Source organism: Electrophorus electricus, chromosome 18, assembly GCF_041902795.1.
Source record: "Electrophorus electricus isolate QZ-2024a chromosome 18, ASM4190279v1, whole genome shotgun sequence".
In the NCBI taxonomy this organism is placed as follows: Eukaryota; Metazoa; Chordata; class Actinopteri; order Gymnotiformes; family Gymnotidae; genus Electrophorus; species Electrophorus electricus.
This window is the reverse complement of record NC_137514.1, coordinates 18,933,120-18,994,067: the sequence shown is the minus strand read 5'-3', so window position 1 is coordinate 18,994,067 and position 60,948 is coordinate 18,933,120. Positions and strand designations below refer to the sequence as shown.

The 60,948-nt window shown below is 41.3% G+C and overlaps 3 protein-coding genes and 1 non-coding gene across 6 annotated transcripts; 1 reads left to right on the top strand and 3 right to left on the bottom strand.

The window, feature by feature from the left end:
- Nucleotides 1-503: 503 nt before the first annotated feature.
- On the bottom strand, nt 504-5,841 carry mnx2b (motor neuron and pancreas homeobox 2b). The gene is made up of 3 exons (XM_027012947.3): nt 5,025-5,841; nt 3,123-3,283; nt 504-2,714 (listed from the first exon to the last, which is right to left on the bottom strand). The coding sequence occupies exons 1-3, from the start codon at nt 5,455-5,457 to the stop codon at nt 2,340-2,342; spliced, it is 969 nt and encodes a 322-aa protein (XP_026868748.2). The 5' UTR covers nt 5,458-5,841; the 3' UTR covers nt 504-2,339.
- A 5,128-nt stretch (nt 5,842-10,969) lies between these two features.
- Nucleotides 10,970-11,051, bottom strand: trnas-cga (transfer RNA serine (anticodon CGA)). The gene has a single exon. It is a non-coding gene; the product is annotated as a tRNA-Ser (tRNA).
- A 6,224-nt stretch (nt 11,052-17,275) lies between these two features.
- Nucleotides 17,276-25,571, top strand: atic (5-aminoimidazole-4-carboxamide ribonucleotide formyltransferase/IMP cyclohydrolase). The gene is made up of 15 exons (XM_027012945.3): nt 17,276-17,377; nt 17,798-17,924; nt 18,027-18,170; nt 18,711-18,799; nt 19,092-19,243; nt 20,327-20,483; nt 20,591-20,716; nt 22,479-22,586; nt 22,787-22,872; nt 23,315-23,404; nt 23,929-24,054; nt 24,149-24,241; nt 24,338-24,520; nt 24,656-24,811; nt 24,943-25,571. Exons 1-15 carry the CDS (start codon nt 17,362-17,364, stop codon nt 25,060-25,062), a joined length of 1,773 nt encoding a protein of 590 aa, XP_026868746.2. The 5' UTR covers nt 17,276-17,361; the 3' UTR covers nt 25,063-25,571.
- A 1,983-nt stretch (nt 25,572-27,554) lies between these two features.
- fn1b (fibronectin 1b) lies at nt 27,555-57,982 on the bottom strand. Of its 3 annotated transcripts, none has more exons than XM_035535006.2 (46): nt 57,665-57,982; nt 57,247-57,372; nt 56,917-57,054; nt 56,710-56,841; nt 55,997-56,134; nt 54,340-54,495; nt 53,659-53,859; nt 53,360-53,542; nt 52,726-52,902; nt 51,297-51,449; nt 50,590-50,718; nt 50,213-50,353; nt 48,355-48,467; nt 47,144-47,312; nt 46,516-46,692; nt 44,930-45,058; nt 44,611-44,700; nt 44,264-44,458; nt 42,791-43,069; nt 42,268-42,531; nt 41,540-41,634; nt 40,992-41,160; nt 40,798-40,884; nt 40,263-40,454; nt 38,993-39,271; nt 37,806-37,994; nt 37,535-37,624; nt 37,178-37,444; nt 36,930-37,046; nt 36,399-36,572; nt 36,035-36,190; nt 35,822-35,935; nt 35,424-35,702; nt 34,437-34,624; nt 33,900-33,987; nt 33,217-33,396; nt 32,902-32,991; nt 32,327-32,515; nt 32,059-32,148; nt 30,988-31,457; nt 30,673-30,811; nt 29,974-30,138; nt 29,214-29,339; nt 28,979-29,085; nt 28,571-28,684; nt 27,555-28,494 (listed from the first exon to the last, which is right to left on the bottom strand). In XM_035535006.2, exons 1-46 carry the CDS (start codon nt 57,822-57,824, stop codon nt 28,417-28,419), a joined length of 7,482 nt encoding a protein of 2,493 aa, XP_035390899.2. In that variant the 5' UTR covers nt 57,825-57,982; the 3' UTR covers nt 27,555-28,416. The 3 variants fall into 3 exon arrangements, with proteins under 3 accessions (XP_035390899.2, XP_035390900.2, XP_035390901.2); XM_035535007.2 differs by having other exon boundaries at nt 36,939-37,046; XM_035535008.2 differs by lacking the exon at nt 38,993-39,271 and having other exon boundaries at nt 57,665-57,981.
- Nucleotides 57,983-60,948: the final 2,966 nt, after the last annotated feature.

Sequence of the window (60,948 nt, the reverse complement as noted above, 5' to 3'; positions counted from 1 at the left end):
GTTTCCACATGTTGAACAACGGAGCACAGACTAATGCTATTTGCCTGGTCTTTGCTCTCAAACTCGTGTCTCGCCTAAAAATGGTGAAGTTGCCACCAATGAATGAGTGGTAATAGTGGTCAGATAGCAAAATGAAAATTATGCCCTCAGAGTTTAATTAATTGTTAAATTCTCTTTGCATATTTGGATGGAGTATCCCTTTAACTGCACTGTTTCTCAGATGTTGATGTCGAGGAGTGATTCTCTTTGCACAGGCTTTTAGTGTTTGTTTGGTGCTATGACAATGGTTATGAATCCTTAATCTCTTATCCTTTCCAAAAAACAAATACAACTGGTTGTATGTTATGTTATGCACAAGTAGATGATGTAATATGTAACACTATCATAGCAGTTAAGAAATAATACAATTTTCAATTGTTCTCAATTTCTCAATTTGAGAGTCTAAAGAGAAAACATCAGATTTCATACTGAACAACATAGGTCAACTTAATAATATTGCATTTTTATTACATGGACTTCACAACAAGCACATGAATCAAATAATGAAGCAAATAAATTAGAATGACCTCAGTAGGTTTAAATAATCTCAAGTTGAACAGGAGTGCAAAAACATCTTCCAGCAGTAAACCTCAAACACTTTATCCTTGGAAAACAAGTATGTAATTGCCACCAGTGGACTAACGATACCTTTCTACAAGACTCACTGGCACCTGTAACCCTAACAAATATGTTGGCTTATCGACCTGATTTGTTTTCCAAGGAAAATTCAAGTTAAAAGTGAAAATGAATTTCCATTCTCCTTAAAGCACATAAACCCAGCTCTTACTGCCATCTCAGATCAACTGGAAACTAACCCTCAGTCACACACTGAACTACAAGGGCCTCTAGGATCATTTGGTAGTCACATATACTTAGATAATACACTTAAAGTTTGAATTTATGTACTTTCTTGTTTTTATAGTTCACTGGCTTCACTTTGCTCTGTTAAGAGCTATGGAATTATTCTGTAGTATGTCAACTGGATACATATATCAATTTATTTTAGCTGTTATACCTACTAACCTTAGCAGTCCAACATAGGTTTAATAATTTAAAATTGTTTATAATTACAACATAGAGGCCTAAGAGCATATTTTGGTACTTTTGCACAAACATACACTTATATCAAGAGTTATTACATGTTATGTAGCATTTCAAAAGGCTTTTGTAAGTTCATAACTGCAACCACCACAAAGTGTAACCAAAAAAGCACCATCATGCCATCAGAGTAGTAAATACAGTGGCAATACGGGAAATGTTTACAAGGATGTTTCAAAGATTTATAGGGGTGGAAGATGGTTTTAAGTTATCCTAGCAATTGTCTTGCATAATGAATCCTGAATGTATGTAAATATTGGCATGTTTCATTCTGTGGCATGAGTAATTTCCTAATGATCCTCATATGCAGCAAAGCTTTGAAAAATGCATCCCAAGTTATTTTACAACTTCTAGGTTTAACAGCAGGATGATATTGATTCCTTGAATAATAATTCGTATCTGTTTGTTTTAGTCAATAAAAAAAAAAAGTTTCCTGCTCCTTACGATAGAATAACAAAACGTCCATGTTTACAATGTCACACGATGCCGAGATAATAAATGCTGCACAACTATCATTTCTTGAAATGAAACAAATTATTTTTAATCAAAATAAATAAAAAAACAACCTACAAATATATTTAAACCATAATGCTGAGACTAATTGTATTGTCCGACGCCGATAGGCTTGACAAACGCAACCTTACGTGAACCTCTATGTTCTGTCCCAGCGCTGATTTCTTTCAGTGAACATGCTTGGTTTCTTAAAGGAAACACGAATTTGAGGGGCAGCTGAAGAATGCATATTCTTGTCCCCAGCACTTTTCAAAGCAATGTCACATCCATGTCCTAAAGTATGTCAGATTAGGGAAACTCACTCTTATTAAGACATATATGTTGTGTATTCATGCATGTGTGCATTATTTTATGAGTGTATTTGATAAGGAATCATGTTTGATGTATCAGACTGAGATTCTGGAGGACTACACAAATGTAGAGCTTAGTGTTGTCACTAATGTTACAGGATAAAATGTATTAATAAAGAGTTTAGTACTCTGCAGTGATATTACTTTCCTGTAGTACAGCCTGTCATACCTGTATTATACTGCCTTTACAACTTTTTTTAATTTTTTTATTGTATTATCACAAGCCACAGTGGAGTTGTCTGAGATGTTCAAACATGCCCATCAGGAACTTTTATCATTAGGCAGTCACTCAGTTCAGAACACAGAGAGTGGATCCCATCTCCTGATTCTCCTGTCTTCTCATAATCCTGCCCCAATCTTCCTGTCCCCACCTCCTATCTGCACCATGTCATCATCAGAATATGGGCTGTGGTGGTGGTATTCCACCTCCGTGTCATTCTGAAGAAAGTCAGAACCCTGCATGCTAATGTCGCCATTCATGAACTCGTGCTGCTCCACCTCATCTTCATCCTCCTCCTCTTCCTCTTCATCTGCATCCTCTTCACCAAGGCCCTCCACATCCTGAGGGCCTGCCCTCTGGGTTTCCCCAGCTGAGTTCTCACTAGTCGGTTTAGCTCCACCCCGCTGTCGCTCCGCCTCCATCTGGGCAGCTTGCTCCTTAGCCTTACGACTGCGTTTCCATTTCATCCTGCGGTTCTGAAACCAGATCTTCACCTGCACATACACACAGAGGTTTTGGTCAAAACATGCAGGATAAGACATACAGGATTAAGACACCCTCTTGATGAAGCAAGAACTTTAAAAGAGGTTCCCAGCTCAATGTTGATGAGACCTTTATGGGCCTTGAAGTACTAAATTGATAGTAGCGGTAGCAGTCAGCCCAATTTTCCAGTAATTTTATATTCAGTACAATGTATCTTTTATCACATCCCTTTCTTTATGCCAGTTCTGTAACAAGACGTTAACTAGTAGCCCTTTTATAGATATCTACATCTGACTTGACCTACTAAAATTCTAACATCAGACATTGTATCAGAGCAATCTCTCATACACACACACACACACACGCGCACGCGCACACACACACACACACACACACACACACACACACACATCCCTTACCTGTGTCTCAGTCAACATTAGTGAGGTAGCCACCTCAAAGCGCTTGGGCCGGGAAAGATACTTGTTAAGCTTGAATTGGTTCTCCAGCTCAAGTAGCTGCTGGCTGGTAAATGCTGTACGTGGCCGCCGACATTTACCCATCAACCCTGTCTGAGGGCCAGCTAAAGAAGATGAAGGAGAAAAAAGAGAAGATATTCAAAACAGGCCATACAAGGCTGTAACCTTTTTAAAAAGCCCACAAAGACAAAGTAATAATAATAATAATAATAATAATACTAAGAAGAAGAAGAAAGAAGTTTTTCAACAAATTAGCACTGAAAAACAACTTGCATGATTTTACTGTATTGTAACTAGGGGTATATTTTTATTGTTTAATTATACAATTATGATGTAGAATGCTGTCCAGTTTACTTATAAATAAGTGAAAATACATTTACTTTACATTTGATCTTTTTTATTGATTTGTTGGGAGGACATAAACTTTCAGGGGCAATTCTCTCTTAAAAGCATGTACGTCATTGTTAAAACTATAAATCGATGACAATAACATAAGATGCATTCAAGAACCTTTAAGATTTAAGCACAAAGGCAAATTTTTGTAGCTCTACTGTAATTCATGTCCAGATTATTTCTATAAGATTATTGTTTCTTTTAAAAAATCTGAAGGATTAGTAGCAAACACACACACACACACACCGACCCAGAAATTGTCCGCAATCATTAAGAATAATAGCTTTACTGCAGTTTATTGCTGATGTGAGGACACAGAGGAAGTGGGTACGAGGACCATAAATGTGAGAGCACACCATTAACTTAATGAAAATTCAATGAATGCTTTGGGGATTTTATTGATGAACTCAAGAACACTTAAGGTGTTTGTTTATAGTCTCCTCCACACACAAAGGCATTTCAAATAAGACAATGTTTATGGGTATATAAATAAACCAAAAAGAGGGCCATTGCAGACTGCTATAAATTGTAGTTTCACAAAACAAAAGGTAGAGCTGTCCCCTAACAGTTATTACCAACTGACAGTTTTCACTGTTGGACCATTTTTATGTTACATTGAAGCAATATACATGCATGCAAGGCCTTATAGATCCCATTTTATTATTATTTTTAATTTAATTACATTTTTTTATTAGCCACACAGACAGACTTCTTCTTCTTCTTCTTCTTCTTCTTCTTATTATTATTATTATTATTATTATTATTATTATTATATTAGTAATTAGTAATAATAATAATAATAATAATAATAATAATAATAATAATAATAATAATAATAATAATAATAATAATATCATTATCATTTCGAAGACATCTAATTACTTTGTAGGCTAATTTCAGTAGATTTTCAAATTTCATAAGATTTTCATATCTTAAATAAATGGATGGATGGATTACAAAATCTGCTTATTTCAGGATGTCTACCTAAAAATCTGTTATTAATAAAGAATATATTGTTTCTCAAGCACTTGTTACACCCGAATACCGTTTTAGTTTTAAAAAAAACTCTCTCTCTATCTATCTCTCTTCTAGATATGCTGCAATGTAGCCTAAGTGCATAACATTCACATACTGTAATTTGGAGTGGCTAAAAATGGCACATTATTGTTTACTTTTAAGAGACATTTCGTTGACTCTTGGGCCTTATTTGTTATAGAACAGGTTCCTGCAACTGACAGGAGTCCTGCAATTTTCCAACTAGATCTGACCTGTGTTAGAAGCAAACTCGAGGACTTTATTTTCGCACATATAAAATATTTTATGACGGATTATTTTGAGATTCGTCTTGAAAGGTCGCAGGACCTCCGTATGGGCAGATTTGTGAATACTTTAGCTACATAAAATAAGTTAATTTTTAAGTATAATAACAAATAAAATTAGGGAGTAACTCACTGCTATAGTCCGGAAGGCGAGGCACCATGATTCCGGCTCGTATCCAGTGCTCCAGCGGTAGGGATCCAGCCATTGCTGCCGCCTTCAGGTGTTCCGGGTATGTTTGAGTCAGCTGCGAAAAACTAGAGTACGCAAATGCTGGATGTTGGGCTCCCAATGCCGTCATAGGGTACATGGGCGCTGGGTACATCCCTGGGATTGGACTCTGTGGCAAAGGAGAAAGTCCTGGGTGGGGTAGATTGAGCAGACCTGGTTTGGGTATGATCCCGGGCTGAAGCTGAATAACACGAGGCGACGGGGTGTCGGCACGGCGGCAGGACACCGGGCTACCCGTAGGACTATCGTTGCTCAGAGGCGGCGACAGTTCTCGGTTACTTCGATGCGTTTCATCTGCCAGCAGAGCATCGATCCTGAAATTTTTCGATTTCTCCATAGCAGCTACTTTCCGGGGCGTTACTAAAACTGTTCAGAGCAGCGCGCAAAAGCAACAAAAATCACTACATAAAACTTCTCCTTGTAGTCGCCTAGTAATTCAAATTCTGTGCGCAATTGTGTTTGCCCGGAATGCCGGATAGATGATTTTTTTTCCCTCTGTAGGTTCAAATGTTCACACGTTAGACCGCGATGTCTGTGTTTGCCACCACTTCGATCCCATCCTGTTTAAAAAGGAGACTAAAGTAAACAAACCATAGACTACTTTCAGCTGTCATGCGGCCATGTACTGCAAAACACAAAGCTTTTAACTTGACCGCTAAAATAAGTTCACCTCTTTGTAGCTTCCCGATATATATATACTTTTTTTTCAAAATCCTCTCTGAAAGACATGTTTGCCATCTCGCCTTGCACTGTGCACTTCCTTGAGCAAACGCTACAGCACTTCAACGTTTCAGCAAACGACGATTGGCTCGAGTGGCTGCCCCGCGGGAGTTCTATTACTTGACAGTCTTCTAATTAACTAATCACGTTCTCGTTTTCCGTCATCGGGTGAGAGAGTTCGGTGAGTGTTTATTTTTACACCAGAGACTTTACACGACTAGACTCGGGCTTTCTTTTCTATACAAACAGCTGACCTAGAAACGTCTACTCTTTCTTATGTTTCAAATTTCGCGAAACGGTAACTAAATGTTTTATATTCCCAGTTAGGCTATGAAAGTATTTATTTATGTCGCAATGAATTACTACATAAATACAAATATAATTTTAATAACAGTAATTCTTACTAGCCACAACAAGAGCAACCACAAGAAGAAGAAGAAGAAGAAGAAGAAGAAGAAGAAGAAGAAGAAGAAGAAGAAGAAGAAAATATTGTTAGTAATAGCTTAATGCATGTGTTGAAACTAGTTCATGAAGGTAATAGACGGAATTATGGTATTTGTAACAGCTTTTGATTTAAACTCCAATTATATTATTTTTAAGAATCTGAACTGATATTAAATTTAATGATCTATAATTATACACATAAAATAGACTATTAAGAATTGTGATTCAATGATTATCTACTATCTGTTTATGTATATACTCAACATGTATGCAGCATCGTCATTTTTTTATTTCTACAAAATTATGAAACTAAAATAATGTATAAATAAAAAGTTAATATTGTTCATAACTGACAATTAACAACTCAGCATAATAAACAAGCAGGCCCCTGGTTGAAGACACGCAACCAAAAAGTATTTCTAAATAATTAAATATGTATTTGAAACACCATTCTATTACATTTTATTCGCTGTTTATTCACTATAGCGAGTGTTGGAATGCACGGTAAACAACTAAAGAAATCAAACGATCATTTATGACACGCAAATAGTTAATGTTCTAATAACTATTAATTATCCCAGTAACTCTTGCGTTAAAAGAATTAAAACATAGTATTTCTCCTTTTTCGTTTCGTTTCGATAGGCGACGTGCCGATAAGTCAAATACTGGCAATAGGCGTCCGTTTGGTCGAATATACAGCAGGCCCAGTCGAGGCGCAGTGAATTGAAATTCTGCATTCATCTCACGTTTTAAACGTGTCCAATAACCATACACAGAATAATAAAATCGAAGATGTCATCGTTTCTGAAAACGTCGCTCAGAAAAAGTGATGTTTTTGTAGCAGCTGACCCGAGAAGATTGAAGCGGTGACACCCCTTATCCTTTCTGTCCCTATCACGTAGATTACCTGCTGTCGCCATTGCTGATATAGAGCTAATTTGCTCAGGGGAAATCAACGCCTGCCGCCAAGTGCTTCGCGCGTATTCGAAGCAACCTCTTCCCCCATTGCCTGTTCCGCCGCCTTTATGATTTTAAACTAATTTAAATAGGCAGGCCACTGGTAAATCCGTCATTGGCACCAAGAGACATAGGCGCACAAATTATATTGAATCAATGCTTGGTATGGCACCGCTACCCGTGTCACGTGTCTGAATAAGTATAGCCTATTCACTTATTCACACTCACGCTCACATACACACACGTTCTTGCATTACTCTTTGTAGGGTCTTTCCATTTGCTTGTGTTTCCTTTTAGATTAGCTCCTTCAGTTTATTATTGGCTCCTTCACTTTTTCAAATAAAATCTCAAGAGAATAAAAAAAGGAGACAGATTTTAAAAAGGCCTTTATATGATGGCAAGCTCGCAATTAAAAAGCCAAAAATAACGATAAAACAAAATGTAGACATTTTGTTTAAAACATTGCCCTTGGAAAAATCTGAAACGGCTGATAATCTTGCCTAGTTTGTTTTTGGGGGGCTTTTTTTGTTTGTTTTGGGGTTTTTTTGTTTTGTTTTTGTTTTTTTACCACAGGATAACATAACCTACTTACATTGGTTATTTATTTATTTTGTATTGTACAAAAAGTATACTGTATATTAATTGCATTGCACATGAATTGTAGGCTGAATCATTATTTAGGTTATTAAGCTTTCGCTTAAGGTTAAGCTTTCGCCTAAAGTTTCTGCACAATGTCTTTTTATCTTTTACTTTCTTGTTTCTGTTCTCACTTCGCCGATAGTTTTCGTTGTTATCAAAATACTAAGTTGAATTCAGGAAGTCAAAAGCCAGACTGAGGTCTTTCTTTCTTAGGCCATACAATCATATATCTGCCCGGTAACCACCCCCCCCCCCCCCACACACACACACACCGTGACTCCGGTTCTTGCGCTGTGCAACAAAGTTAAAGATTATCAGTGAATCCAGGCTGTAAAACTTAATGCCTGTCCAGTTTACCGAACATTACAGAATTTATCACCGATTACAAGTATATTTTTCAATCATTATCGCAGCTCTGCGATGAATATGCTGCCAAGTGTATGCTCTCTCGTCTCCTCTGAACCAGGGCTAATTGAACTGTCCATTTGCAATTTTTTTGCTTGTTTGTTTGTTTGTCTTGCTTGTTTTAGATTGTCGGTCAGCGATGTGACATGAACTGAACTGACCTGCATTAAACTAAACTGCACACAACCCTTATCTGGTCTTATATACACACATTTTCTGATTAATGCATGGGAGTACAATAACCTTATTATGAAGTAAAATGCTGTCTTTTTACCCCAATTCCCACACTGGTAGAGTAATATGATAAATCACTCGGGCCTCCAACTGAACCTTGGGACCCTAATTAATGTCAACCTGTTAACGAGATAAAGAAATTTATTCGATTTTCTCACACTCAAAATGCCCATCAATCATTGACTAATGTTTGACCCTATAGAATGAACTGTAAGGTATATGTGCATGATGTGTATTTGTGTGTGTGTGTGTGTGTGTGTGTGTGTGTGTGTGTGTGTGTGTGTGTGTGTGTAGGTCCTCGAATTTACTTCCATTTTGTTTCTTAGACTACACCCTCCATACAGGGCTAGAATGTTTACTCTTTCTCCCATCACACGATTCACCAGAAGAAAGTAATTCCTGGCCCTGCATTCAGGATTCCTAACATGTAGTTTAGATGACATTAATCCTTAGAGAGAGTTTCTCAGTTCCATTTTGCGATGATTAATGTGCTGTGACACTGGAAATCTCTTCCATGGTTTTCCAAACTGAACAACCTAAAGAAGAAAAGTGGTTTAAGAAATGTTACTGTTTTGAGCTGATGGTTTTCCATGCTTTTGGCTTTCAACAAGGCTCCCAATGTTCTAGAATGCTTACTTCTTTTGATGCCTTTTTGCCTTTTAGAAATGCAAGGCTAATTTGTTTATTACACCTTATCCATTGCATTTGAGGGATTGAATGTGTTACTCAGTTTTGTTATGACTACCACAGCGCTCTGGCAGTGTCAGAAGGAAACTGGTAGCCGTGATTGGCCTGCGTCAAATGCAGCCCCTACTTGATCTTTGACACCTTGTCTTCACCACCTCTTTCCTTTTTTTCCTGTTAACCTGAGGGAGCTCACCTTGCTTGTTTTTTCCACCCAGGTAACAAAAGCACCTTTCATGGCCCGAGCTTTATGGCCATTTAACGAGGGGGCCCTTTACAATGCGCGGACCCTTTATAATCCTAGCCACACAACAGCTTCTTTGTGTGACGGCAGATAAACAGAGCTTTATCGCGCCTATCACCTCAGGACAAGGCGTAATTACTTTCTCCCGCTCTCATCACTGCCTGCACATGGAATGATTACAGCCAAGAGAGACATCACTGAATGGCTTCAAAATCCACTCCCTCTCTTCCCACAACAGCATGGTCCCAATGACCCCCACTGTCTTGCTCTCCCTTTTTCTTCTTTCTATATGCACTTAATGTAGAAGGGGGACACGTTTGACAAGCTGGGATGCTTGAATACAGGTGCTTGCAATGAATCACTTTTCCTGATGAACAGTATGCAGTGCACTGATAGTGCATGTTAAAACTAAAACGACAATTAGAATTAAAAGGCATTACAGTGTTTCATGTTACTGACCTATGTGACTAAGTATCACAGCCTCAGGAAAGCACCAAGTCGGAATGCTTTTAACTAACATGAGACAAGTTATCAAGAGCTCACAGACAGTGATGTCACTGTAAGTTCAAGGTAATTATAACTGTAATTCCCACAGTAATGTATGGTGTGATTTTACTGCCAGCTGTTTGTCTATCAAAGCATTTTATTGCCTATTGCTGGGAATAATGTAACTTTGAACACCTTTGATGTGTATATCTTTATCCATTTACTGCATGATTGGAAATTATGGAACTTTATCAATGTCACATGCACTACTCATATCCAGCAGATGGTTTTATGCAAAGTGCACTGATTTTGGCAGATGACTGCAAGCCTGTCCAATACTTGTTTCTGTTATTCTATTATTTATATTTTTGTTTACTTCTTATCTTCACTCCTAAGGTGATGATACTTAAGTATTAATATGGATATACTAATGTGAATCTCTTTACACTTGGTTAGTGTTTTGTTTTTGTTTTGGGTTTCTTGCATGGAGAGGCTGCTTCCAAAGGGCCAGAATGGTTAGGATGTTTTACAGGCATTGATCCTCCCTTGCCCCATCTGAAATCCTTTGCTCTTCTCCTCTGGCCTTCGAGAACAATGCACCTCTGGCCTTTTCCACTCTTCCATTGTTTCATTCACACGCTCCTTCTAACGCAGGTGGAGAATTTCAAACTTCCTGCGCAGCTCAGGGGTCGGCAGATCGTATGAACACTGAAGACAACTTAATTAATGATGCACACATACCTTGACAATGGTGTGCGTTTGGGTAGTAAGGGATGTCCTTATGCTCTTAGCCACAATATATAAATAGCTTATTTAGAAATATTTCCAAAGACATGTACACTTGCATTCATAACAACAAAACACATCAACTGGTTCAGGAGCTAGTCTTGTCAAGGAGTTCATGCTCTTCTCACTGTAAACAGCAGCCAATTCGGAGTCAACACATGGTGGCCTGGGAGAGGGAAAATTCACAGCAAGGAGAAATTTGAAATACAAAGGTGAGCAGTGTAACTTTTTGAAGAGAACACATAAGCTCCGCTGTGAGCAGGATTCGAACCTGCGAGGGGAAACCCCATTGGATTTCGAGTCCAACGCCTTAACCTCTCGGCCATCACAGCGCTGTTCAAGATTAACAAAAGTAATTTATCAGTCATGCCAGTTGAACTCTTACAGAATTGACCTGATGGATTTAGGCTATCGAATAAAGTAGTATAATGATTTTAGTCGTAAACACGTTAATGATTTTGCCGATGGGAGCAATGTGACACCTCTTTGGCACCTGCAAATCAAGCGCAATCCTTCAGTTTTAAGACAGAAAAATCAATTGCTCGATCAAGCCAGCATTTTTTTTTTCACTGCCATAAATTGTCGAGTAAACTCGTAGCAAAGGTGGTTCTTTGCGGTGGCAGCTGTTCGATTGAGAAAGAGCCTGTGTCACCTTAGCGGTGATGAAATACCCAGTCATCTTGTCTTGGAGCTGCAGAGCATATGAATTGTTTCTGTTCGTTCATTTTTAATCAGCCATAATGAATAGCCTACTGTAGGCTGGGTCACAAATGTGAATCAGTTCTGCAGACCCGAAGTTAACTTTCAACTCTGTCGAATTTAGGACCAGATGTCTTTTCCAATTATAATTCGTACTGGTTAAAAAGCAAAACAGAAAGCCACATTTAAAAAGAGAGACTGTTTGGAATGGTCCGGTGAATACGGCCTCTGAATAACATTTCCAAATTGATGCCATCCGCTATATAGCATAATACCTATTCAGTTCGTTTCGTCAGTAAGGTTCATTAAGTAATACTCGATTGGAAGAGGGGTTAATCTGTGTGATGATCTGACATGTCGTTTATCACACTTAGCCTATCACTCCATCTTCTTTTAGCTCAGGCGTTCAGAACTGAAACGGGGTCCTGTCGTGGGCGCATGGCCCTCTGGATCTGGAGGCTCGCAACAGTGAAATATCATCAGTAGTCCATTGCAGCAGACTGAAAAAAAAAGTCAGTGTATCAATCTTTTTTATTCATGTTCCATCTCAAGTGCATAAATATTTTTTTTTACATTTGATAGGATGTGTTTAAAACAATTGGGAAAGAATGATTTAATTATACCATTATTTATTTATTTGATACCATTATTTTTTATTGCTTATATGATTATATATGATATGATTTAATGATAAAACATATATAACAAGACCCCTATAATTTCAGACCTTGATAACAGACTTGTTTTATTTAGCACTGTTATGTGCTACACTTTCATTGATTTTCAGAACTCAGTGCCACTTTTTTTTCTGTAAGCAGAACGAAACGATTTTTTAAAATTAAATTTATACAAATTTAAATACACAATTACATGTTTTGCCTTACACGGGCATGCATCAATACACTCCTGACCTATACATTTCTTTTATGTGTGTACGTTTGTGTATTCTGTGATTTCAGAAATTGTCAGCTAGAGGAAGATGGTACAACTAAAATGACGCAGTGTGAATGTAACGTGCAAGCGCGCATCTGTGCGTGCGTCTGTGTGTGTGCGTAGGTGAGGAAGGTATTACACGTCCCTTTTATTTACATGTCTCATCTATCAGGACACTTAACCTTGTGACAGTAGGTACTAATACGGTCCACGAACCAGCCACTCGCTATAATTAGGACCAATAAAGGAACATCCTGCAGCTCGTCCGCCCCTCCTCCCTTCCTCTCTACAACCATCCAAATTACCCTTCCACCAGGAATGGCGTACCCATATGCAAATGTCTGCAACAGTCTGCGAGAATCAAATATACATATTCGATACTTAAACATAAACACATGGAATAGATCCACCATATATAATAAATAACATATTAAAACCATAACAGCTCATTAACATGCATGGTACTTCAAATTAAAACGTATGTATATGTATTAAATAAAGAGCTTTAGTAAGTGTATGAAAGGGCCATACAGTATATAAAAATATATCTTTGTATCAAGTGGTACATAATCATGTAAAAGACAACATATGTTTTATAGTAAACAACACACAAAGTTATGATAATATATTTATTTAAATGTATGTAGCCTCATAATTTTAAATGATGAACTAGAAAATTCACAGAATAAACAAAAGGATGGTTGGCAGAAAAAGACCGATAAAGATATATTGTTATTACTTATTAATAAAAAAAATAAATGCCATTTAGGATAGGTTAGGTTATTCGTATGGTAATGAATGTATATTGTAATTGTAAAATCTCAAAACAGCTATATATATATATATATATATATATATATATATATATATATATATATATATATATATATATATATATGCTCTTTTCAGATTATTTTCAGTTCCTAATTTTTATCTTTTTGACAGCATTGTTTGGGCATGTGGTGTTGTTTATATGACTGGTTGTTGGTCCTTATGTTCACATTATGGCCTGTTCATTTCCATATGCCAATAAGTTTCTGTTTTTCGGTTTTCAGATATCAGTAGCACTTTACTTTGTTCCCGAAATGCCCAAAATGTGGCTTTGTCCAAGAAACTGGTAGGCGCTGTGAAGGCCAGCAGAGTACCAGCGTTTCTATCAAGTTTCCTGTGTAGTTCATATTCTGCAGTGGCTTCATGTTAGTGATGACTTCACCAGGATGATACACCAGTTATCCTTTGCACATATGAAGTGCATGACAATGCTCCAAATTGTCCTTTATCTAAATAATATCTGAAGATTGGTTGCGCTTCCTGACCCCTGTTTGTCTCTGTCATATAGTGACACTGCTGTATTCATTTTGTGTTAAAGACCAAGAGCAGGTACTATTATGACCCTTACCAATCAACAGATGAAAAATAAAAACAAATCTCCATCACTGTACACACCACAGTGATGTGAACCACCCCCAATCCCATCCATATACATTTCAAACAGTTCAAACCTGCATTCTCTTTTTAGGAATCTTTCATAACAAAATATTTGGCTATATTCAGACAAAGCACTGTATGCAAATGGATGCTGTCTTCGCAGTAATCACAGTAAGTGACAATAAAGAGTAATTGGGGTCAGTTTGTGTCTGAGAGAGGGAGGGTAAGAGAGCGAGAGATGAGATAAAAGGATGAACATTGTCTTTAGACAGGATATCTCTCCATCTTTTACTTTTCTCCTCTACACTCACTTTGTCAGCTTGAAGTGGCTGTCAGCTTCCTATTTCAGGAAAATTAAAGCGGTTTACGGTAAAGGTATCACAGAAGGGTGGGGGACCTTCATTGTGGGGGGACTTGCTTAGTACCAGGACACAGGAAGTAGTATTTCATGTGTTTTGGACACTGCTTTGTCTGGTAGTATAAGATTTATTCACCCATTAGGAGAAGGAGAGAAACAATAAGTGTGTGTTTGGAATGAGTTTGTGTTCGTGTTTGTATGGAGGTGTGTCAAGGAACACTTGAGATTAATGGATCTGTGTGTGTGTAAGAGAGAGAGAGAGAGAGAGAAAGAGGGAGAGAGAGAAACTATGTACACATTTGTGCATGTTGTTTGTGTAACTGATTGCCTTCAGTGCATCTCAACTCTTCATCGTCCCTCTGACATGCTAATGGCTCTAAATTGATGAGGGCATTTCCCTCCTTCCCTCCCGGTGAGCAGCCGTCACTCACTCTAGCCCTGGAGCCCCCGTCCGGCGGATCCCAGTCCTACCTTGGTGCGTCTGTGTGCCTCCTCAGTGCAATCAGCTAATTCTCTCTCCCCCAGCACTAACCCGCCATCCGCCCTCACACTTAATCAGCTCTAATGAAGTCCTGATCCGCCGATTAGACCCAATCACAACAGGGCAGGGGATAAATATGGGAGGTGTCACTGGTCAGGCTGCCAGGAGTCAGAGTTATTAGCCTGATGCTAATATATTAGTGGTGGAGTTCGGCAAGGACAGAAGAAGGACTTTATGAATAGAATTTTGCAGGAAATCAGTGTACAGCTAGGTGAACGCTTTCTGTATTTTGATGTAGTGGGTTATGGAATTATGTATATCATTAATAAATCTATTAATTTGTGCATTTTATTTATTTATTAATAAATAAATGCTACAATGATAAAATCTGAATTAATAAATGATTACAATTTAAATTAGTATAATTATAATCGATAAAAAGTATTATTTGTTTATGTGAGCACTAAATTCCATTTGTTTCAAAGTGAGACTACAGATCTAGCTTGTGAAACCTGATCCTACAGATAACTACTCTTAGAGAATTAATAAACATTGGTTTAAGTGAATAGCTGAAAAATCTGAATATTAGATCCATAACATTTGGAGGAACTAGCAAAAGATCTAGAACTATTAGTTGTGTCACAGTTTCCTGGTGTTAAGGTCTGCAGTACAACAATGAGACTGAACTCATAACAGCAAAATCAATGGTGAAATAACTTTTACAGTGTTTATTTCTGCCCATCTGAATTATTAGTCTACATGTTAATGCAACACTGGGATTTTTGCTGTGATCCAGTCAAGCCACTGGTTTGGGCTACCAGATTTTTCTTTTATGTCCACTAAATGAACTATAGGTTTTAAAAGTTTGTGTTCTTTCATGATAGACCGGATGAGCTGTCAAAGACAAGGAAAAATGTAGTAACCTTGGATGTCCCAAAAGTCCATGTTTACTGCTGCAAGAATAACAAAGGTAGTCTGCGACCCCTTGCTTTTATTCCGGCAGTTTTCTTGTGCCTCTTCCAAAGTCACCTGTATGCTATAGAAGTTTCAGGCTCTTAATACATGATTAATGGTTCCAGACAGATTCATTTGATAGTCATCCATCAACTCTTACGATTTGTATTATTTTTATGAGTCGTTGGATGTGCTTGTGCGTGTGTGCGTGCGCGCGCGCGTCGAAGTGAGCACGCGACTGTTCCCTGTTGCCGGGTTATACCACTTTCTTGCCCACCTCAGCGTTTTCTTGTCGTTACCGAAAGAGAGTTGTTATGCATTTAAAAGCATCAATAACAACCAACCTATGCTGACCCTGACGCAAATAAAAAAGTTATTGATTCACTCACCTTATTCCCGCCACCGCACACCCTCACATTCCAAATAAGACTTATTGTTGCCTCCCATGCTACACTTTTATCTAATCACTTGGCAAAATATAAATAGGTAGACGGGGGAAAATAATTAATGCCCCTGGAGCAAACGAGTTGCGCCGGGAAAAAAAGAGTACTCACCTTTGAAGATGAAATTAGCCCAAAAGCCGTTGCAAATCAATGAAATCGATGCAATCAACTTAACTGACACGCCCGGCACGAATCGCCCAGTTGGGATCTCGCTCAATCTCCCGCCTCGTCTTAATTGCCCCCAAGAGCCACGTTTGCGCGTGCCATTTGTACACTTTAATTAAATTACAAAAGCAGACAGGTTTCCAAAACAGCATGAGAGTATTGCCTTGGCACGTGTCCAATAATTAAAACGACACCCTTCTTGATTACTGAAAAGCTCCTTAATGAACTCATTATGCATTTTAACCTAAACACTTTCCTCAATTATGGAGCTGGCAAAAGACGCGTAGCCACACCTAATGCTATAAAACACTGACAATCAAATGAGGGTTCAGTGCATTTATTTGACTGACCGGAAAATACAGATTATAATACGGATTTCCAACGAATGTGACATAAATATTAGATCAGCTAAAATTAGGATTTTATGAAGAACCAAAAAACATACTGTGTTCTTAATGGCATTTTTACGCTGATGAGGAACTTTCCCTAGTATCCCAGTAACTGATGCCAGACTCAGACTCACACGTAACCACTATTTATGTATCATTGCTCAGAAATAGTTAGGCCTATGTCAACCACTAAAAAAGCTGTGTATCTGCTAGCACGATCAGAAAACAGGCATAGCAAGGTGCTAGCTACAGTAACCTACAGCTCACAAACAGCTAAGGTTTAGGTTTTTAAAATATTTATGCCTAAAGCCTCTTTGCAGTTCATGGTTTCTATTGTAGGGAAAGCATCTCTGATCTGCCCGCATGAACCGGGACAAATTACCTGTGAAAAGGTGGTATTCTACGGCGAAGAACTGTTGTAGCCAAATGGCGCCCCTTGGTGGCAATAGTTCACCCATAGCGTTAACATTTATTTGATTGATTTCAGCAGCCTAGTTTAGGTCTATCTATTAAGTTGTTCTTACATCTTGGTTCAGAGTCGTTGTTAGACGTATGTTTTAGGCCATAATACTAGGCCCATAACCTAGGCTGTTATATTGTGTTATTTGCCTTGGAACTTTAACACGTTATCAAATTAGACGGCAGACACAGTTGCGAAATACAGTTCCCAGAATGCAATTAGGCGGATAATTTTTTTTGAATCCACGTGTTTTGATTTGTCCGCCTGAAGCCAAATCCCATTGAGCATATTCTATAACTTCTGGGTCTCTATCAACAGGCCTTCGTATTATAATGGCTTCCGAGCTGGGTAAATCATTCGGTTTTCTTTCTCTGTTCCACTTTGTTGTGTGCATTATCCAAACTAGAAGGCGATTAAAACGTTTTCGTGAACTTTGTTGACAGTTTCGAAGTTATCGGCGACGAACATCCAAATTCTTTCCCCAAACAGTTTGTAATTTGTACATCTCAGATATTGAGTGTCAAATATCGGTAACGTCTTGAATGCGTTTTCAAGAACGAAACTGGAGGTGCTTTTATGTCTTAGCAAACCAGGATTGGGAATTTGCTAAAATCATTAACGTAGCTAACCTAGCTAGCTGTCCTAGCTTTCTCTAACTTCCTATCGCAAACATTTTTGCAGTTATTGTCCTTCACAGTACACCTGTTGCAAGAACGGTGCAATCAAATGTATCATTTGCTGTTCTCGCTGTTAATCTGTTTCTGTCAGCCCTCTTGAGTGTGTCGGATAAGACCGGGCTACTTGATTTCGCCAAGAGACTAATGTCGCTGGGTTTCTCTCTTGTGGCGTCGGGAGGCACGGCCAAAACCTTGCGCGATGCTGGCGTCTCTGTGAGGTATCATAACTGGTTAGGTCTCACAGAGAACAACAAATCTTACTCTTATTTATACCAAATGAAATGTTCGAATATTCGCTTTCTCCCCCTCTCTGTTATCAGAGATGTATCGGAGCTCACTGGTTTCCCCGAGATGCTAGGCGGTAGGGTCAAGACCCTTCACCCGGCGGTCCATAGTGGGATTCTGGCCAGACATACTCCGTCTGACCAGGCTGACATGGAAAAACAAGGCTTCAGTCTTGTGCGGTAAGGTTGACGATCAATAAGAAGCTTGCGATGGTTAACATGGTTCATTTCTTATCTAAACAGTTTTTGGCCTCGTTCAAACAGTATCTTACCGGACGAAAGAACTCCACGTGATGGCTGGTTTAAGACAGAAATATTGGCCACCACTCTCTTGTTTAGTGTTGGCTCAAGGATTGTTGGCTTTGTATAGTGTGACCATTTTTACTTAGTCTGGTCTCAGGGTAATTACCATGCTGCCTACAGTGGTTTACATTAGAATCTGGTTAGCACGTAATCCCACATGGTTCTAGCAAGAAGCCTTTGTTATGGAGTAATTTATCAATTTTTACACAGTGCAAAAATGTGCTTATGATATGTAGTTCTGGCATGTGTACATCTCACACTAGTTATAGGCATTGGAGAGTTTTAAAGTCTCAAGCATTAAAGTGATGAGCTTTTATCTAGATCCTATAGTTAAATTGGGTCAGTTTTTCCATAGGCTCAGGTTGTGGCTAGTAGGTAGTCCTAATTTCCTGTTATCTTGTGTTTTCCTTTCTCCAGAGTGGTTGTGTGTAACCTTTATCCTTTTGTGAAGACGATCATGTCCCCTAATGTGACTGTGGCTGATGCAGTGGAACAGATCGACATTGGTTAGTTTTTTGTGACTGGATATGTTCTACACACACAGATCTACTCAATACCTTAGTGAGATCTTTGTATTGTTGACTACTGGGGCCTGATATGCTAATTCTGTTGGCTACTCATCAAATCTTTCAGGTGGTCAGTGTATTGTGTTGGAGGAACTAGAACTAAACTATGCAATTTGTCAGTGGTTTTCATTGTGCATGTATAAACTGGCACTTATAGCATTGGATTACATTCTGATCATGAGTCCAGTGCTGATGGCCACACGCTAAAGTCATTTAACCCTTTCCTGTTCAGGTGGCGTCACTCTCCTTCGTGCTGCAGCCAAAAACCACGCACGAGTGACCGTTGTTTGTGACCCAGCCGACTACGAGTTGGTTGCCAAAGAGATGGAGGCCTCCGACAACCACGATAGCACTCTTGATACCCGCAAGACTCTTGCTCTTAAGGTAAACATAACAACCATTACAAGTACCCAACTAGGCCATATTCAACTTAATGAGGGTCACACTTCTGCACCAGCAGCATGATGAATATTATTTTTGATGAAAATGACCCTAAATACCTATTCCACCCACTTTGGGAAAATTATTTAATAATTAGAAATGAGCTGTAGGTGTATGGTTGGAAGCTGGTCCTTCTGTTGCTGTGCACAATGTGTGTTTGCAATCTTTCAGCTCATCACCAATGGTCAGTCCACTCTCAACATAATGGTGACACTAGTGTTTAAAAAATACTATGCTAAAACCACCTAGCATAAAGGTTGCTTTAGGAAACATGAATGCATTCATCCAGGAAAAAAGCATAGAAAAGCAGCTGCAGTCAGCCTGTTCAGACTTGCACACCAGTAGAAGTTCTTATTAACACACTCTAATCCCTAGCAAGTGACTCCCTCTATGGTTATTTGGCCTCCGATCTTAAGGACTGGCTGCAAAATCTATTCTTCATCTTGCATCTGCTGATTGCACCATTGGTCCCTTTCTGTTTAACTATTTCTCATTTTCACAGCTTGTTTTTGGAGGCGCGTGAACCGTGTGGAGACTAAGAATTATGCTCCGTGTTCAGCTTTAGCCATTGTCTCTTGGCCCAGATCCTCATTGACCCCTCAAAGCTGTCACCAGTGGGCAAAGTCCAGATGGACAAGGCCATGGAGTTTGTGTCCTCTGGAGTAATACTTTGTGTCTTTTATCTGCCAGTTCATTGCATGGGACATTGCAAGTCCTCCTGTGACCTTTTGAGGTGAACAACCTCTAGCAGAGAAGATGGAACACAGAATGTCAACATCAGGGCTTTTTGTTGACACATTTTCTGCAAAATAATAAATATTTTGGAGTCTCATGAAATGAGAAGCTTTTAAACCATGTGAACATAAGTAGTAAATATATTCTTGTACAGCATTTTTTTTCTTCCCCCAATTCATGTTTCCAAAGTAATTGTCTCAGTTGCTTCTGTTGTTGCTCATTGTGTGTTGTCTTGCATGGTGTGTATATAATTTTCTCACATGTACTTGCACCCCTGCCCCACCCCCACAGGCATTCACCCACACGGCTGAGTATGACGAGGCGATTGCTGGTTATTTCCGGCGCGAGTACAGCTGTGGGGTGTCCCAGCTACCGCTCCGCTATGGCATGAACCCGCACCAGACTCCAGCGCAGCTTTACACCTTACGGCCTGTCCTGCCACTGACAGGTACACGAACGCTATGCTGGACCTGTACTTCTAATGGTTGGGGCGGGGATTGTTCTGGTTCTGTAGTCAAATATGTGTGTCTCACTCTCTCTTGCTCTCTTTCTCAGTATTAAATGGTTCTCCAGGTTTCATAAACCTGTGCGACGCTCTCAACGCCTGGCAGCTGGTCAGAGAGCTGAAAAGTGCTCTGGGGATACCCGCTGCTACATCCTTTAAGCACGTCAGTCCGGCTGGTTAGTGACCATACACACACACACATGTCCACAGACTTACTAGCTGCACAAGATCTGCAACATGATTATACTTGTACACTCACAAACACATTTGGCTCTGCAGTTGAATATGCATGTCTTAGGTTTGTCACACAAATATGCCCATACACACACACACACACACACACACACACACACCCTATTTAACCGTATTGAGCTACACACCTTGTTCTTCTTTCAGTTGTCTAGCAAAAGTGCTCTTGACCTATCACCTTGTTCTCTCTCTCGCACATATGTAGATGTGGACAAATTTGTTGGTATCCTTCCACAAATAAGGAATAACCCACAAATTTCTCTAAAATAACTTTAAACCCACAAAAGTAATTTGCATCCATCATTATTTATTTCATTTTTTTTTTTTAATCTGACTTGCATTTGGTTTTTGATTCAACAGAATATTTTTACTTAATAAAGCAAATGAAAATGGCATAGACAAAAATCAGGGGACCCTTAATCAAATATTTTGTTGCACAACCCTTAGAAGCAGTCCTTACAAATGATATTTCCATAGCTGTCGATGAGACTTCTACACCTGTCATTAGGTACTTTGGCCAAATCATCCTGAGCAGATATCTCCAAGTGTCTCAGCTTTGAAGACTGCATGTTTCAGCTTTGCACATGCATGCTTTTGATTTGAATGTTTTGTGCGTAGCCATTCTTGGGCATTTTTAGCTGTGTGTTTTGGGTGATTAATCTGTTGGAGGTTCCATGACCTGCAACTGAGAGAGCTTTCTGACGCTGGCCATTGTTTTGCTCCAGAATACCTTGGCCATAAGCCATTGAGCCCTGCACTGATTTGTGGCACCCTGGGCCAGACACAGCCATGCAGCCCTTGAACCTCTTCCATGTTTCACCTAAGTTATGGTTTTATCTTTTGAAAGCTTAATTTTTTTGTCTGTGAACATTTAAACCTGACTTGCCAAAAAGCTCCAGTTTTCTCATCTGTCCAAAGGATTTTCTCCCAGAAACATTGTCAATATGCATTTTAGCAAATTCCGTTCTGACATTTTGGTTTTTGCATCAGTGGTGGAGTCCTTATAGGTCTTCTTCCATGGAGCCCACTGTTGTTCAAATGGTGTGGTCTGACCCAGCTGAACACCTTGACCTTGCAGTTCAGCTTTTGTTTCTTTGGAAGTTTTCCTTGGCTCCCCCCCTCCCCCCTTCTCTTCTCCCTCATCTTGTCATATAAGGAGGCTGACTACATTTTAAACTTCTTGATAAAATTTGCAACTGTGGTCACTGCTTGGAGCTGGTCATATAATTTTTATCTTTTTGCATGCTTGTCAATATTTTCATTTTGACCTCTTCATACAACTCTATTCTCTGGCCTGTGTTCATTGTGGTGCCATGATGCCAGACAAGAGAGTGTTTACTTTGATCATCTCTCCATATAAATAGGCTGAATGACTGACTGATTTATAAGACTGAAAATGTGTGATAATTAAAGAAAACCATTTGAAATGTCACTAATACAATTATCACTTTTTTCTATTGGTTCCATCAAATGTATTAATGCCGTTTTAGTGTCTCTGCACAATTTCTCTCTCTTCACACTTTGCCTTTCTCAGACATACCAGACATGTAGGTAAGGCTTACATGAGACAACTGCGTTTAATTGTATTCCTCATCTGGAGGAATGATGCATTGTTTGTGAATTGTAAGGGTACCAAACCATTTGTCCCCGTCTGTATTTGACTGACTGTTCTTTGGCACGCCATTGCAGGGGCTGCAGTCGGCGTCGCGCTGACTGAAGAGGAGGCCAAGGTGTGCATGGTACACGACATGCTGAAGGACCTTACCCCCCTTGCCATTGCCTATGCCAGAGCCAGAGGTATAGCACATGTGGGCTTGCTTGAATGTGGACTTGCTCGCTCGTGTTTATCCTTTTGCCTTTCAGCAATTTAAGTGCAACTCTCTTCAGGTATAAAGGCTACTTGACTCTTATGCGCTGGATCACATGGCGTGGAGGCGAGGATGCTTGGTAACTGCGCGAGAATGAACATTTAAAATGTCTCAGGACTGTCTTTTCAGGTGCAGACAGAATGTCTTCCTTTGGAGATTTCATCGCTCTTTCTGACCCATGTGATGTTGCTACTGCTAAGATCATCTCAAGAGAGGTGCGTTCATGGGTGGTCAGGTGTGAATGTTGGGTGGACCAATAGAGGTTCGAGCTGATACTCTGCTGACACCTTGAGGATCTGCTGGGCCTACAGGAGTTTGGCCCATTTGTTCCCCTCAGTAGATTGCTTGGGTTCATGAACTGGGTCAGTGGTAGCTCAGTCGTTAAGGTACTTGACTAGTAATCAGAAGGTTGCCAGTACAAGACCTAGGCAGGATCTGTAATTATCTGGCTTCACATACCCAGCATTGAGGTTGAGGGACGAATTAAGAGGGGAGTGCGGGGGTGGTTATAATTTCAAAAGATCGCACCCGTCGTTTCACTTCTTCCATTCACCAACTTTAAGCATCGCATCCATTTGACCAGCACACAAGCTAGCATGAAAATGTTGCAGTCAGCCATGTCAGCTGATTGTTTGAATACTCCTTTTGCTTTTCCAGGTCTCGGATGGCATCATTGCTCCTGGCTATGAGGATGAGGCCCTTCGCATTCTCTCCAAAAAGAAGAATGGAAACTACTGCATCCTGCAGGTAGCATCTACTTGGATGAACAAGAGCTAAACTCGCTTGTCTCCTTTCACACACTTTCACTCCTCTGATATTGATGTTTCAGTTTGACAACAATAAACACCACCACATCTTTTCAGCAAAAGATGGTCTGTTTATTGGCATGCAAGTGACATACTAGCTAAACACACTAGCAGTTATTTTGTTTTTACTAGGCATGTTCTTGTTTTCTTGAATTATTGCTTCCTTAGAAATCCTCATATGATGATAATGAACAACAGTGTTATTTAAATTAAGCCATGCAGCCCAGTGGCCCAGAGCCAGTTGAAATGCTTTCATCATTCACTGCACTGTCACTAGAAAGAGTTGCCTGCTCAGAATGGAAGTCACTTTCTAAATCTGTGTACTATTAAAATATCTCCTGTTTAAATGTTTGTTTGTATATTTGTCATTTGATGCTGGCATGGCACTAAAAATAGAGCCCCTAGCCTTGTTATCTGCGCTAGCGTCTATGTGACTTGTGGCCTTTTTAACACGCCCCCTCTCAGATGGACCCAGCATATGAGCCTGATGAAGAGGAGGTACGAGTGCTGTTTGGCCTGCACCTCCAGCAAAAGAGGAACAGCACGCTTGTTGATAGAGGAATCTTCGGGAACGTGGTCTCCAAGGGCTCGGTACCCGCCAGCATACAGCAGCGTGGTGATTAAGTGATGTTTGGTGGGTGTGTCATGCAGCTCAAACCACACCCCTTCTTTGTCCCCCTGTTAGTTGCCAGAGAGGGCCCTGCAGGACCTCATCGTTGCCACTGTTGCTGTGAAGTACACCCAGTCCAACTCTGTCTGCTATGCCAAGGACGGCCAGGTAATCACACGGTCAACAGAGAACAAAGCAGTCGGGTTGGTTATGTTGGGTTTGGTTGACGTGTGTGTGTGTGTGTGTGTGTGTGTGTGTGTGTAGGTGATCGGCATTGGCGCTGGGCAGCAGTCCCGCATCCACTGCACACGGCTGGCAGGAGACAAGGCAGATAACTGGTGGCTACGTCACCACCCTCTAGTGCTGGGCATGAAGTTCCGCACCGGCGTAAAGCGTGCCGACATGGCCAACGCCATCGACCAGTACGTCAGCGGCACCATTGGGGAGGTACGTTACCATCCACACTGGTGAGAGCTCAGATATTATTACAACCCGTTTCCATTGTAGTCTTTGTTTTTTCTTTGTTTCGTATCAGTTTGGGCAGCTGCGGGTGTGTTGGGGTGTCTCTTGTCTGTATCTCAGGGCCCGGACCTGGCTGCTTGGAAAGCCCTCTTTGAGGATGTTCCTGAGCCTTTGTCAGAGACAGAGAGGAAGAACTGGCTCAGCTCCCAGCAAGCTGTAGCTCTCAGCTCTGATGCATTCTTCCCCTTCCGAGACAATGTTGACCGCGCTAAACGGGTAAAAACCCTGTCTATTCTTTCTTTTAAACCCCCTCCCTCCCAACACATTGCTGTTATTGGAGCTGGCTATGTGTTTTCAGTGAATATATTTACATGGGGTTCCCTCTGTCTGCCCGGGTTTGTTTCCAGAGTGGCGTTGAGTACATCGCTGCTCCGTCTGGCTCCACCGCTGACGAGGTGGTTATCAGCGCCTGTAATGATCTGGGCATCACTCTGGTGCACACGAACCTGCGCCTGTTCCACCACTGAATGCCTTCTTGCACCCCACATGTGCACTCACCTACACAGGTCTGTGCAACAGCAAGCCCTCCATCCATCCCCGTCCCCGTCCTGAATCTGGACCAAGTTCTGTCTGCTCTTAAAATTCGATTTATCTCCTATCCACCATAGTCTCTTGCCTGGTCTACACATTTTCTACATCCTGCTCCCCAACTCATGTGAACCATGGCTTGCTGGGCTGCAGGGAGTCCTTCACCTACAGCCTATCTGCTAAACTTTATCTAGTAGTAAGGAATTTAAGGAGTGCTAGTAGAAGTTTAATTACATTCTTTTAAGTGTAATTTAGGCTACAATTAAACACACCTGGCAATAGCTTCTACCTTAGAAGGTGTTAATTTGAAAATTAGCCTTTGATTTAAACTGTTAAATAGCAGAACAGTATGGTACAGAACTAACACAGCTCTGTGATTCACATTCCATTAGACTACTGTACTTGTGTTTGTTCACCAATGCAACTGCAACTAAAGAAATGAAACATGTTTTCTCAGTGTGCATTCTCTTCTTTGAACAGGTGTTAGTAAGGCGTAAGTGTTCTTGATTGTTACGATAGGCTTGTAGCTTCATGGGGGGGGGGGTTTGTTTGAAATAATTAAATAAAATTAGAATATTGAAATTTAACTTGTCAGCAATTCAAAAAGTGAAACTTGTATAGATTGATTACACACAGTGATCTATTTCAAGCATTTATTTCTTTGAATGTTGATGATTTATGGCCTACAGCCAATGAAAACCCAAAAGTCAGTATCTCAGAAAATTAGAATATTGTGGAAAAAGTTTAATATTGTAGACTCATGGTGTCGTACACTAATCAGCCAATCAACACAAAACACCTGCAAAGGTTTCCTAAGTCTTTAAATGGTCCCTCAGTCTCGTTCAATAGGCTACACAATCATGGGGAAGATTGCTGACTTGACAGTTGTCCAGAAGGCAGTCATTGAAACTCTCCACAAGGAGGGTAAGCCACAAAATGTCATTGCTAAAGAAGCTGGCTATTCACAGAGTGGTCCAAGCATATAAATGGAAAGTTGAGTAGAAGGAAAAAGTGTGGTAGAAAAAAGTGCACAAGCAACAGAGATAACCACAGCCTTGAAAGGATTGTCAAGAAAAGGTGACTCAAGAATTTGGGGGAGATTCACAAGGAGTGGACTGCTGCTTAAGTCAGTGCTTCAAGAGCCACCACACACAGATATATCCAGGACATGGCCTACAACTGTTGCATTCCTTGTGTTAAGCAAATGTCAGAAGCATCTTACCTGGGCCAAGGAGAAAAAGGACTGGACTATAGCTCAGTGGTCCAAAGTCCTGTTTTCAGATTAAATTAAATTTTGCAATTAATTTGGGAATCAAGGTGCTAGATTCTGGAGGAAGAATGGAGAGGCACACAGTCCAAGCTGCTTGAGGTCTAGTGTGAAGTTTCCACAATCAGTGATGGTTTGGGGATCCTTGTCATCTGCTGGTGTTGGTCCACTGTGTTATATCAAGTCCAATGTCAGTGCAGTGATCTACCAGGACATATTAGAGCACAGCTATGCTCTGCTGCCAAGCTTTATGGAGATGTACTTTTCATTTTCCAGCAGGACTTGGCACCTGCCCACACTGCCAAAAGTACCAATACCTGGTTTAATAACCACAGTGTCACTGTGTTTGATTGGCCAGCAAACTCACCTGGCCTAAACCCCATAGAGAACCTATAGGGTATTGTCAAGAGGAAGATGAGACACCAGATCCAACAATGCAGATGAGCTGATTTCAAAGCAACCTATCAAGGAGCCCCAACCAAGTATTGAGTGCCTATACCTTACATAATTTTCAATAGGCCAACATTTATGTATTAAAAATAATTTTTTGAATTGATCATATAAGATATTCTAATTTTCTGAAATACTGACTTTTAGGTTTTCATTGGCTGTAGGACATAATCATCAACATTAAAAGAAATAAATGCTTGAAATAGATTAGTCTGTGTGCAATGAATCTATATAATAGAGAAGTTTCACTTTTTGAATTGAATGAGTGACATTAACTTTTTGATATTCTAATTAATTGAGATGCACCTGTATGTGTGTGTGTGTGTATATGTATATATATATATATATATATATATATATATATATATATATATATATATATATATATATATATATATATATAAAATCTTTCCTTCAAGCTCAGGTCCTCTGCCAGAGGCCTGGGAGCTTCAGAGTCCTGTGTAGTATCTTAGTTGCTCTCAGCACTGCACTCTTCTGGAATGAGATCTTGGATGTTGTTCCTGGGATCTGTTGTAGCTATTCTGCCAGTTTATGGGTTATAGCCCGTAGTGCGCTGATTACCACGGGATACATATACACAATTTTTCTGAAGCTTGTGAACAGAAGGATAAGATGCCCATGACTAGTTTGTTCAAGTTAGTTTACCCTGTTTGATCGATGTAGAAATGCAAGAAGGCACATTAAACACAGCCATGATGGTCTTTGTAAAACTTTTATCAAAAATGGAAAGTTGACAGTAGTGAAGACTTGGCACCGACAGTACAAAAAAAAGTACTCTCCTGCAGGCATTTAAAAAGAACACTTCAGGAACCAAGGGAAAAAAAATAAACTAATAAAAAGTAAAGAAATTAAACAAATTACCAAAATCAAGAATAATAATCTAAAAACAGTGCTGGCTTCAAATAAACTTGAGCCTTAGAAGATAAACACTTTTAGAACCTATAAAGGGCAAATTTAAAACCTGAAAGAAACCTCTGTGTGTAGCAGAATGGTACATTCTTACAATACAGTGCTGGATTTCTGTTGTCATTGTTTTGCATCACGCACATTTACAAAAATAGATTTATTACCTGATTACATTTTTTTTCTGATCATACTGGTAAGGTAGTTTATTATTGAAAAAAAATAAAATAAAATATCTAGAATCAACCATGGTTCACTTCAGAAAAGTTCTTCAGATGCAGTTGAAAATACTAATAATTTACAGTCTGAGTGGCAAACTGCAATGCTAAAATTTGATTATTGCCTTCTTAAAGTCTTTAAATGAGGTAAAAAAAAAAAAAAAAGCCAATCAGTTAGCCTTACCGACAATACAACCAATTACAATCAGCGAAGGGGGGAAGGGGGGTCCTGTGTTACAATGGAATCATGTCAGCTTGCTTGTTGAGAAGCAGCAGTAGGGCAGCGACAGTGAATATGGTAAACGTTACGAGGGCTTTAGGACACTAAGGGGTTAGTACAGTCTTACAAACATCACATTGCCATACAGTGCCCCATATGGGGTTTGGGAAGAATATCTGGGGGTCATGCAGCGGTCCAAAGGGCTCTGCGGACCTCACTCTCTGGGGTTGTGGTTGGCAACAGCGTCAGCCAAAAGGTCTGGACGGAGGCACTCAATGGGGCACTGAATGTTCTGGGGGCAAAAAGAGGCATATAAGTACACTTTGCTAAGGGGGATTTTCTTACTGCTGTGGGGGATGCAGGCTTACCACTTTGCGTAGCGTGCTGTCCCGGGAAAGGCTGAGTTTGTCCGAATGGACTGGCTGCAGCAGGCTAGCGTCGATCTCTGCTCCCGGCCTTCTGCAGTTCTCACAGCGCCAGCCCTGACGAGGAACGTGCACAGTTAAGAGGAGACATGTATAAGCTGTCCTAGCTGAGAACCACCCAGAGCCTCTGTGGTTTTGTTTCCCATGTCCCTTTTTCACTATGCTAAGTTTTCCATAAAGGTCTATCATAAATCCCATGACATATTTCACAGGAACTACAGCAGCACTGACTTTTTTGAAGATCCTATAAATGACAATTCAATTAGAAACCCTTTGCCCCATAAACACTCTCATTTCCATGTTGCACTACCTCGTAGCCGTGTTAACGTGATGATAAATCCGATACCATACCTGTTGTCCGCCGTAGCAGGTGCAGGTGCAGATAGCGCCGAGGTATTCCTTCTGCCACTGGTTGCCAATGTGGTACATTTTCCCATCGTCATAACACGTTGACTCGTCTGTAATGTGACATTTGATTTCACCAAATCAGCCTTCAAGTAACATCATGATTCTTAAGCCGATTCAAGAGAAAGACGGACTGAGCAGGTCGCCAGCCAAGGGTGAGGTGAGGGAGGAGAGGACTTACGTGGCTCGCATTTGAACTCTCCCTTGCCATTGCCAAGACAGGTGCAGCTCATCATGTGACCATTCTCAGCCCGCCTGTCCCACCTCTCCCCGATGCGATAGTTGTTACCATTGTCGTGGCACCACTCTGCAGGAAAGAGAAAGGTGGGAGCTTAGATGCACACTATGTACATACACCATTAGATATAAGCTGCATTCCATTCCACAGGGTCCCTACGCAGTGCCAGTGTATCGTCCAGTGTGTCTTTTGTTTTGTTTCTCTTGTCAGTTCCTTTTTGCTGCAGACTATCGAACCCATCTGATTGATGTCGGCTATCAGCTGCTATAGCCAATTTTAACCTCATGATAACTAACAGTTGGAAGATCCTTCTGAACTGAATGTTTTCATTCTCTACAAGTTTGGAATGAAACCTTTGCAGGGAACTCTTAGGTCAATGTATCTACATACACTATTAGATGCACACACTGATAATCAGTGGGCTTCCAGGGACCAGAGCTCTGAGTAAAATCCAGATATTTTTCCAAGCAATAGGGTACCTAAAGAAATACATCACACAATACATCACAAACCAAAACAGGTAGCATAGCCAGCATGTTTTCCCTGATTTTGCTGGAAGACTTGATGTTCCTAGGAGAACAAAACTTTGGCTACGTGGGAAATCGATTTGTTTCATAATGTTCAAAGAAAAACGGTGGCAGATTATTTGGTAGGTCGTACTCAAAAACTGTATTTGCACCATTATGCTCATGGGGTTACATACTTGACGAGTCACATCTGAAATGGCCGCTTCCCAGACCGAGGCATCGGCACCAGAGCTTGAAGCCTGTCTCAGACATGCGCTCCCACTCATCCCCAACCTCGTGGTAGGTAGCGGTGAATGTGTCATAGCACGAGTCACTGCTGGGTGGAGCAGGCCCCCCTGCAACTGAAGGGTATAGATGAGAAAGCAAAGATCACACTGAATTGTAAAAACATTTATGTGAATGAGAAAAGTCTGTTGGTGGAGTCTATAAGTTCACACTTTTTTAAAACTTATTTTTCAAAAATGTGTATTCGGACTATTAGCTTTGACATAAATGTGCATAGGGAAAGAAACATAAACATCATGAATGAGTTCACGTCCCTCATTCAAGGTGACAACAGCAACACACATGCCATGACACTCTCTGGCTTTTGCTGCTGTTGTTGGCACTGAATATGTTTGTAAACCCCTGGAGATGCTCAAATGTGAATCCAAGGTGAAATGTCCATGTCAGTGTCTAGCCCTGGATTCGTCTGCATACGCACAGCTGCGTTGATAATGTAATAACCATTATGGACATGCTTGCCTGTGCTACTACACTCAAAAAGATAAACTGCAAACTGGACACTCGGCCTAAAAATGAGACTTAAGAAACAAATAATTTGCCCCGGGGTGTGAAAGAAAGCTGGAGTGGAGCAGCCCTGTTCTCTTTCATACCCGTGTTCCCAGCGGTGATGATCTTTTCCAGGATCTTGTGCTTTAGCGCCCCCTTCAGTGCCTCCACGATAACGTTGTATGAGGCTCCTGAAGTGAGGCCGATCAGTGTGGCAGTGGTGGAGGTGGCTGGGATGCGCATCTGCAATGAAGCAGCAGTCTGGTGATGCATGTACAGTATCTTTCCTATTCCTGCCATAAAAACTCTTTTGGAGGTCAAGTCAGTTCATCAATGACCACACTTGATATATGGGCATAAAACATTATTGTTAACATTACTGTTAAATTCCTGGATTTCCCATATTGTATGCTTCTCACCTGGAATGCCTTCTCTTCCTGATGTGTGATGGGGTGGCAGGAAACCAGGTAGGCAGAGCTCTGCTGGAAAGGCGGCCAGGAGATGGTGGTCTGGGTCTGGGCCTCCTGCGGCGTCCCTGTCTGGTTCTCTGGAAAACCAAAAGGGAGGCCATAACCGGGCCTCTCATTCACCTGGACGATCACGGGCACCCGGCCCCCATCCGATCCTGCCTTAGGGATGTACACCAGTGTCTCCCCGACTCCGGGGACATGGGGCCGATTGATGCTGGGTTGGTAGTCCCCGCTGGGCTGGCTGGGTCTGTTGTTGTACTCTGTGTACTCCACATGCTGCCCATGGCCGCCCAGGTCCGGCTGGGCCGTGGGGCCCGCCACGTGCACCCTGTTGTCTTCCACATCCACCTCGGGCACATCCAGGCGGTCATGGGAGCCATGGCGCGGGGGAGTGGGCAGCAAAAGCGATGTGGGTTCCTCTGAGCGGAAGAGGGTGGTTAGCAGCAAAGCAGTAGGGGGCAAAGACTGTTGCAGTAGCAACTAACAGCCAGGAGGGGCATTGAAGATCCAGCCAAGGAGACAGTGTTTAATATCACAAAATTAGATATTAAACATGGAATAAAGTAACAAGAAATGTAGAAATATTGGTGAAATGTCCTTTAAAAGCGGATCGAACTGAGGCCTTTAACAAACAAAAGCTTCTCCTTGGTGGATCTTGTAAGCACCAGCCACTGCATTGCAGGTTGCCTCCAGTTAACGGCAGAATTACATTCCATAGAATTTCTGACAGGAACAGACTTTGGTCTACATTACAGCTCATCTACATGAGCTGTACTCAGTCTCTAAAGCATTCAGCTATAACAGTTTTAGTTGTCATTTTGTCATTGACTTTAATGCTACTGAGCAAGCTGTAAAATGTTCATTCCAGAAGCAGTTAAGCAGAGTCATGCTAGCAATTCAAAACTTCTTTTTGTCTGCTTTTGCCAGAGGGCAACGAAAAGATGTTTTGAAGGAGTACACCTTTTATCGAAATGTATTTGTGTGTATGTGTGTGTGTGTGCGTGTGCATTTTACACTTACGGGTCCTTGCTTTGCCTACTAGTGGGGGGCTTGTTTTGGTGTTCTGGAGAGCAATGATCTTAATGATGTATTCAGTTGCTGGTTTCAAACCTAAAAGAAAAAAATAATTTTCCTGGCATGAAGGTATGAATATTAATGTTTATATATATATATATATATATATATATATATATATATATATATATATATATATATATATATATATATGTGTGTGTGTGTGTGTGTGTGTGTGTGTGTGTGTAAAATTTATATATGCAGGTGATCATACCAGTGATGGTGGCGTAATTGACGCCAGCATGTGGGCGTGGTAAGAGCTCACGTGGACTGCTCCCTGCCTCCTCATAGGTGATATAATACCCTGTGATGTAGCTGGTGGGCGGTTGCCAGGCAAAGGAGATGGAAGTTGGGGTGAGGGAGGTGAACTGCAGGTTGGTGGGAGGCTGGACAGTTGGGGGAGCTGAGCAAACACACACACAAACACACAGAGCTGAATGGCACATTCAATTCAATCTTTGTGCTTTAATCATGTTTCATATTTAAATCTATCCTAAGCTATCTTTAGCTTCCACAATATTAAAAGAGGTCTTGTATCACTGCTGTCACCATGACAACCAGACAGTACCCCGAAGAAGAGCCGCAAATATGCATGTACTCTCTGTTCATCAGCAAGACCCACTTGGTGAAATGTAGCTAATTTTCATGCAGGAGCCCCAACAAGCAGGTGAAGCAGGACTGGCCTGACTGTATCCCCAGCGTGAGGGTGAGGGTCAGTGTCTTTCAGCTGCAGGGTGTCGGACAGTGGAGTTGTTCTTATCGTCAGCATGTCAAAGGTGGAGAACGTACCTGTGGTGACTATGAGGGTGAAAGGGTCACTGCGACTTTCTCCGTTTAGGGTGTAGATGCTTATCCTGTATTTGATACCTGGCTGCAGACCTGAAAGAGTGAACACAGGATGCATCACCTAGCAGTGGAATGAATAAAAGCCTGGCTGGTTCAAACATACAGGCGTAGTCCAGCCAAAAATGCTAGCTAGGTCTTTCCCTTTTAAATGCAGTTAAAATACTCATCTGCCAAACACTTGCAAATAGCCATTTTAGCCTCTTTGTTGAAACTGCACCTTTAACAGCTGGAAGCTTCACCATGACAACCATGTCCTACCTGTGATGGTGACAGTGCGCTCTTCAGCTGGCACCACCTTCCTAATGGGTTGGTGACTGCCAGTGGTGGGAGTGGCCTCAACGAGGAAGCCCGTCATTGGCTCGATCTTAGTGCGCCAGGCGAGCGTGACGCTAGAGTCCTTCATTTCGGAGATGCGCACACGCCGAGGTGGGCTAATGTCTGCAGGATTATAATTTATTAACAAGAATGATTCAGGTGCAAAAACAAACAAACCCCCCCCCCCCCCCAAAACAAAACAAAAAAAATGTTGTCAACAATTAGCTCATCTATTTTTTATATTCTGAGTAATCCTAGATATTCAGAGTAAGAGAGAAAGCAATTGAGAGAAAACACCCAGTGTTCTGCACCCTTCCCTAAATAAAAATAGTCCAGTTAAAGCCAGCTTCATTGTTAATGCTGTAAATAATGATAGATGATAAAATGATAAATGATAATGATAAAATAATTACAAATATAAACTAACAAATGACAATATAATCCAGGACAACCGTTATGTGGTGTCAATGGCATGTTTTAATATACCCTGATGTCTCAAACAATTACAGGACATAATTGCAGTCTGACCCGTTTCAATTCCAAACATGCAGCCATTTTGTGGTGCACGGAAAATGATGAGCTGTAAATCGTACATGGGAGCACACAGAGCAGTTAAGCTCACTGACCTTCATTAGTGGTGACCTCTCCAACCAGAGGTCGGCTGCTCAGGGAGTTCTTCAGTGCGTAAACGCGAACCTCATACACGGTGGCAACCTGCAGCCAATCCTCATTTTAGCAAACCATCAAACTTCGATTGTGACTTCCATATTAAAAGGCTTTTCTTTGGGATCATATCTCCCTTATTCGCACATATTACTATTCATGCTATTTTACAATCAAGACCACTTTTTGACCAACAACACACAAAGGCTTGTTCATAGCATTTAGTATGTATATAGTGCAGTATATATACACACACATAGTCATATATATACATATATGATACATAGTATGACTTTGCAACAGCAACGTTAATCAGTGAAGAACTGTACAATAGAGTCAGGTAGATAACAATAGTTGGCAGTTTTGTTTTGTTTTTTTGTCAGTACAGAAGGGGCATACTACAGCAGAATGTGCTATATGGAGGGTTGAGTGAATACTGCTTTGTAGAAGCACTGAGCGTGCACTGCACAGTAGTCGGCTGAAAAAGGAATCTAATTTACCAGGAGTCCAGGCACTGTCACTTGCGTAGAGTCAGGAGCCACGTTCATCTCTTTGGGCAGGGCATGTTTGTTCTTGGGGGTGACCATCACACGGTAGCCACTAAGCCTGACCACGGGGGCTCTCCACAGCACGACAAAAGAGGAGGGGCCAACATCTCTGAACTGGATGTCCGTGGGGGCGGGTACAGCTGGAGGGGGAGGAGCAGCCAGAGTAAGATCATACAGAAACAGGTGAAGCAAAGACCCGATGTGATGTAATGCTGAAGTTTCAACGGAATTTATTTTTTCATAACTGGAAACAGAAATCATCTTATTTGTAAGGCCATAAAAATATATCTTTTAATAGTTAAAATAAAATCATAAGTCACAATAGATAATCAAGATAAAATCTGTTTTTGCTATTTTTTTGAGTTAGAATATACAGCTTTTAACTGGATTAGCCTATCCCTTCAGAGGACTACCTCCCTGCAGAATTCAAATCAGAATATAACACCTCGTATCCAGGTCATCTGCAGGGTCGGAGTTCTCTGCAGTTTATACAGCAGAAATGTTTGTTAATGGTCAAGGCAACAATTAAACACCAACACTAAAAAACAATTTTTTTAACTAGAAAAATTGTCTGAGCAGCCTTAAAATTTGGATTATCATAAGTTATAACATTGTTATGTTATACTATACTATACTATACTATATATACACTATACTATACTATACTATACAATAACATACATAGTTTTCTAAATAAAAGACCTAATTATTTTTAGATGTTTGGCATGAAAAAAATGATGAATTCATGTCACACATTCACACTGCAAATTCCAGCACCACACTTTAAGGAAATGATCAGTTACATATTCTGCATTAATCATGTTCACAACAACCTCCTCGGTGTGGACTTGGACGTATGCATGGTTAATATGAGACCTCTGCCGGAAGTCACTGAATGTCAGGGGGCCCTTGTACGGGACACCCTGTGGTAGTGCTCACCAGTGGCCTGCGATCCCTGGAGGGTTGCGCTGGTCTGATGGCCATTCAAGGCAATGACCTGGACCGTGTACTCGGTTGCTGGGCGCAAGCCGCTTAGCAGCACGGTGTGGTCGGAGCTGTGAGGAGCTGGCTGCCATTCACGCATCCCCTCCTGGGAGCTGGAGTACAGGACCCGGTATGCTGTCACGGGACCCTGCGGGATGCTCCACGACACTCTAAGGGACGTGGTGTCAACATTATCGAATGCCAGCTCACCAGAAGGATCTGGATGGCTTGAAGCTAAAGGAAAGAGGTACTGGAGTTTAGAAAACTAGATTTTAGTTATTGTAGCACCATTTTAGTATACATTGAACTGAATAAAAAATAAAAACAAACAAACAAACAAAAAAACCTCTCACATGTAGTTGCTTTTTCTACCACTGGGCGGCTCTCCCCATCACGGCTGATAGCATGCACGCTTATGACGTACTCCACCGTAGGCTTCAAGCCTGTTACTTTCAACTCTGTCTGATCTGTGAACACAGTGAATTACACAGTGACAGTAGGCCACAGCGAACACAGTGAATAACACAGGAACAGAGTAGGCCACAGTGAGATATGTAGAGACTTACCGGGGCCTACCACCTTGGTGAAGGTGGGTCCCTCTCCACTTTGGGGAACCCCTGTGACCTTGTAGCCTGTAATGGGCCCTTTTGCTGGACTCCAGCGCACAGTCATGACACTGTCCTGGATATTCGTCACGTCCAAGGCAGAGGGTGAGGGGACATCTGGGGACAGATTGATCATTTCAAACCAACTGCACTCACTGAACACCTCTATTAATAAAAGTGTTCTTAGGTAAGTATTACACACTTAGGGCCATGATATATAGGCTTCTGGAACTGACGCTCTAATAAAATGGTTTGTAGGTCAGTATTGCCTGCTCTCACTGTCATGGCAGTGAAGACCACACTGATCTTTGCTCGAGATACCCACTATGGCTGCCAGTCCTGTGCGTGATGATAGTGGGCGTGCTGGAGGCGGGGCTGTCTCCACGGCCAGTCACTGCATACACGGTGATGGTGTATTCAGTGCCTGGTTGCAGGCCACTGATCGTGGCAGTCGAATCTGTGCCCGGCACAGTGAACTCCTTGGTAGAGCCACTCTCTCCTATAGTCCAGGAAAATTCAACTGAGCCATCACGCCATCATTAAATGCCATGTTATGCACCATGATAAACTAAAATGCCAGGCATTAAACTCTCCACTGGTGGGTCCAGACTCCCATTTACCACTCTTGTAATTACAAACCTCAAATAGTGTACCCACTTAAATAGTACTGAATACTTCACATTAGTTACTGGATTATATGCTTTATTAAATAATAGTTTAAATAGGCAAATGGCTAAAAATGATAATGTTGCTAATGCTAATAATAAATTAATGATGTGATTTTTAAGAGTAACTTCACTTTCTGGTAAATCAAAGATATTGGCTAATATAAAGCAGACAGCGGCTAGCAACCCACCTGTCTCACCGTGAGTGACTCTGTAGTAACGCACAGGGACAGCGGGCGCATCCCATGTGATGGTGATGCTGGTCGGTGTGGAGGAGGTCACCTCCAGGTCAGTGGGAGCATCAGAGACTGCGAGAAGAAGCGTTGTTCCATACACGGATTAGTGTTCACAACATGAGTGCTTCAAGGCAAACTAAAAGAGACATCCTGAAGAAATCCCTTAAAGAGAATGTGGGATGGCTACAGGGAACAGCACTTACTGGTGGCCTTGGTCCCAGTGAGCGGCAGGCTCTCCTGGGTGCCGCTGATGGCATAAATGTGCACAATGTATTCAGTCTCGGGGGTCAGCTTCGTCAGCATGTAGTGGGTCCGTGTCGGGGGCAGGCGCTCGTCCTTGGGGCGTCCCCCAGTGGTGGGCTGGTAGCGGAGGCGGTAGCCTGTGATGACGGCTCGGGGAGCAATCCAGTGCACAGTGAAGGAGTTGGTGAAGACATCGGAGAATTCCAGGCCCGTTGGAGAATCCAGCGCTGCATGGAGTGAAACACAGTCAAGTCTGTAATTGAATGGATTTTGTATGCGATGAACTCACAAAGTCACACATGCACACACTGACTCACTTGTTTTCTGTTTGCCGGTCACAGGTGTGCTCTCTCTCTCCTCATACACAGACACCACACTCACTAGATACTCCGTAAGTGGCAGTAGGTCTACACAAAGTAGAGGAAGGTTAGATAAACGGGTCAATATGTGAACTTTTCCAACCAAAAAATACTATTCTTTTCCTGAAAAACAGTTGCCCTCAAAGTCGCAGATTTACAAAAATGGGACTTAGAGGTCATGATGAAGGAAATGAAGAGGCAAGCAGAAGAAACAAAGGAAGTGCCTCACTTTGCAAGAGGAAGGTGCTGGTGGCTCCACCCACGTTGATCTCTTCGATGTCGTCATCACTGCTGGTAGGGTGGTAGCGTATAACGAAGCGGCTGATCTGCCGAGGCTGGACAGACGGCTGCGTCCATGACACCCGCATGGAGTCTGGACCCACCTCCCCAAAGACGAGTTTCGCTGGAGGTGGGACGGCTAGGGAGGAGATGATGGCAGATGTTGCATTCCTGGTACTCTACAATAGAAGTTCCTACTGCCAGCCTCATTCAATGAAACGCAGTTTAGTGTGAAATTCAGACTGTGGCTACACAGGCTGGTGTAAAGAAACTGGAATATTTAGCAGCAAAATAAAAACTCAAAAATGTAAATAAATAAAACCTCAAACCATTCAGTTTGGTATAGAAGTGTGAAAAAGTGTAGTTCCTTTGGAGTTTTGAATATCTAAATACTAAAACTGCCGATGTAATGCAACATCCGAAGCACTAGCATATATCTCAATATGATACTTTTCTCAGTGATAATGCGCTTCCCACCAGAAGAAGAAAAGCTCGATGAATGTTTGAATGTGGGCTGCCAATTTTTTTTTTCTTTTTTTTTTTTTTTTAACTTAATTCATGTATGTTATTACAGTTCAGAGGGTACCACTTTTTAAAAACCAAAATCATATTTCCTTGGTCATTTTGCCACTGTTTTGCCATCAGGTGCTTCGTTTCCTCCATAGGGACTGCAAAGAGAACTCAGGAAGCAAAGCCACACTTTATATTTCTTTCGACAATCCAAGGAAGGCTTCCAGAGACACTTGCTATATCACTCAGTAAGAAAAAAAAGAAGGCTACCTATATTAGTGTCCAGTTCATTCTGGTGGTAGCAAGGCAGGCTACAAAAATGTAACTTAGCACTGTTAATATGTCAGAGAAGGTACTATGTCACTTTTAAGATAATGGGTGAGTATTATTTATTTCGGTTAGTATTATTTATTTAAATTGCGATTCTAAATTTAACTAGAACTAAGCACCTAAGGTTTCTTTTGTGTGCTTAAATATGAGTCTGCTAAGGGAAATATGGTTATAATTTTAGAGAATTGTTTGACCGCCCTACTCTGTATGCTGTGTGTTTAACAAAAATAGAATTCACTGTGAGTCCATCTGCCATTTCAACTGCAACCTGTAAAATTATTCAGGGGGATAATTCACCAGGTTGAGTCTGCTGGGTGATCGTCATCGGCTCGCTCTCGCCGTCTTCTGTGACCGTGGTGACGCTGATGTCATAATCGATGCCAGGCTCCAGTCCCCGAACCATATAATAACTGGTGGAGGAGTCCACAGAATCCTCCAGAATGGGCAATGTCTCACCAGTGGCAACTACCTTGATGTGGTATCCGGTAATGGCCGGATAATTTAGTGAGGTCCATTGAATCCCGATGGTAGTGTCGGTGACATTGATGTAGCCGAGGTCTCTCACCTTCGGCATGTCTAGAATATGTTAATTTATAAACGCGAGCACGTTTATAAGGAAAGCAGGGAGGAAGAGATAGAACAAGACACACAACAGCAGGAATCATGAGCAATCAGCAATTAAATTTTCCATTAGAAGAGCCAGATAAAAATCAAAGAGAAGAGATTTTAAAAAGAGAAGAGCTATCTACCATGACACATGCACCCAAATTAAATGATTCACAGATTAAATGAAATTCTGTGGAAACACTTCAATAGCACAAAGACCAAGCTCATTACTGCTACAGAGATCTTTTGCAGGTTATTAATGATTATGAATGTGATTATATTAAATGTAAGACAGCCATACAGATTTTCAAGTCTATGATTTTTTAAAGCCCAAAAGAACACCTAAGGTCAATTACTTTTCAAAGATTTGAAATTTGCAATCTGAAAAACAGCAAAAAACAGTGTCGAGCTTGCACATGCGGAAGAATGTCGCATGCTGGACTAGCTTTGGCACTGCTTATACTGTCATAATTAATCTTGAACTCTTTCATCAATGACATTCAGATTGTTCAGATAATATTCAGTAGCAGTTTAGTACAAGCAATTAGATAATGCATGACAGCAGTAAGAACTGATAAACTGGTCAACATGGCATCGTATGGTCACTGGTTGCTCAATAAGAGGGTTTCATGTGAAGACTATTTGGCTTTATGGCAAAAGGAACGCAGAGGATCTGGAGGTCTCGGTGTGGGTTCAGAGGACTGGTGTTGGATATTGTCCATAAAATGGATGGAAATGTCAGTTCTCATTACTTCAACCGGACATGTACATGTGCACACACTCACACAACCACAGAAGCTGTCCTCGTTGCTTTACAGAATAAATGTAATAGTCTTGCTTCATGAAACACATTCAGGGAAACATATTTAATTAGCCTTTAAAAAAACAATCAAATGAAAAATGCAAAGGAGTAGGGGAGGCACACTAGAAGAGAACCACTGTCCCAGGGGAAAGGCCTTACCTTGGGTGACTGTTCCGGAGATTGGCTCACTTTCCAAGTGGTCTTTGATTGTGTAGACACTGACATTGTACTCCACGCCTGGGCTCAGGCTGTCCAGAGTGGAAGAGGTCTGATCCGCCATCACAACTACCTCTAGGGAGTTTCCGCGCTGCCCATTTGTCGGTGAGCATGTCACTCGGTAACCACTGATGTCTAAGTGGGTGACAGAACAGAAAGGAGGGGGAGATCAAGAAAAGTGTGAAGAAAAAGGGAGTGGAATAAGTAGATAAAAGATGGAAAAGAAAGAAGGAAGGAAAGAAACTCTTTTTACAGTGCTTCACCATTACTAGACTACATACGGTACATTAAATAAAGAGAGTAAGAAAGAACAAACAAAATAATATGAAAATATGTTTGAAACAACAATAAAAAAAAACAGGTGGTCAACTGGTTCACAGTAACATCATGTTTGTACAGTGCCTTCCACCCCCATACACATGGAGAGTGAAGGTCAGGACAATTTTTTTGTGCAAAGCAGGAGTATGTGAGTATTTACCAGGTGATTGGCTGCTGCGCCACCTCACCCGGAGCTCGCCCGTGTCGGGATTTGACAGCAAGTTCAGGTCTGTCGGGGGTGACAATGCTACAGTAGACAAAATAGTCAAGCATGAGAAAAGAGAGGTGTGTCATTAAACAGCAGTAAATATTTTTACTGGAGAAAATGGAGTTTGCTGGTTGTAAGTTGCTTACAAGTAACAACGTTGCGTGTGATGGGCTTGCCCTGCTTGCGGCCATTGACAATGGGCTGGACACTGTAGGTGTACTCCACTCCTGGAGTGAGGCCGGAGATGTAAATGCTTCCTGAGCTAGAGGTCACATCTCTGGGTGCCTCACCACCCTGGCTGGGCTTCACTGAAAGCTGAGAGAAACACACGAAGAAAAAAACAAGAAATGAGTACTGAAACAAAGTAGGCAAGTCGGTACATTATGATTTTGATCTTTACATTTTACTTTCTGTCACTGTATATAGAATATAGAACTATAGAATATCTATATTTCTCTATGCACCCCTGTTTTCTTTTCCTCAGTTTGGACAGAGCACTCTCCACCATTTCACTGCGAGTTATACTGTGTATGACTATGTATGTGATGAATAAACCAAACTTGAACTGTTACCATTTGGCTCAAAGAAAGGTTAGCATTTCAAGTGAAACACATCATAGACTGGACATACTGAAAAGTGACTCCATTTGCACAGTGAGATTCTAGGATATGTATTTTTTGTTGTTTTTTTTAACCTTGTAGCTGAAACGTGGCACAGGGGTCCATGAAATGATGATGGAGGTGTCAGTGACATCGGTAGTAAAGCGAGGAGCATTGCCCATGGGCAGAGCTGAGGAAACAGCAGAATCAGAGAGAATCAGAAAGCTTGATGTGTGCTCCAAACAAAAAGATAGGAACACAACAAATGGGAAAAGTCACTCCCACCTTTTCAAAAGGAACACTTCAACCAACCTTGGGCAGACATGTGCAGATATTATACAAACTGAATGCTATCAGGTCACAACTAAAATTAATTGGTTTCTAGTCATATTTTTCTTCATATGAGTTTCAGTTTTTCTACTATTATAAAATACTAAATGCTAAAATACTTAACGTAACAAATGTTCAACTTCTGTTGCCACTTTGGCAACACATTCAAGCTGTATTTGGATGATAATACGTATAAGTATCACTTAGAAATTTTTGATTTATTTTTAAAAATGTTAATGTTTTGACAGCTGATGCTAGCTGGTCCCTTTTAGTTTTTGTTTATTAGCAGCATCACTAGCTAGAAATAATTACCAACTACATGGCATCATTTATGGTCTCTGTTAGTTACTGTAGTATATTGTTTTAAACACCAACTAAAGCCATGTCCTCTGCGCATTAGTGCTCACTGGCCATCAACAGGCCCTTGTTGCCACACCTCTAACGAGAGCGTTACTGTTAGCAAGTTAGTGCTAGCATATTAGCATTAACTCACAGGTGGTAAAGGTGCCAGTGACACCCTCGCTAAGGGCACTGCCCTGCTCTGAGTGCAGCACGACTATGTAGTCCGTGTCAGGGTGCAGGCGGCTGAGCTCGAACTGCGTCGCACTGCCCGGGATCCTCAGCTGTTTAGGAGTGGAACCGCCCATGGTGACAAAGAGGCGGTAACCCGTGACCTGTGCTGTGGGGGCAGACCACATGACCAGGGCGGTGTCCTCCGTGATGTCAGTAAAGCGCAGGTCCGTCGGTGCGTCTGGCTCTGAACAAACACAGAAGTCAAGGGTCAGGTGGGTATATTTTTGTTTTCTGTTTACTCTATACTCATTTATTTGAATGTATAGAGTAAGAAATGGATATTGTCAATCTCTTTGTGTAATTGTTGGGAATTGTGGAGAATCAAGGTAAACTTGTTTGCTTGTGATGCAAGTGTGTGTGCGTGTGCGTGCGTGCGTGCGTGCGCGCGCGTCCGTGTGTCCATGTCCATGTTTGCGTATGCATGTGTGCTCGCCTGCACTCACTCGTTGCCTTTTCGCCCACCAGAGGTTCACTCTCGCTGACTCCGCTGATGGCGTAGATTTGGAAACGGTAGCGCGTCCCTGGCTGCAGCCGCGTAATCTCAGCGTAGGCATTGGGTGTGATGGGCAGCTGCAGTGGCCTCTGGCTCCGCCCATCTGAAGTCACCGGCTCAAAGGTCACCCGGTAGCTCGACACCTCGGTCGGGGGGCCCGTCCAGGTGAGGGCGATCTTGACATCAGTCACCTCATAGAACTGCAGGTCCGTCGGAGCAGGGACCTCCTCTGTGGACAGGTGTACCAGTGAACACTGACAGGTGCTATGGCATTCTCGTGAACCAAAAAAAATTGTTTTGGTCACAATAATACAGGCCAACTGTGTTTCATTAGCTGTTTACCACTGTGTTTCGCACAGTATATGACAGTTGCAATGTGCAGAAATATAATTGTGACATGATATATTTGTCCATATTATGCCACCCTTTGTGTATAAGGTATTAAGTATAGAAATAAAACCTGGTTCATGAGATCATCAGTAATAGGCAGGACAATGTCATTAAAAAAAAAAGGGAAAACTATTTGGATAGTAGAGTCAGTGAAACATGCAAAAGACCTACAACACCAGGAGAACCACAACAGGAACCATGGAAAAAGACACAGAACTGTAGTGACAATGATAGATTGATTTTACAACAGACTGATGGACAAAGCAGGTTATACAACAGAGCATTTAATGGAAATTACCAGGTGACAATGAGCAGAAATGTGCATGTAAAAAAATGAGTAGTGGGAGACAGGGACCTCTGCTGGTGAGAGGACAGAATTCCCAGGAACATAATATAATCACAAAAACACCCAAGAATCTTTATAAAAAGCATGTAGGACCCTTTCATGACACTCTCAAAGAGTCTCCTGAGGATGAATGATGAATAGTTGAGGGTTTCTCTATGGGGGGGGGGGGGGTAGGTGCTAGTTGGCAGGATCTGAGAAAAACAGCACAGCACCGAAACAGTTTGCGGTCCCTTGAATGTGTTCCTGGCCCTGGAGCCTTTTGCAAATCACACGGCCTGAGGAGCTAGGCAGAGATTTGGGACATGCCTCGTCTAGAGCACCATGGTCCAGAAGCTGCTCCGAAAAAAGACCAGAAACCAACAACAAGCAGAACTACATCGAAAAAGGCTTGATTATCATTGCCGCTGCCCGTGCTGACTGCGATCAATGTGTCATGTGCATGGAGTGTTTTCTGGCAGTAATGTTATGAAGATCTTTGAACCCATACAGGGCTGTGTTACCCAGATTGTAAATCCCTTGGAGAATAAAAGCTCAGAAGTAGATTACGCATGGATCTCACTTGGCCTTGATACTTGATCCTGGCTCCTGAATCAAAACCCAGTCCAGGTGTTCGTAATTACTGACTACGGTGTCATCACAACTGTCTCCTATATAAAGGCAGCATAGACATGACATCTGATGTCCTACCAGGCTGCTGTTCGCCAGCTGTGGTGACGGACAGGATCACTGGCTTGCTCTCCAGGTTGTCCTCCACTGCAAAGATGCTGACATTGTACGATGAACCGGGGTAGAGGTCGGTCAGGGTCACAGAGGTCGCCGTTTCGGGGAGGATCAACTCTGTGCTGCCTCCCTCGATGGATGGGGTGTACACCACTCGGTAGCCTACACACACACACGCACACGCACACACTATGAATCAAATTAGTGTTTTGTGTTCATTTGCTAACTACTGTAAGGCCTCAAGTTTGATTTCATTTGTGTTTGCTTGCAGTGTTAGGACAGTTCTTAGCTCTGCAGGGCTTCTCAGATCCTACCAGTGATTGGTGCCTGTGGCTTGGTCCATGAGATCACAATGGATGTGTCCTCAACACCTGTAACTCTGTGGTCAGTTGGAGTATCAGGGGCTGGGAAAAAAAGGTAATTTGACCGTGAGGAAGACGCTTTTAACTCAGCAAGATAACCAAGAATAAAGTGTTACTGTGATGTTGGCCAGTGTTGCCAGAAGTGGCAAGTGTGGCATTACCATTCCCTGTCCCTACTCAAATATTTACCTAAACCTGAGCAGACAAACACTACCCTAGGGAGTGGAAGCTTAGTGTGATGTAAATGAGAGAAAATTAACAGGACACATACCAGTGGTCTGCTTGGTGGTCAGGATAAGGTTGGTGCTTCCCTCTGGCTGAACTTCAAAAACTTGTATATTGTATGTACGGCCAGGAAGGAGGTTGACGATGTTCACTGAGCTAGCTGTGCGTGGGAGATCTGAACCCACATGGCATTGTATTATTTTATCATATTTACAAGAAAAGATTTTTCTTTGTGAAATATTCTAGTTAGACTTCCAAACATATAGAAGAGGTATTTACAAGGAATAAATCAGTAATGTGCACATTGCTATTAAAAATATTGTGATATACACTGCCTTGCCAAAAAAAAAAGGTCACTGCCTGGATTTAACTAAGCAAATAGGTAAGAGCCTCCCACTGGATAATTATTGTATGGGTGATTATGTTTCGGCTGGCAACAAGTTATTTAACCGTAACTGATGCTGTGAGTAGCTTTTCATTTGTTACACAACCATGTCATGTGCATGCATCAAACAAAGAAAACATCTAAGGAGATTGCTGACACTACTAAAATCGGGTTAAGAACTGTCCAACGCATTATTAAAAAGTGGAAGGACAGTGGAGAAACATCATCTTCAAGGAAGGAATGTGGTCAGACAAAAATTCTTGAATGATCGCGATCACTTAAACATGTGGTGAAATCAAATAGTAGAAAACAACAGTAGAACTCAGGGATATGTTTAACAGTGAAAGTAAGAGCATTTCCACACGCACAATGCAAAGGGAACTCAAGGGCTTTGGACTAAACAATTGTGTAGCCTTAAGAAAACCACTTGTCAGTGAGGCTAACCGGCAAAAACGGTTACAGTTTGCTAGGGAGCATAAAGATTGGACTCTGGAGCAATGGAAGAAGGTCATTTGGTCTGATGAGTCCAGATTTATCCTGTTCCAGAGGGATGGGTGCATCAGGGTAAGAAGAGAGGCGGCTGAAGTAATGCACCCTAGTGCCTACCATACAAGCCTGTGGGGGCAGTGCTATGATCTGGGGTTGCTACAGTTGGTCAGGTCTAGGTTCAACATTATGAATCTAGCAACCTAGCATCAACATTATAACATTATGTGCCCAAAGAATGAGGTCAGCTGACTACCTGAATATACTGAATGACCAGGTTATTCCATCAATGGATTTTTTTCTTTCCTGATGGCACAAGCATATTCCAAGATGACAATGCCAGGATTCATCAGGCTCAAGTTGTAAAAGAGTGGCTCAGGGAGCATGAGACATCATTTTCACACATGGATTGGCCACCACAGAGTCCAGACCTGAACCCCATTAAGAATCTTTGGGATGTGCTGGAGAAAACGTTTTGCAGAGTGGTCCAAATCTCCCATCATCAAAGATCTTGGGGAAAAATTAATGCAACTCTGGACAAAAATAAATGTTGTGACATTTCAGAAGCCTGTGGAAATGGTGCCACAGTGAACGTGTGCCATAAGGCGGTCCAACGAAATATTAGCGTGTGTGACCTTTTTTTGGCCAGGCAGTGTAATTTGGTCCAATAATCATATTCTTTTTCTTTACCTGAAGATTTTATGTTATGCAGCCTGTAATGTGTTCAAAAGACTGCTGGACTATTTCTGCGCAATGTTTACCGATCACGTTTGACTGGGCTCCCTCCTCAGAGAGCTCGTACTCCACTCTGAAGCCGGACACGGTGTCGGACGCTGAGACCCAGGAGATGACGAAGCTGCTGGAGGTGATTTCGGTGACGGACTCTGAGGTATCGACAACAGGTGCTGGTTGTGTGGTCACACCTTCAGTGGGAATCACTGGAAAAATAAGGAAAGAGGCAGAGAAAAAGAAAATCCATGAATAGGTAGAGTCCAAATATAGTAGGTTTCAGGGTCAGTTTCATCAGTAGCGTGCTTATTTAAGATGGGCTTCATGCAGTATTACAGAAATCTTGTTCTAGACCCAGAATGAGCATGCTGAGGGTAACAGTGAGAAATCGCTCTGATACGTCAATAGAAAGAACAGTGTGGGGAGACTCAAAAGGTGAACCCATGTTCCTCCTTGGTTCATACAGAGGAAAAAACAGACCAGATAAGGTGGAAGGTGGTGGCCAAACAAAAACAAAGGAAAAAAAAACCTGAATACGTTTTTGACTAAAGCACCGACTGACACTTTGAAAAGACAAAGCGCGCCAGGTGAGACGAGAAGAGACGAGAAGAGAAGAGACGAGAAGAGAAGAGACGAGAAGAGAAGAGAAGAAATCCTTACAAGAACCGTAAGAGGTGGTGAAGTCAAATCTCGTGACCTCTCTGCGACCATAGCGAAGGATGCTTATGAGCTGGCCCTCGTACGTCAGACCCGGCTTAAGTCCTGAAATGGTGTAGGAGTTGATGTGGCCAGGAATGACAGCCTCTTTCCATGGGGTACGTGTGTTTTTCTGTCCAGCATAAAACAGAGCAGGAAAGGCAAAAAAAACCCAGCAAGGCCAGTCAAAGACAGCAAACACCAGTCCAACACCATCAATCCCTCAGCGCTCTCTGGCATGATGAGGACATTGCATATTTTCCACAGTCTGACTGATTGCTCACATGTTTTGAATCTGTTTGAGTTTCATTCATAGCAATGCAGACTACTACACAATAGCCAACACTTCCATCGTCTCCAGGGGCTAGGCCCCCATCCAAACTTTCAGGCCCCCATCCAAACTTTCACAAACCAGAAAAAAAAACAAAAAACATTTATTTTCACCTAATATTACAGAAGTGGCTAAACAAGGACTGTCAACTGCAAACTTTGGAGGGCTAGAGTCTAGAATCATCTGGTGATTTCTCTGCTCAAAACACATCTGATTCAACTTATGTACCATGTTTAGTGGCGAGAATTAACCACAAAGTGTGCAGGACTCTGGGGCCAAATTTTGACACTTCTGTGCTGAAAGAGTGTTGAGTAGAAAGAGAAAATATTGTGTGTGTGCGTGCGTGCGTGCGTGTGTGAAAGAGGCATAACGTTGACCACATTCTGATTTATGCAGCTCCTTCTCCTGTCCAAAACCTATAAACCACTTAAAAGGCTTCAAAAGAACAAGAGTAGGAAAAACATGTCTCTGTAAAAAGACATTTACAGCTTGACCAATAGCACATCATAATAAACCTTTAGTCAGACCAACTAAATCCATGATGGTCAAGTAATGAGTTAAATATCCTTAACACTAAGAATATATTTATAATGGTTATGTCATAATGAGCTTCTATATATTTCTATATATATATAAAAATTTTATTTATTTATTTATTTATTTATTTATTTATTTTTTGGGTCAAAAATGCATTTAAGCCAACAACACTGTTGAAATCATATAACTATGTCCATTACACCAAATTTAAATTGGTAAGCTATAAAAAATGTAAAAAATAAATAAATAAGTGGCCTTCATGCAGAGCCCTGAGAACCCCACAACAGGTTGGCACAGAGAAACATACCACTTTCCACTTGAGAATGTATTCGGTAATATGGGCCGATGACGGTGGGTTCCATTGGATTGGGTGAGAGTTGGGCTGGTTTCCTGTCTCTGTGATGATCACACGCACTGGAACTAATGGGAGAAATAACAGCTGCGATCAGTCCCATACAAACCAGGCATCCATTTAGCCATGTAAATTTTGGTAGCAGTTAAAAGTTTTTTTTTTTTCATACTTCCGTTGTGGCTAGGTATCTGCACCAGGCAGGTGAATTTGATTAAATTCTCAGACAAATGAGCAGCAAATCAAGGACAGCAGATCAAAGTCAGTCACAGCTTCCGACTTGTAATAAGAAAATTATGCATCTGATTTATACTTGGAATAAACCGACTCCATCACTTCAGACTGGCCTGACTAGAGTGAAAGACGAAAAGGAATCCTCCCATTTGCCTGACACTACAAATCACACACATCTTACGTCAAGCTGCGACCGACCTCTCAGCCAACCCCACACACAGCTAAAAGCAATATAAAAACATTAAAAAACCAATAAGGGATGTTTTTTTCTCCTAAACTTCTGCCTGTGTTGCAACACTCTCTATAAACAAATGGCCTTATTATATTTTATCATATTTTTTGCAAACATAATTCCACCAAAAACCACACACTGACAGTGTCCTTGAGAGCGAAATTTTTATGCAATATTTGCCTTAAAAACTGACAAGTCACTAAGTACCAAGTTAGGCACTGCCTGGTTATTGACAGTCCACAAACATATTATCCACCTTCTCAAAACATTGGGTCAAATGATAAGCAAGCCAGACACTATTGATTTGTACTAAGTAATTTACTGTTGCCTGTGAGTCACCTTATACAAGGTGGCGTGCCTTGTGTAAATGAAAGCAACTGCAAGTTTAGTTTTTCAAATACATTAAATACCTAATATCTACTGATAACCAATAACATCCAACCATAACCATTCTCAATATTCCTTTAACTCACTCTAATACAGGATACGAATGAAGGTCATACTTTAGTTCTAGTGCCCAAAGAAAGAGTTGTCATCAAGCAGAGAAATAATTAATGATCTCCTCAACGAAATACAAACAAAAACACTGTGATAGCTTTTTTTGTGAGGGACTGCTGAAAGAGAAACACTGATTAATAATCAATGTGAGACCAGGGCAGTGGATGTTAGTTTCAACACTAACACAGCACTGCAATGTCTAAGGTCCAAATTTTGTTCTGCTAAGTAAAACCTTTCGTATGTTTTCCCAGCTTGGAAAAGCTGAACTGAAACAGCTAAAGCTGCTAACTATTAAATACAGTTACTCAAAAAGGTTTATAATCATAATTTGTCAGTCATTCTATAGAAATGAAGTAGGCCAAATTATAAGATGCTCATTCAATCTTGCTATACTTCTGTTCACTTTCAATTAATGGCATTCATGGATTCATGGAAGTACCAACAGCAAAAATAACTATGATCTTTGATAATTCATATCTGATTTGCAACATTATCAATCCTAAATATATTTCATTTGTTCACACTGTGAAATAATGAATTCTGGGGATTAATTCAACTTCCACAGAAGCTATGTTTTGTTAAACTGCCTCCATATCTTACAGCTATTTTACATTTAAAATATTTTTATCATATTTATCAAATGTCTGACTAAATCTAAAAAGATACAGTGGCCATTGTTGCATCATCATTTTAATATTGATTCACAGACCCAACAGTACGCTGTGAAGACCATTATGTAACAAACTCCTATTTGTCACAGCACACCACGTTTGATTGATAGTTGACAAAATGGCTGCTCTGGTATGTATAGTCTAGGTTATGTAGAGGTGCTCATGCAAAATGGCATCTTACCTGTGGACTGCAGAGGCTCACAGGCCAGTTCGCCGATGCCGTTGCCATAGCAGGAGCAGCGGTAGCGGATAGCGTGGATGACTTTGTCCCATGTTTCACCAATCTGGTAGAATGTCTTGGTCTCAGGTTCCTGGCACTGATCTGAAAGCAAGGCGAGGCAAGAAAAACATCGAAGTTTGTGTAATGCAAATGCCTTTTCACTCTCAAGCGACACAGGAAACACCTGTTAGAGTTCTAGGATGGTTTCCTTTTAAGTGGCCTGAATGCTTTGAAATGGGAATGGTGCTGCATTGTCGGAGGCCCTCACACTCTCTCCCTCTGTCCAAATGCTCTCTCTCTCTCCACTCTCTCCCTCTCTCTGTAACGTGCTGTCTTACCGATGGCGTCACACTTCCAGCGGCCTCGGCCCTGGCCGAAGCACGTGCAGTTCATCATGTAGCCTTCAGTGTGGCGCTTGTCAAAGGTCTGGTTCACCTCATACGTTACACCGTCTACGATGCACTGGTCTGTAGACAAAGAACACTGTGTTACAGAGCACAATACACAGTAATGCAGCAGTGTTACAATGCAGCAGAAGTGCTATAATTGAAGTACATACTCCTGCACCGTTTCACTGCTTCACCTCACTAAAGCATTAAAGCATTCAGCATTTTAGTTTCCGGTTACATAGATGGACATTTTGGTTAGGCTGGCTACAGATTCATATCATAATTTACGGAGTCAAATAGTATAGAATCTTTCCATGTAAATACAAGGCGGCATTATAACCAAGGCCAGAGGAGGATGGCACCCCCCTTCTGAGACTTGGATCCTGTCAAAGTTTCTTCCTCATGCTTTAGGGAGTTTTTCCTTGCCACTGTCACCCTTGGCTTGCTCACTGGGGGCTTGGACTCAGACATGTGTAAAGCTGCTTTGTGACAACAGCTGTTGCAAAAAGTGTTATATAAATAAATTTGACTTTGACTACAACATTATAACCAAATTGAATCACCAACTACTGAATCACAGTTGCTAAGCAGCAGATAGGATGTGATGTGATGTGATGTGCTTTGATGTTCCACCAGCGCAATAATGGCTGCCACACCTCGGAGCTGGGAGTAGGCGATGCAGGTCCACTCGCCACGGCCGTTGCCCACACACTTGCAGCGCATCATGTGACCCAGGGTGTCATGTCGTTTGTCCCATTCCTCACCCAGGCGATACATCACATTGTTGATAGTGCAGACCTCTTCATGAGCTGGAGCAGGGGACAAAAGGGGAGCGAGAGACTCTGGGCTAAGTGTATACTGACCACTCCCATGCATGGGTTGCTTGCTTGAAAGGAAGGCAATATGTATACATGCTTTGTATCTGTCAGTCTGTAAGTAGCCATGTAAGTGCATGTGTGTGTACCTGTGTGCTGCGTTTAAGAGAGCTGTACTCAGACATTAAGAATAAGCATGTTCAGAGTGTGATTTGGGTGTGTGTGTGTGTGTGTGTGTGTGTATTAAGGCCTGATCTCATTTTGTCTGGATCTATGCCAGAGCCGGAACCTGGCACAGCCAAAGTCAGCAATTGCTTCTTCAGAAGGGTCGACCCTGCCACCTTGGCCAGCAGAGCTGCAAATCAGTGGCTCATTGTGACCAATTACTACATGCTCATAATGTGCTCCTAAAGACTCCCGCGCTCATAACGACCTCTAAAAGCCTGCTCTTGAATAAATTTTCAGGGATTGAGTTTAATGACCTTGAGTGAACAAGTCCATTAAAAAGCAATTACTGACTGTAAAGCCAGATTTCATGGAACATTCAGAAAATTGGTCAAGTCAGTGCAAACAGCAAGACCAGTCATGCCATGCCTGCTTGCCTTTGGTAGGATATAACTGGCATATAAATATAACGTAAATCATAGTTACCATCTTTATGCTGGTTTGCTCTGGACTAGACATTATACATTTCCTGCTCAAAGCACCCTTCCTAATTTGAACTTGAACCTTTGAACTTTTGAAGCCCCATAACTGGAACAAACTAAAGCTTTTTCAAACTTTTTGTCAATGTTCAAACTATCACAGTTGGACTGTTGTTAGTTTACAACACATGATGCAGCATTTCCCATGCCACTGCATTTTGACCATTTATTACTATTAAAAAAAAATACATTACTATTAAAAAAAAATACATCACTAAAAGTAATGAAATTGCAGGGAGAACTTTTTTAAAAAGCCTAAAATTTTGCCTTTCATCTGTGACCCCACATTGTAATTTTTATGCAGCCCACTAGGGGGACCAATTCCACAGTCTGAATACCTTTGCTCTAGACAAGTTACCTGTCAGCTTCCAGTAGCAGCGACTTATGGCTTTTCAGCATTAGTTTGTTTTGAGGAGTTATAGTGTGGCTTAGAAAACCGAGTTCGGTTAAAGGCCTTTGTCCAACAGGCTGCTAACCTTGGTTTTGAGTTCGTGTCTACAAAAACAAACACGGCTGACAGGCCATAGCTAAACTCAAAAGCTGCTCTGCGTGCGATGCATGCTCACCAGCCATGGGGCAGAAACCGAAGCGGCGCTCCTCGTCGTAGTTCGTGGTGGTGCCGCACCACTTCATGCCGTCGTGGCGGCCGTCCGACGTGCAGTCGGTGTAGTTACGCCCGTTGTAGAGGAAGGGGAATTGGCATAGAGCCCCGTTGGAATTGCCACCGCGGGTTGTCACCATCACTTCAGGAGGTGAGCAACCAAAGGTAAATATCGGCTTATAGGGAGACATTTTTTCACTCGTATTTCCGTAACAGACAAAACATAATGTCATAGCCCAGCTAACTGTAAACGCTGTGCGCTGTTGCTTGACAAGACCAATGTGTGATGTGAGGCTCTACCCAGATCTTTCCCTCTCTACAAATGTATTACTTGAGTATCTATGGTTTAAGATTTGAATAACTAACACCTCAGTTAAAGACTATTCCAGAAAAATGACTGCAAAAGCGATCATTTGGGCTATGGCCCAGCTCTTAGATGAAAGCTATCTTAACTAATTTACATAATGTATAGTCTTAAATGGAATCTTAGGCTCAATTCTTAACTCTCAGGAAGAAATAAATCCTCAGCTCTTATCAAATACAGGAGGCCAAATACCTCAAAGCTACGTACGTACACCTTTAAGCAAAGCCTTACTTACAGTTCCTCTGGGTACAGAAAGCATACTGTCTGTCGGTGTCGTAGTTGGAGGTGGTACTGCACCACAGCTGCCCATCTGAGCGGCCTTCAGAGATGCAGGAGTAGTGCGTCTTTCCCTCAAATACGAAAGGGAACATGCATGGTTGCCCATTGGAGTTCCCACCATACACCTGCGACTGACCATCTGTCCAGGCAAAAAAATGGGGGACCTTGTTAAATCACTGCATTGCAGAGGCACACTACACTTGGTATGAAGGTCAAGCCCATAGAGAGGTGTCTGATTTCAGGTGTCTGACGTACCCCACTCTTCGCAGCTGATGCCACCATTGATGCAAGTGCACAGCATCTGGTTGTTGCCCTGCAACTGGACCCAGCGCATTCCGCTGTAGTAGATGACATCGGTGCTCGTGCGACAGGAGCCCTCCTCCTCAACAAGATGGGGCAGAACATTCACATGGTGGGTCACAGGCCTGACATGGGCCACCGCTTTGGAGCCGGAGCCTGCCCACAGAAACAAGCCCGGAGAGATGGTTATCTTTAGCACAGTATGGCTACACTGCTCAAAGACAAAGACCTATTTCAAGAGTTAGCATAACTACAACATGACTATAACGGTGCTAAACTAGATATTTTTAAAATCAATGATACAATATGGCTAAATATACACTAAAGGCTTAAAAAGTGAGTGCAGCACTTAGCAGGCCATTCTTATAATGCTAGTATACAAGAAATGATAATTCATGACTGGCCCCTGATGTCAATGATACTGAATCACAGTCATTACTAACAAATCAGCCTAATTCTAGATGCACAGTAGTAAAAGGTTTGACATGCCTATGTGTTACTCAGAATCACTGGATGTTTTAAAACTGTTAAATCCATGGACATCAGATGTGTAGTAATTATTATTATTTTGTTGCTTTTTTGGCAAAGAGTTCCTCGCATATCTGCTCCACGGCTGGTGTGGGGTGGAATGCTCACCGAGGGCGGTGTGTGTTGAGGAGAGTCTTTCACACTTCCACTCGCCGCGCCCATTGCCCGTGCACAGACACTGTAGCATGTGTCCTTTGGAGTCCACCTTGGTCCAAGTCTGGCCAATACGGTATGACGACTGGGTGTCCTGGTCATTACAGCGATCTGAAGGTGCCAAGGGTTCAAGGGTATTATAGGTCACAGATCAAACGGCTTTGAACAATTTTTTAGCTTATTTGCAAAAAAAAAAAAAAACATTAAAAAAAGCATTAATATATATATATATATATATATATATATATATATATATATATAGAGAGAGAGAGAGAGAGAGAGAGAGAGAGAGAGAGAGAGAGAAACTCACAAGCATGTTATAAAGTTAAACATCAACAAAGTGAAGAATGGTCTTGGTTATGTAAAGGAAAATGTATTTTCCTCACAATATTTTTTTGACATTGTTGTCCCAAATACTGTTTTCTTTCAAATGCATAAATTAAAATGCTTTAAACAAGATAGAAATTGCTATAATCTCACTCAATTGTTTGCCATTGTTTCTCTCCATTTTGTTGTAGAACCATGTGCCTCTACACCATCCCCTTTCAATAGGGAGCCATTTTCTTTAACAACCTAGTAAGTTCCAGGCAAATTGTTTGGATTTGTGAAGGGAGAAGTCTATATACTTTCTAATGTTCTTAGTTGCGTTTGTTTTCGCTCACTTCCTTTTTCATGTTCCCTTAAAATTCTGGTCTCTCTGAAACTGTGTAAACTCTGATGCCATTTCTCACTGACCTGCTCCTGTGCAGCTGCAGACAAGCTCACAGCCCTGGGGACTTCTTTAGGAATGATGTAAGAAGGGTGCGACCACAGAAAATATTTAAAGAGATATGAGTTGATCTGGCTGACTTTTTGAGAGAAATGTAAGTGTAAAGTCAGATGCATGTGGCGAAATTCATTTAAAAAGGACACTTTTAAATTAATGAGTAACAGTGTAGGGGTGGTGCAGTGGATTTGGGACCCAAACTAGGAAAGTAATTCTTTGGATGAAGCCCAGATGTGGCTTTGAGTGAAGTCTCTGGGGGCCCCAGAGGCCTGGTACAAAATGACTGCGGATTGTGTCCTAGCATAAGTGTCTAAAATGAAGTCGAAGAACACTTGCAAAAAATATAATGGCCAGGTTTATAGTCCATTACCTTCAAGAAGGCAATTTAATTCCTGTGAGATCACAAGTTCCACCCAAATATGATGGTATAACATTTTGCCTTACCATATAATGTTGTAAATGAATCTTCTTGTTTGATATTCAAAGCTATTTTCACTTTTGCACTATTTTCACTTTTTTAAATATTTGACCACAGAGTACTACTGACCTGAGGTTACTCATGCCTAAGCTTAGCTCATTCTTAAATGACGTCATGAAGCCAAGGTGGTACTAGACCTGCTCAAGCATCCAGAGTATTAGTATACTGAAGGAAGAGATATACTAATTTCTTTTTGTACCGCTATCTGTAACCATGCCAGTATAAGCATATACAACAAAATATGTGCTTGTGTTGTCCAAACATTTATTTTCTTATTCCACTCAGAAACTCAGCTTTCATTCTATTGTAAGATTTGCGGAGTTTACTCTCCCTGACTGGCTGACTGTAATTTTGGACATGATGCTTACTCCTGGAGCTGCAGGTAATGCGTCCATGACCCTCTCCCAGACAAGTGCAGTCCACGATCATCCAGCCCTGGTAGGGTTTCTCCCATATCTGCCCAACCACATATGAGGTGCCGACGGAGGTGTCATAGCATCGCTCAGCTGCAGGGTGCAGGGAAAAAGTGCCATCAGCATCTTTCAGATCAAGTTGGGATTACGGTTTGGGATCCTGAGAGTGCCCAAGCCATCTCAGGAAGGGGATAACACATAGCCTCTAAGTGTACTAAAAAGTGTAAATGTATGTCTCCCTAGTACGCATAGGGCTGGTTTCCCAGAACCCTGAGTTTAGTCTTGGGACTAAAGTTTAGCACCAATGGTAAATCACCATTAGAAAATTGTTTTTAGAGAGTGATTTTGTGTGTGTGTGTGTGTGTGTGTGTCTGTCTTTCTCTATTTATCTATCTATCTAGAGAGAGCGAGAGAGAGAGCGTTCCACGTCTGAACCTCGCATATCGATAAAAAGAGCGAGGTTCAGATATGTAGCTCTTGCAAGACTGTAGCTGTCTGCATTATTCAGCTGTCGACCACTGTCCTTTTAAATATTTGCGATTAGCTTAAATATTGTCCCGGGTTTCCGAGAATCGATGCAGTTGACCTATATGCGCAATAGCGCTTCAAAGAACAAGACGTTTTGTGGATGTCACCGCCATATTACTTGAATGTTGCATATTACTTACCAATAGGCTTGCAGGTCCACTCTCCCTTTCCATTACCGAGGCACACGCACTCAAGCATGTAATCCCCAGTGTCGTGAGGCCGATTCCAAGTTTCTCCAATTCTGTATGAACGCCCTCCCTCGTGGCAACGGTCTGTCACAGGAAAGATCTATTAGAGCACTTAACATGGGAGGACACGTTATGAACTTGTTTTGGGGTTGAACTCACTTGCTATGGTGCAACTAATTTTGCCCTTTCCAGAACCGATACACGTGCAGTCCCAGATCATGCCATCCTTCGGTCGCTCGTAGGTTTCCCCGACGCTGTACGATCTTACGTTGAATTTGTCGTAGCATGTTTCTTCAGCTACAGGGTGTCATAGACAAATCGTCGCACTCTTAGTTTGTCAGGACCCGCAAGCTTTTATAGCCGTACACAATTCGGAAGACTTGGAAGGAGCGCACGTAATTGTGCGTGCACCGACGATGGACCAGCTCGCGTTTTACGAAATCGTTCCAACATTTCTTCGGTATTACAACATGAAATAAACTTTCTCACCTGCAGGCTTAGATTCGCATGTAATTCCCGCCGCTCCTTGACAAGTACAGACTAAGATGCTTCCCATGTATGGTCTCTCCCACTGATCATTCTTTTTATAAAAACGGCCATTCTCGGTGCAGCTGTCTATAATGAAGTCGTGTCCATACATTATTAGTCATTAATGCTCCTTGTTCTACCTGTTTGCAGTTCTCCAAAATAATCAAATATCACTCATTATTCATTCATTATGAGGCCATTTAATTATTGATGATGGTAAAGCCATTTTTATTTATCTTTAAAGTTAAGCCCCTGTGCAGTTATCTTTGTTAATTAAAGTTTAGGAAATATATTACTAGTTACCTTTTGAGAATTGAGCTCACACTAGTATGAAATATAAAACGAAATGATCTCCGTTACTTTATAAAAGCAAACTTACTCTGAAGTGCTGGATGAAGTCCAGACTCTTCAAGAGCTGCGTCAAGTAGAACTTCTTCCTGAGCTTGCCTCTTATTTTTCTTTGTCGACTGCGGCAAACAATGCACAGCATTGCTTATGCACAGCGCAACCAGCAACCCCGTTACTCTGCTACGGGTCATATTTTTTTATCCAATATAACAGGAAAAAAATGTATATTAATTATTTTGTGTATTAAGTTTCCAGTGATTTGGGAAGGAAAAAAAAAACTGCTGCGAGGGCTGCGTATCTTCTTTTTTAAAACAAATGTGTCGCCAGCTGCCCTCCTCTACATGCAGCCGCTGTTTTAGGACGAAGGTTCGGCAGCGGGGCGCTTATATAAGTCCGTGCGCAGACGAGGGCGGTGGGAGGGTCCTCTCCTGCCCTCAGTGGCCCAACGCAATTATCGGGAAATCTACTGGGCGACCACAGAGAAAGGACACCTGTAAAGTCATTAATTATCATTGCTATGTTATGCTACAACCGTAGGTAACTCTTCATAGCATCCTTTTCACCCTCAAAAAAAAAAAGATGTCATATATTATCTTAATGCCGCCACATATATAAAATACGTAAACTCATACATGATTCTAAGTTTATAGAGTATGCGTTATTTACTGTATATATTGAAAATATTATTTAGCGCACTAAAATGCACACATACACAAACGCGCGCGTAAAACAATATGTATACACACACACACACACACACACACACACACATATATATATATATATATATATATATATATATATATATATATATATATATGTGTGTGTGTGTGTGTGTGTGTGTGTATATATAAGTATTATATATATAAGTATTATATATTTAAGTATATATAAGTATTATATATAAGTATTAAGCCTAGAACTCAACATGAAGTTCAGTACCTGATTTAGTATCTGATTTAGGTTAGCTGGTGACATTTTATTGCCTCTGAAAACTGACTATTCAGGTTTTAGTGGGAATAAAAACAATGGACTAATTAAACTCTCTTCTGTTTGTATGTCACTTTTTACAATACACAAGACACAGACCCCTAACGTTTTGTCTCTGCTACTGCCATATTTCTTGCATCAATCTGGATAAACTCACAAAAATGACGTGAGAAAAACAAAGCAACAAAACATAAATATACAAGTGTACAAAATGGAAGCGATCCAGGATTCTAAAGGGGGCAGTAACTGGGAAATGAAGTTGTAGGCGAAGAATAAGCATAACACTGTTTACTAAATTCTATTTGAAATTAATTAATCACCTTTAAATGTCTTTATATCATAAATAAATACATTTAGCTCAGTATTTTAATGGTTAAAATAATGTATAATAGTGGAAAAATAGTAAACTAGGAAGGTTCACCACAGTACTGTAATAGCTGAGTGCGAATTTGGCTTGCATAATTTAGAATGGTATGCGTAGACCTGTAAATCGAGGTCCATTTTCTAAACGGTTCATGTCTGTGAGACATGCAGTCACTGACTTGTTGAAAAAATTAAATAAGTTGAACAGCTCCAACTTTTATGTTAACATCTTTTTTTATTCAGTCTTGGGAGGATATGTGGAATATCCAATATAGAAGTCACACTTTTTTTTTTCGGATAGCTCGGACACCGTCTTTCCCAGCCTGCTCGGAGATGTGCCTTGGCTGTCAGAGCGCTTCTGCGTTTCGTCAGCACCAAGGGCAAAAGTTCATGCTCGCGGGCCGGCCCAAACTGAAACGCCATGCTGAAAGGAGAACCGGTCTCATCATGTCTCCTTCATATTAAACCGGGATAACGCATAAACAAACGCGTTAAGACGATAAATAAATCGATGTTGCTGGGAATTATATGGCGAAAATTAACTACCACTGCTCGCGCAGATCGAGGAAAGAGGCTCATTCATCTTCGTAATATGTTATTATTTTTCCATCTTTATGAGTTCACCTGTCTACAAATATGGCAGGGAACTTTAGTCACTGCCTGTATCGTATATTTACCGCTGATTCATGAAGTTTCTTCTCTTCCGAAAGGCTGACCTGTTCGCGCTCTTTGTTTACTCCTGATTCACTGGGTGCATTAAAGTTGCACGTAGCCTTACCGTTTAGCACTGATTTACGGGGGCGTATGTTTGAAGGAGAGACGGAACTGTTTTTGGGCCGTGTGTGTCCAGTGCTGGGCCAGTTTTACAATAATAATTGCCAATGGGTTAACATACATTAAGAATGATGCAACACAAACTCCTATTAGTAATCCTATTAGTAATCTACAGATAAAATGTAATTACTGCTGTTATCTGTCTAGTCAACCGATATTACAGTAAGACATTTTTTTTTTTTTACTGTATTTTTAAGATATTACTAAAGTGTTTAGTTACTCACTCCATGTAATATGTTGATACTAGTGTCCATAATAAATGGTGGTGTTAATATATTAAACAGCTGTGGAATGGTGGAGGTGGATGACAGAACCGTCTGAACTTGTGGCAGTAGAATGGAGAAGGAGAGGGCAATTACACCTCGGGATTTTTGGTTAAGTTTACTGACTCATTTGTCTGAACTCAGGACCCCATCCGCTGGACCTCAATTCAAATAACGGAACGTGTACACAGGCTCAATGTCCTGGCATCGTTTGAGAGTCATATATCTTTCACTTTTTAATGATTCACCAAATTGTCCTACTTCAGAGTATGTGTGTGCGTGTGTGTGTGTGCGTGTGTGTGCGTGTGTGCGTGTGTGTGTGTGTGTGTGTGCGTGTGTGCGTGCGTGTGTGTGTGTGTGTGTTTTATGGGGAGATTATGTTTGCCATCTGTTCCTTGTTTTTCTCCAGCAATAAAACAAATCAAATGCTAAGGACATGTATACATTGAGTGTCTACTCTCAGTGTGTCCTTTGAATGTGCTGTTTGAGTGTATCCTTTAAGGGTGCACTCTGTAGTGGATCTGTAAGGTTGCATGAATCTTCTGCAGTGTTCCAGGACTCATTCTGACGTTTTGCCTCTATATTCAGCACAGAAGATAAATCTCACTGAAAATTTCTGCAATCTAAGAGAGCTGGATCCAAACACAGGTTCATGGGCTGCATCTGAGAAGTGATCCATCTTCTTAAGATGAATTTGACATAAATCCAAGCTCAGTTTAGTCCAGGAAGCTCAGTTTAGTCCACATGTTTGACATTACACCCAATAAAAACAAAGTAGACCCTACAGCTCAGATTCACGAGACAGCTGTGTCTTGTGATAATTTTGTGGTTGATTCCTATGATGAAGCAACTGTCCTCATCTTCA

Coding starts and splice junctions, on each gene's coding strand:
- mnx2b (XM_027012947.3), bottom strand. CDS start 5,457: ATGGAGAAATCGAAAAATTTCAGGATCGATGCTCTGCTGGCAGATGAA. Junction 3,284..5,024: donor TCGCCTTCCGGACTATAGCA/GTGAGTTACTCC, acceptor CATCTTCTTTAG/CTGGCCCTCAGACAGGGTTG. Junction 2,715..3,122: donor TAATGTTGACTGAGACACAG/GTAAGGGATGTG, acceptor GTGTATGTGCAG/GTGAAGATCTGGTTTCAGAA.
- atic (XM_027012945.3), top strand. Junction 22,873..23,314: donor CTAAGATCATCTCAAGAGAG/GTGCGTTCATGG, acceptor TTGCTTTTCCAG/GTCTCGGATGGCATCATTGC. Junction 24,055..24,148: donor ACGTGGTCTCCAAGGGCTCG/GTACCCGCCAGC, acceptor TCCCCCTGTTAG/TTGCCAGAGAGGGCCCTGCA.
- fn1b (XM_035535006.2), bottom strand. CDS start 57,824: ATGACCCGTAGCAGAGTAACGGGGTTGCTGGTTGCGCTGTGCATAAGC. Junction 40,455..40,797: donor GCGCAGCAGCCAATCACCTG/GTAAATACTCAC, acceptor TCACCCACTTAG/ACATCAGTGGTTACCGAGTG. Junction 39,272..40,262: donor CTCCGGAACAGTCACCCAAG/GTAAGGCCTTTC, acceptor AACATATTCTAG/ACATGCCGAAGGTGAGAGAC.